Source organism: Zootoca vivipara, chromosome 9 (genome assembly GCF_963506605.1).
Source record: "Zootoca vivipara chromosome 9, rZooViv1.1, whole genome shotgun sequence".
Lineage (NCBI taxonomy): Eukaryota > Metazoa > Chordata > Lepidosauria > Squamata > Lacertidae > Zootoca > Zootoca vivipara.
The window spans coordinates 60,498,925-60,571,013 of NC_083284.1; the positions used below are offsets into that span (position 1 = coordinate 60,498,925).

General features: G+C 43.9%; 1 protein-coding gene across 1 annotated transcript; it reads right to left on the bottom strand.

Moving 5' to 3' along the window:
* Positions 1-11,922: 11,922 nt before the first annotated feature.
* On the bottom strand, positions 11,923-43,005 carry GABRG1 (gamma-aminobutyric acid type A receptor subunit gamma1). The gene is made up of 8 exons (XM_035113583.2): positions 42,858-43,005; positions 39,352-39,419; positions 28,334-28,554; positions 24,822-24,904; positions 23,455-23,592; positions 21,979-22,131; positions 18,788-18,999; positions 11,923-12,198 (listed from the first exon to the last, which is right to left on the bottom strand). The coding sequence occupies exons 1-8, from the start codon at positions 43,003-43,005 to the stop codon at positions 11,923-11,925; spliced, it is 1,299 nt and encodes a 432-aa protein (XP_034969474.1).
* Between the last annotated feature and the right edge of the window lie 29,084 nt (positions 43,006-72,089).

The window sequence follows — 72,089 nt, forward strand, 5'->3', positions numbered from 1 at the left end:
AACTTGAAAGCAATGTCTCTGGTTTTACAAAGTTGTCTTATCGGCTTCTTCAAAGGGGAAAAATACATAACCTGTGTCATAAATAAACATTAAAAGACTAGCTTTCTAGGTTCTTTTTCACTTATCACAGGATGACCAATCATCCAATCACAGGATGACACCAGGGGGGGGGAGGGGACATTACAAGGAGATTTATAAAGTGTGGTGTTTTAACTGCACTCGATTCTTATCACATTACTGTCTGGAACATCACAGCGCAGTCTTATCGGTTTCCTTTGTTGAAAGGACACAGTACTAATAGCTTGATTTAAACTCTGTAGCTTTCTAAAACAGCTTTGCATCTGGCAAACTTTTATCTGTGCTTGTATAAATGATGCAGATTTTCTCTTGGATTCTCATGAGTCTGGTCTGACATACATGAGCAGATATAAAAAGGCTAACACCAGTTGTATTGACGCTAGTAAATTAAGGGAGAAGGAGGTTATTCATGTTTCTCTGAAGATTACAGGTTCAGTCCTCAGAGGTGGAGAGGAAGGGGTTGTAGTTAGGTGCAAGAGCACATGTAAGGAAAGGGTTGTAGTTAGGTGCAAGAGCACATGTTTTGCATGTCAGTGTGATTATTACTATCAGTGCCATTTTTCTAGAAAAGGGCGCCAGAACTCACCATGGCAATGGTGCCCACCTGAGAGGTGCCAGAACTGAGTTCTGGCTGGGAGGGGTGATTAATGTTATTGTTTAGATTTATATACTACCGTTCATGAAAAGACCACACAGCAATTTACAACATGGAAAACTCAAAAGAGTTTTATAACTACTGAAGGTAATACCTGACAGAAAACAGCTTCTCGTGAACGATAGCTTTTTATAACAGCAGCAACATAAAGAAACAAGGAAGGAGAAAATCAGCAGCAGGGCATCTAAACTACAAAACACAAATTCAGAATTTTCTCTATATCTAAAGTAGCTCCTAATCCAAGCCAGCCATAGAAAATGATAATATACTTCCAGATCTCACCTAGGAGCTTTGCTTTCCTCCCAGGCCTAATCTGTGCTATAGGGAAAACTGCTCTTTGGCACTCAATCAGAGCAAACGGCAGATTCCTAGATGAGCATTTGTTCCATTCTACTATTATTGAAAAGTTGGGTTTCTATTGGAAAATAACAAGGCAAGGGGGAAACTGCTCAGGTCCATGTTTTCTAGCCACGGCACAAGCGGAAGTCTCTCACCCTGGGAGATCCTCACTTTCCCCACCTCTTGCTTTGGGGACCTTCCACCATCTATCTGCTACTTTTATGCCCCAAGTGATGCCCCATGCAGAAGGTCTTCTCAATTCCTGGCATCTCCAGAGAGGCAGGGAAAAAAAAATCAGTTGTCTGAAATTCCAAAGAGCTAGTCAATGTGGACAAGACTGAGTGAGATGGGCCAATGGTCTGACTCCCTAAGTTCATTACTTTTGTTTCCAGTGTTCCTAAAGACCAGTGAACCCCATCTGCTGAAGAAGGCTTGTACCTGCTCCAAGTTAAGGCACCATGCAGCTTGAAAAATTCTGTATTTCTCAGTAGTGGTGGTATAGACCTGAATTGTTTTTCTTAATGACTCTCTGGCGGATTGCAAGAACAATTTGTTGTGCTGCGTTTTTAGACTATTTTAAGAGAATGCGCCTACTTAACTTAATTACATCCCCTTCTCCCCTTTTATCCTGCGCACCTGCTGCACACTTCTCCAAAAGGGAAAGAAGACGACGAGAGGCCATTCAGCAGGCAGTCACTGTGTCTGGATAAACAGATTGTTCACTTTCTGGAAATGATGTGTAAATGCCACAAGTAACTCGACGGCCCGTTTTTTAAACACCCTGTCCAGATCCTGTCTCCATGATTACCATGTTTTAAAAGACCTATTAGCAATAATAGTCCAAGAGCAGGATATTGAGTTCAAATTAATGGCCAGTGAGAATTTAATGGCCCGCAGCTTATTTCACTTGGTCATTAATCCCTAGGCATTGGCCAATGCCTTCTGTTTATTTATTTGTTTATGTTTAAAGATCTGTCATGGGGGTTGTATTTGTTTTCTTGCAGTTTGACAGTGCTGTGCAGCGGGCATGACTGAGAGAAAATAAGCTGTACTTATTAGGTCCCAAGCTTAGCTTCAGTTCAGCAAGAGCTTACTGATGTGGTATGAATAGAATTAATAAGGGCAAGATAGTGATTTTGTGGTAGATGAGTGGCCATGTGTTCTCCTGAATTGTCTACCCCTTGTATCTTGTTCCATCACACTGAGCCGACATGGCAGAGCAGCTGAGGTTAGCTTTGGATAGGGGAAGCTTCTAGAATGGCCTGGGTGAGGGGCAAATCACATATCCTCCAACATTTCTCTGATGAAAATAGGGACATCCTGTCATAGCCTCCAACATTTCTGCAATGAAAATAGGGACGTCACTATCTCTCAGCCTAGCCTTCCTCACTGGATTATTTGGGATCAGGGGGTGCATAGGCGTGAGGTCCTTGAAGGATGGCAAAAAAAAACATGTGAAAGAAGTACATTTATCCCTGTAACAGGGATGGTCTAAACCACTGAGCCTCTTGGGCTTGCTGATCAGAAGGTTGGTGGTTCGAATCCCTGCGACAGGGTGAGCTCCCGTTGCTCAGTCCCAGCTCCTGGCAACAAAAAAAGTGCGAGTAGATAAATAGGTACCACTCCGGCAGGAAGCTAATCAGTGTTTTCGTGCGCTGCTCTGGTTTCACCAGAAGCAGCTCAGTCGTGCTGGCCACATGACCCGGAAAAACTGTCTGCGGACAAAAGCCGGCTCCCTTGGCCTGTAAAGCGAGATGAGCGCCGCAACCCCAGAGTCGTCTGCGACCGGACTTAACTGTCAGGCATCCTTTTCCTTTACCTTTTTTTAAAACAGATCTACTAGTAGAAGATTCTCTTTAAGTGACATATTCAAAGGGGTTTGAGGGAAATGAAGCATTTTGATAAGACAAGCAAGCAACAGTTCTTGGAACCATGGTGGGTGGTCCATTTGGAAAGTGTTGGAGCTTGGTCCATTTGGCCATCATTGACTCTGGCTCCACCTGCTGTCGGTCTCCCTGCCTTCCACCCTAACAGTCCTCTTGGGCAGCAGCCACCACTGTTTGGGACATATATATGTCTGAGCATGCATCCACAGGAAGCATAAGAAGGGATTGATGGAAGGGCAAGATGAGATCAAATGCTGAAGGAAAGGAGTTGTGCTCCAGCATAGGAAGTTGCCTTCTACTGAGTCAGAGCACTGGTCCACCTAGCTCAGTAATGTCTGCACTGACTGGCAGCAGCTCTCCATGATTTCAGATCTCTCCCAGCCCTTCCTGGAGATGCCAGGAATTGAACATGGGGCTTCCTGTATGCAAAGCAGATGGTTTGCTATTGAGCTTTCCCAAATCCCATCAGGTTGCAATGCATCTTTGAGCCTTCTTTTAAATCACGTAATATGGCGACTAAGAAGCCATCGAACATGACAGTGAAATGGCGCCGTTTGCTTTTATGATGACAAAACAAGCCAGGCGCTATGTGCCTCAAGACAGAACAAAGCTCAGCCACATAAGAGGTATTGACTGGCATTGTGCAAAACCCAGGACACTGAAGTCATGGGTCTCTTTTTACACAGAACAATAGCATTTGAACATTTCAGGCAGGACCAACTCAAATGAGCCCCATTTTGCTGCCCTAGGCAAAAATCAATTTTCCTCTCCCTCACATACACACATAAGCACACACGTTCATCCACATTGTCCTTCATATAACAAAGGACTGAAGACTACCTTATCTGTTCAAGAAATGGCTGCTCATTTTGCCTGTTCCTTTTTTCCATTCAAGTGACTTGAGTAATAAATGGAAGGAACTTCCATTTAGGAAATGGGACAGCATTCGCACAGAACACCTGGGATTTTGCAACTCCATGCAGTCAGCCAGACTAACTGATAAGCTCTGGTTTCCAGGAAAGGGAAGGAAAAGAAAGGGATCGGCTGGATATGCAAATCTGGAGCTTTGCTGAATAGTTCTGGATGGCACAAACAATGATGATAATGATGACAGCCAGTGATGGACAAGTGAGAGCCAGTGTGGTGTAGTGGTTAGAATGTTGGACTAGGATCTGAGAGACCAGGGTTCAAATCCCTCCTTGGCCACAACGCTCACTGGTAGACCTTGGGCCATTCACTGTATCTCAGCCTAACCTACCCACAGGCCTGTTCTGGGGATTAAATGAGAAGGGGGGGAACCACATATGCTATCTTGAGTTCCTTGGAGAAAAAGGTGTGATAGAAATGCAAGAACCAAAACAAAATAATAATAATTACACAAGGTACTTTTCATTAAACCTTGTAAAAGATGGTGGAAAATGCCATTGCAGGTGTCTAGTCTCTAGTGTGTTCCTCAATAAAACGGTCAGGGCTGTCTTGAGCATATCGGGCGCCCGGGTGCCGTGGTGCGAAGATCGCTCTGGCGCCCGCCCCGTTTCCCACCACAGCTGTCTGGCGGGCACAGCGTGCAGCGCCGCTGCAACGGGCGTAGCTGCGCGGTACCCCCCCTGGCGGCCCGGCGCCCTGGCGCCCTGTGTCACCCAGCCTTGCCTTAGAGCCGGCCCTGAAAACGGTGCTACGAAAACCTAAGCTGTCTCCCACACTTACTGCTGTAGAACCTGCCATGATATCTACAAACCTTTTGATGTTGAGAGTGGAACACCTGATTGGTGTTATAATGGTGGAGCAATGCATTCACTGAACATTTGTCCTGAATGTTTATTTGCTGGGGCAGTAAGACTTAAAACCCAGAAACACCAACCGCTCACTCTTCTCACTCCTTGCCGGATTTGGGGAAGTTTCTGTGAGAGTTTCTCATACCCAGGGAAATGGTTTGCAGGCAGATAAAAAAAAAAAGGAAAGCCATTCCAGGTTCAAGTACCGGTAATACATTTGTTACCTGCCAAACTATGGTTCATTGCATTCCCATTTGTGTCTACGCTCACGGTACTAGGAAGAGCCGAAATTATTTCTCCAGGAAACAAATGAGGTACAAAGAAAACTTTGTCAACAGACTGAAGCAATATGTATTTCTAAGCCAAACAGCCAGAACATTTGATATCTTTAATATGCCACCCCAGTGTTTTACAGAATTTAGAGATTCTACTTTTCTGCCAATTATTTCATTATTTCATTATTATTATTATTATTATTATTATTCATATACCACCCTTTAGCCACAGCTCTCAGGGCAGTTCACAAAATACACAAAATACATAATCACAATAAAAACAAGAACAACCCAATAACCTGCCCCCCCGCAAATACGTATACACAATATTCTTAACAAAACATATAAAAATAAGCACCCATCAGGTATAATCAAGGAATAGATTAAAAGATCAATTTAACTGTCTTTTCAAATCAAAACATTTCAGCCCCTGGTTCCCCCTCCCCAATTGCAACCATTCATAGAAGCTCTTTGATCCAGTGGAGGCTTCCATGAAGGGGCACTGGGAGGCAACTTTCTGTTACTCCCCCTTCCTTCAGCAGCCCTTGCCCCCATCCCCAAATCTGATCCAAAGGTTGAATTTCTCTAATTCAGTCACTGGCACCTCACAACCAAATAGAAGGGAAGGAAACCACAGAGAAGTGCCAAATGAAGATGAAGTACTTTTGGCTTGGCTGCATCTTCCAACAAGAGGTTGAGCTCATCCATATCACCTCCCAAATTCTACCATTGAACTCTGTGCTACTAAAATGATGAGGACAGGCGTTACCTAGCGGTCAAGGACTGATCCGCACTACACAAAACATGTTGGCTTTATAAAACAGGGTAGGGAATCTGCGGACCTAAAGATGTTATGAATTCAAAGTCCCATCAGTCCCTGCCAACAGGGCCAATGGTTAGAAACGATGGGGTTGCCCCCCCCCCCAGCCACATCTGAAGGACCACTGGTTCTCCAGCCCTGTTATACAACTTCAGTTGCTATGGCTTTCTGCGAAGAATCCTGGGGATAGTAATTTTGGGGCAGGGCAGGGCGGGGCTGCTTGTTTATTTAATCCACAAACATTTCTATACCACCAACACTGAAGAACCAAATAACATGGCAGCCAGGGAACAGCATAAAATTAACAATAAAATTATATTACTCTAATAAAGCAAGTAAAAGTGCATTGCAGCTTGGTAGACCAGCACCCCTCAGAGAACGTCTAGATCAGGCATAGGCAACCTTGGCTCTCCAGATGTTTTGGAGCTACAACTCCCATGATCCCTAGCTAACAGGGCCAGTGGTCAGGGATCATGGGAGTTGTAGTTCCAAAACATCTGGAGAGCCAAGGTTGCCTATGCCTGGTCTAGATGAAGAGGTGTGTCTATGCAGCCACCTAAAAGCCATGGTGTTAGTGGACATAAGACAACCCTCAGAAGCAGACAGCACTAGTAAAATTGCCCTTTTGGAGGATCAAATTGACTGGGCAGGGGGTATACAAGGTAAGGTGGTCCTTGGTCCCAAGTTCTTGAAAACTCTGAGTTATTATAGGTAAAGGTAAAGGACTCCTGGACAGTCCAGTCAAAGGCGACTATGGGGTTGCGATGCTCATCTTGCTTTCAGGGCAAGGGAGCCAGTGCTTGTCCACAGACAGCTTTCTGGGTCATGTGGCCAGCATGACTAAACTGCTTCTGGGGCAATGGAACACCGTGACAGAAACCAGAGCGTATGGAAACGCAATTTACCTTCCCGCCACAGCAGTACCTATTTATCTACTTGCGCTGGTGTGCTTTCGAACTGCTAGGTTGGCAGGAGCTGAGACAGAGCAATGGGAGCTCACCCCGTCACGGGGATTCAAACTGCTGAACTTCCGGTAGGCAAGCCCAAGAGCTCCATTGGTTTAGACACCAGCGCCACCCACATTCCCTCAGTTATTACAATCTAACCCTCCTCACAGAATCATCCTTCCCAGGGTTTGCAGCCAAGGAAGAAATACTATTGTCTGTTGCTGTGTAATGTGGATGTGCTGGAAAGTATCTGACACGCATTTCACCTGAGCAGTGGCCCTACTGGATAGACTTTTCTCTCAGCTTCCCACCCTACTCCCAATCTGTAATACGTAAAGATACAGTCATTTAGGGATTGGTGTGCTTGAAGTATGGACATCTCTAGTTAAGGATTTCTGTGGTAATTAGGAGCCTATCAGATTTGACTACACTGATAGCAAACAAACATATAACAGAGAGAAATGTCCATAAATAATTTTACAGGCGTTGCTCCAAAATTATCAGAAGATAATACAGTGGTACCTCGACTTACGAATTAAATCCGTTCCGAGGGCGCCTTCGTAGGTCGAAAAATTCGTAAGTCGAAAAGCGCCATTGGAAACGCGATTTCCCATAGGAATGCATTTAGTAAGTCAAAGCAACCCCATCTAAAAATTCGTAAGTCGAAAAAACCCAATCTAAAACCAACGCGGTTTCCATTTGGATGTCGATAAATTCGCAAGCGTGCGGCCATTTGCCCCATTCGTAAGTTGAAAATTTTGGTTGTTGAGTCGTTCGTAAGTCGAGGTACCACTGTAGTAGGAGTAATAATAATAATAATAATAATAATAATAATAATAATAATAATTGTACCCCTGCCCATCTTACTGGGTTGCCCCAGACACTCTACGCAGCTTCCAACAAAAACATTCTTTGAACAGTTTGGTTATGCCCTAGATCTATGTGCCAGCAAGTTAATGGCCCAGTTAATCAGAAAGGATACACATTACATTATCAGAAGCAATTATTACAGACTATAGAGACCAAAGTGGGACATTTGCAATAATACTGTGACTTTAAAAAATGTTTTTAATAAAAGGAGCAAATCAAATAAAATCTATCTCAAAACTTCCAATTAAATATTTGAATAGGCTGATCCGTCTATTGTAAATGCTTTCTATGAAGATACTTAAGGATGTATTGTATTAAATGGGTGCTGGAGGCCCGGAGAAGAAGATCTGGATGATTGATTTATGAATTGCAGCCTTCTGCTCCCTACCACTCCTGGACCTGGTCCTGCTCACCTCTCCTCTTGGACTTTTCTGACCATAGGAACATAGGAAAGTGTTATACAAAGTCTCAGGCAGGGTTTTCTCCCAGTCCTACATGGAGATGCTGGGGATTGAACCTGGGTCCTATTGCATGCAAAGCAGATGCTTTACCACCAAGCTACTATAATATAATAATATATAGTATAACACTACGACTGTTCCCCTTGTTTTCATTCCTGTAGACCACTCCTTGCTCAGCTCTTCTGTCTTGAGCTCCCACCTCAACTTCCATGGACCTGCATTCTGTTACTTAGGTGCCCATCAGCTCCTTTTCCTAGGCCTTGGAAGCCTGTTTCTCTTCTGGGTCCTTTTGTCTTCTCCCTCTCCAGCACCTGAGCAGCTAATTCAATGGCAGCCAATAATATCTCTGCATTTTCCAATATTTACTGCCAGTGGCTTTGTCGCCGCCACTACTCCTACAAATTATCTGAGCGCATTACAATATAGATAGCAAATCAGAAGAGGTAAAGTGGTATATTTTATTAGATCAGTCTCTGTGGGTTAAGGAATACTGAAGACAACGAGTTCACAGAACTCTCCACCAGGAAGAATAGGAAAACCATACAATTCTCTGCCTATATACAGCTAGAGAATTTCGAACATCGATATTTTTTTTAGTCACTTCAGACAGATAATGGACTAGTCACAAAACACTAGCACATCAGACCATTTTATTACAAAACATTAAACCAAGAAGTAGTTGTCGAATGACTCTAGGAGCAAAGAGATGTACTTGAACTATTTTCCTGCACATTTTAACCGTTTTCTTTTCCCCAGCCAAATATTCCATGGAGGTTTGCCAGATTGTCTTAGAACACCATTTAGGGCATCTCTAGTCCACCCGTCTTCCACAGCAGACATAAAATATGAAGGCAAAGGGTACATCTCAAAACCCACAGAAGACATTTGGCATTGGGCTATGACCAGCCATAGCTTTCTCAGACACATTCACGGCCTGTCCCTGAGTTTAGGGTTGGGTGTTTTTTACAGCAAACGAAATGCTTGCTCAGGCAACGACATGAAGTGTAATGCCAGTGAGTGATTCTCGTTGACCAGGTCACTTGTGGGACAAGGTGTGTGGCTTCACAGAATACGCTGGAGGCTATTTGAATTTTATTTACACCATCGCCAGTTGGCCATTTTGTGCCCCACATTTAGGTACATCACAAATAGTTACAACTGTCATACCTAGATTCTGTATGACGGGATTTGTTTTCAGGGTATAGGCAGCTGTGGTGGAGGCAGTGTACCTGCATGAAACACACCTGTCGTTCTGTCATCAGATCCTGTTCTAGTCAAGCCACAGGCAAAACAAGGTGAGGAAAAATGGAATGAGGCAAAGGAAAAGCCAGGAGGCTCAAGAGATGTAATGCCAAAAAGGCACCAATGGGTCTGTAGCCAGAAGTAGAAACAGAGTTCCCAAAATGCTCAGATTAATTAACAAACCGAAACTGGGAGCCTTTGTAGGATCGAAGAGTATCACATTCTGTAACCCATAGTTGCTGAGAAGCTGACGTGATTAATCTCTCCAGAGCCAAGTGGTGTTGTGCAGGCCGAACCACAACTGACAATGGCATGGCTCCGAGTGACTGACAGGAAATCCGTCATGAGAAAACGCTCTTTTCCTGAAAGGAACTGTTCTAAAAGGCCTTTACAAAAAGTTTTAAAACCTAACAAATCTGGTGGTTGGTGGTTACCATACAATGGTGAGCCCAGGGCAACTAGTCCACAACACAACAAGTGTGGGGCAAGCTGTTGTGACGTCCTGTGGTAATTTCTGCCCCTCCTCTTCTAGAACATCCTTACATCTAAATAATTATTAAAGGAGCTCTTTGCATTTATTTTTAACTTTTTGGCGCACATCTTAGCTCAAACTGGAGCCCATGAGATGACTTTAAAGAAATCTCATCTCTGTAGTTTTCTGCATTTCAACGTAGATTGTGCCTTGACAGGGCGGCCTAAGGCATTTTGCTTCCACAGATGAAACAGTGAACCCACTCTCCTGTCGCCAAGTTAAGGTGCACAACGCCCAAGGCTGGCCAATTCATTTTGACATCTGAGGGAGACAATATCTCTCATCTATGGATTTCTTTGAGGGGTTTTCTAGTAACTTCTAGTGATTTCCAATAAATCTCCACTATTATAAGACATATTTTTTTTCCTAAGAATAGCATTTCATCATCTGTCTCGTGTGTCCAAATCTCGTGGTTCTTGTGTTTCCAAATTTGCCACGTCTGCATGGTCCTGCTCTATGGCATGAGTGGAACTGATAACATGACTTGGGAGAAGCTAACAATGGGATTATATATCACACTAGTGCTGCCCAGACCTCTGGGAGGGACAGTGATAATGGGAAGCCAGATTGTGATATCTCACCCTATGTGATCTCCTCGATGCCAGTGTTCCTGAAGATGTGGCAAATAGCATAAAGAATTTCTTGAGCTGACGTAATTCCACATTTCGGTTGCCCATGAAGACGAGTGAGCTTACACAAAAAGTATCAGGCCTGGGAAAAAATTGTTTTAAGCTGCACCTTTTGAGGCATTTTCCTGCTGCTTTCTGCTTCCTCATGTGACACGACCAAAGAGAGGCAGCAACAACACCACTTAAAAGTAACACAGATCTTGGATTTCTGCTGCACTACAGTTTATACCAAAGACAGTTGGGAGGAGGGGTCTTTTCTGGGATGTTGTAGTCTGTGGCAGGAGTCTCTCAAAAGTGATGACAAGTAGACTTTTTAAAAAAGGAAAACGTGTCATATAAACCACTTTGAGCTCCCCCCCCCACAATAAAGTGGTGTATAAATTTTATGAAATAAATAAATATAGGGCAGAAAGCACCCAGAAGTATCGTGATTTTATGTAACATGATGGTTGCATGCTGCTCTCATCTCTTTAGGCAAATTAATATCTTGTTCATGGTCCAACATATTTCCATATGAAACAATATCACAGAGAGCCAAAAACATGAGAGGGCTGGTCAATTAGCAACTTTAGCCAAGGCCAAACTACATGTGGGAGATCCATGAATGAATTTCCTGATGTTTTATTTAAAGCCTCTAACTATTTCCTAATGGGATTCTTTCTCACACATGCCAAAGCTCCGAATGGCCCTGATGGACTTGAAGGATATCTGCAGTACAGATACAGATCCTTCCCTTCCCCATCTAGTAGCAACCCAATTCCAGTGATGCCAATCTCCAGGGCTGCTTTTAAAGGTTAAATACAAATACATCAGTTAATTCAATCACGGATTACCCCCACAGAATCACATGTGGTTTGGTCTCCAGTGTTATTTTTCAGCCCTATCCAAAAGTTGGTCTGAGCAGGATGAACTGGTTCGAGCTGACTTCATCACATTAAAGTGATTTATTTGTCAATGGGCTTAAATGGGCTTAAATCCAATTACTCTGTGAAGATAAGCTGTTGACTAAATCTTTCTTCAGAGTAGTGTCGGCTTCCTAAGGCTTTGTCAGCTTTGGTGTAAGAGGCGCAACAAAATTATCCACTTCAAACAATTATTGTTCTCTTTAAACAAATTATAAGGAAATTCCTAGTCTAGTTTTTAAACCACGGATCTTTGTAAAAAATTAGTGCAAAAATGATGGAAAACATAAAAAAAACCCAACTTTCCAAACGGGTTTTCAACCAGCTTTGTAAATGGTCAAGATAGAAAAGTTCTAGTAAACATTTTCTCAATTTCATTTCCGCATCTTGAAATGTCAACATAAAAACAAAATGAAATGATACGCTGGGCTTTAACCTTTTAATCTTATTTACTGCGGTGTGTTTCGGAGTGTCAGTTATCCCTTTTCCAAGATTGTCAAATATCTGGCATTTATAGGTAAAGGTAACCAATCCAGTAGACAAGGTTGAACAAAGCGAAGGCTGTGGGAAAGAAGATCCGGGAATAGGAGTCGATTTTGGCCACGCGGATGTGTATCCGTCCTTCTCTCCACGCTCCCGTGCGGCAGTCGTCAAAGCAACAGAAGAAGCTGGTGCAGTCCTTCCCTTCGAGGCACTCATATCCATAATTGCCATGATGTTCTTGAAGGTGACGGAGACTGTTGATTGGAATTAACGTTGATCCAGGGCGGACAGGAAGTGCAGGAGTCTAGAGAAAATGATAACAGGCTAAGGCTCAGCTTTTACAAACTAGTTAAAAGCCTGTCAAGTTCAATGGAGAGAGGAGAAAAGTAGAGATGAAAAACTTCTCAACCCCACTCTCTGTTAGGAGTCACCACTCCCCTACCTCTCTTCCCCCATTTAATTCACCTTCAAACTCCTCATTGAAAGCAAGGGTCAGTCAATTATTCCAATGTCCTGGTCATGTTCTTTTCTCCTAAATTTTATTTCTCCTCATATGATGAATTGCTTTTGTTCAAGTTATCAAGTAAAGTATTATCAGTTTCTTTTCTCTCTGGACTCCATGTTACTCAAGCAACTCTGCTAACACATCACACATTATGTTTTTTTGGTGTCTAAGCTGGCCCAGCCATTAGACAGGGTGGGCCTGCTGCCTCAGGCAGCAGAAACCCCTGAGATGCCGCTCCCATGGGCACCTCACTTGCGCCACCACTTCCACCAGTGGTGGAGGAGCAGTGCCAACAATGGTGCCGATTTCGGGCAAGGTCATGTCCATTTCAGGTGAGATCTCACCTGAAGTTGGTGTCATCTGACCTGAAATCAGTGTCGATGGCACTTCTCTGTCAGTGGTGGATGAAGCAGAGTGAGTGGCAGAAGGTGGCAGTAGCAGCGGCAGGTGTGGTCTCAAGTAGTGAAATGGTGTACACCTAAATCAGGCATGGCCAAATTTGGCCCTCCAGAAGTTTTGGGACTACAACTCCCATCATCCCTAGTTAACAGGACCAGTGGTCAGGGATGATGGGAATTGTGGTCCCAAAACATCTGGAGGGCCAAGTTTGGCCATGCCTGAGCTAAATAATTAAGTGTACACCTAAAAGTACACATATCAGCACACAGCAGTAAAGAATGTTTCAAATGAACACTCCGTTGGAAAACCTGGGCTTGTTCCCCAGCGATTAAGCAGCTCTGCTTTCATCATTTGTCCTCCAAGCCATTGTTTATCATTATCTTCAAATTTTGACTAAATCTTCAGTGCTATCTTCCTAAAGTGGATTGTGCATTGTTTCTGAACTTAGCAGTATCACTACAGTTCATATATTTAAATGTCCAAGGAGGAGCATTATGCATGCCTAAAATATTTTACTGTAGTCACATTTTACTGTAGGCACATCAGATGTCAAAGAAATAAACAACTATCTGACTTTTAGAAGAGATCTGAAGATAGCCCTGTTTAGGGAAGTTTTTAATGTTTGAAGTTTTATCCTGTTTTTAATGCTATGTTGAAAGCTGCCCAGAGTGGCTGGGGAAACCCAGCCAGATGGGCGGGGAATGGATGAATAAGTGAATATTATTCACTTCCAATAGAGAATGAAGTGGGATGCAAGGGATCTTGCTCACAACAAAAATCTTAAGTAACAAGATCTGCAAAACAGTCCAGTTTTAATAGGTCCTAACCAGCTCAAGCGTAAGACTTTTAAGAGAGATAAGTATGTGGTTAAGTTCACTATTCAATACGCATGTTGAAAGTCCAAATGCTAGAATAATGGAAGGTTAATGCTAAATATGTATTTGTTTTATTTAAGTGTGTTTACATCCTACTTTATTTCCATCATGAAACTCAAGGTATACATGAGATTATAGGGTAATATAAATGCAAGGATTAGGAATCAAATCATATGGAGCCTAATAACTCGAGTTACAATATTAATAGACCCAAGAGTTTGTGAAATGTTGACTTTCCAGAGATAGTGCCTTGTCTCAGAATGAAGGTCTTCAAAGCCTGTTCATAACCCAGGAATGGAGCTGAAATAGTCCAGCGGCCATTGGAGCTACTCAAAGTTACTGAAATTATATGATTAAATTTTAAATAGGTATTTTCATACAAACTGCTTTTTTCAGCATTCTTGGTAGTGTTTAGGATCTAACTGAGCCAATTGCCACCTGCAGTGTTGTTAAAATGCAACGCTTAAACACATTTTAATACAGCAGGCAGATAATTTCCTCTTTGTGCGAAGAAATGAAAAGTTTTGGATGGGACACATTTCTGACATATTGGTTACTAAACGATAATATTTAATCTAATCTCCTTAATTGAACCGTAAGAATTGCAGAAAATATGTGGCATCAAAGATGGGTATAATTCTTCTACCACCAAATGGCCATATTAGTTAACCGTACCTGTACAATTTATGCATATATATATATATATATATATATATATATATATAGCATTAAAGGGGCTCTTATTGCTGCCATTATTTCATTGTATAAATGCTATTATTTCCATGGAATTATCATATATACCGATAGCAATCTCAGTTCTCTCCCTATGCGGATCCCAATGTGGCAAAAGTGGTACCATCTGTGCACAAGAGGGGCATATCAGTAAGCTTGGGGTAACCCAAAGGTTTTCAGAATTACAAAAAAATAAAAAGGGGGAAACACCTAAGGACCCTCATAAAACGATGCTCCACTACACTGATGGCACAGAGGGGACCTGGAAACTACTCTTCCAGTTTGTGCAGGGAGCTATTTGTGCATGAAATAATGCACAAATCAGAACTGGGGTACTTCTTTTTTTTGTGGTAGGCACCCATCAGATTGTGCTGTTTGGTTCAGCTGTCCAGATTGTCTATATAGCACATAACAAGTAAGCAATGAAAGAATAGGTGTTTGCTTTGGCAATAATTAAAAAATTACCAGCAACAAATACACACACAGTGTTGTATTCAACATTAGCCTTACTCATCTTAATGAGTAATGCGGCAGCTAGACTGGTGACTGGGAGTGGCCCCTGAAACCATATAACACCGGTCCTGAAAGACCTACATTGGCTCCCAGTACGTTACTGAGCACAAGTCAAAGTGTTGGTGCTGACCTTTAAAGCCCTAAACGGCGTTGGCTCAGTATACCTGAAGGAGCATCTCCACTCCGATCGTTCAGCCTAGACCCTGAGGTCCAGCTCCGAGGGCCTTCTGGCAGCTCCCTCACTGCGAGAAGTGAGGTTACAGGGAACCAGGCAGAGGGCCTTCTTGGTAGTGGCACCTGCCCTGTGGAACACCCTCCCATCAGATGTCAAGGAAATAAACAACTCCCTGACTTTTAGAAGACATCTGAAGGCAGCCCTGTTTAGGGAAGTTTTTAATGTCTGATGTTTTATCACATTATTATTATTATTATTATTATTATTATTATTATTATTATTATTAAACTGTTGAAATTAGAGGGCATGAGCAATGTAGGTCCATTAAATTCAGTGGGTGTACTGGAGCTTAGATACAACCCTCTGTTTGGAAAGTGAAAATGTGGTGAACTCAAGCTGCTGTAAAGATTGGTTTCAGCATTAAGGTTTGATATAATGCACAGTGAATTAAATATGAGACGATGCTTTCTGTCCTAATTCTTAACTTAGCCATTCTTCCATTTCAGAAAGCTCTTTGCAGTCCTCATGATTCCAGTTCAGTGATCCTTTATTACGGTGCTTGGGAATTTCCATTTTTTTAAATAAAAAAATCTCAACATCATAGTAACAAAAAGTAACTTCTTATTTATTTATAGGAGAGGGCTAAATTTATATATTGCTTAATGATATGCCCCATATTAATATTTTAGTATGTTTACCCTCTGGGGATTATTAAATGTTCATGTTTCTGTGCACTGGTCTCTTTTGAAGTTCAAAATAATTGAAGAGGCGAATGGTAATTGTTATTTAGAGTGACTGAGACAGTGGTATAAAAAAGGAACTCTCTCCAAGCATAACAAGATGACTACAGAACATCACCCAAGTACCCTGTGACAAATTTCAAACAATATCAAAATGATTAGAGGACTAGAAGAAGCATGGGCTCTTCATTACTCTCTAGCTGAAGTGCATATAGACGAAGAAAAGGAAAAATCTGGAGTGCTTATTATGTTTTGACTCCTACTGGCAACCTTATGGGAAATTTAGTACCACGGAAATCAATGGTGGAAGGGAACATAATTATGTGCAAGTGTGTGACTGCCAAGTATTGATATACATTTACCTGAGATTTCTATCTCACTAAGCAAGGTTGCACTGCATGCAAAAACTGAAAGCCGGCTTCAGAATTCTGTGCTATATATATATGCAAAATGTTTGTAGCACAATGTTCGGCAATAATCTGCCATTGCATTCTTAGTAAAGAAACTGAAGGCGTCTCTCCGAAACTGTCTCTGGGCTCTGCTTTTATATCGATCAAGACTGCCGGTTCCGCCGCCTGCTCTAATTTGTACCCCTTAACACAGAGGGCTCTCCCCTGCCCCAGCTAGGCACCAACCCAATTTTTAAAAAGATGTCTCTGTACACATTCACAACTTAAAATGCAGTGAGGTCCTTTCCATGGTTGGAAAGGATTGTAAGTTGTCCACTATGTATCTGCATCAGTGGGTGGAGATGGCTTTAGCCATTTGGGTCAAGGCCGGTATTTGAGTGGGAAAGCATTAAAATGCAGTAGTTCACAAGAAACGACAGGATAGATGTGGGTTGTGACTAATGCCATGTGTACACAGCTTCCCAAGTCAGTGTTGGGAGCAATAGGGCTGGCCCTATGATGAAGCAGGATGAAGCAGCTGCCTCAGGCAGCAGATGCTGAGGCGCGGGGACTGGAGGGAGGTGGGAGGGCTATGTGGTCTGCCCTATACCCCCTACGCTAGCCTCCTGTCCTCAACTGCAGTGGAAGACACTATCGTTTCGCCAGTAGTGGAGTAAGATTCAACTAGAAGTCCAGTTGGCTTCTGATTGTACCTAGAGGAAGGGTGCCATTTGCTTCAGGCGGCAAAATGCCTTGAGCCAGCCCTGGAGTAAATGGGAGTGTGTGCACAGCCTATATAGAAAATGGGCAAACTCTCTATGAGCCACCATGCAGGACCACACAAAACAGAGCAGGCACCTCTGACCATAGCCTGGTGGAACAACTTTTCCACTTGCATTTGCAATGACCAAATACCAGCTCATGTACTGACACCACAGTGAACATCAGTATTGTTCTGCTATACTCGCACTGAGTTCCTCCCCCAGGGCAGTTTTTTTCCAGGGCGGGAAATGGACAGACATGAATATGGTTGGCCTAATAGCACAGTCCTTTTTGCACCATCCAATGGGCTGGTAGTCACCCTGGAGTCAGAAAAAGAGTCAGGTGAGAGCAGTGGCGGAGCTTCATGCTCCGGCACCGGGGGTGGAAAGCAGGCGGGGGCGTGGCTGGAGTGCACCCTGGGGGCGTGGCACCTGTCCCGGGGGTGTGGCACACCACTCGCAGGGGCGTGACCCAGGTCCTGAGGGCGTGCGTCCTGGGAGCGTGGTGCACCACTTGTGGTGGTGTGGCACGTGGGGGGCAGCCACGATGACACCCCACCAGGATCTTGCTGCCGGGGGTGGTGCGCTCACCCCGCCCCCCTCTTCCTCTGGCAGTGGGTGAGCGTCTTTCCATCTTTGCTATTTGATTCACTGTAGAACCCATATTATTTTGATATACCGTAATTGCAAAGGCATAAACAGAGACAGACCCGTGCTATGGCTATCTCTTCTGTAACTAAGCAAGCTGCTGATTCACAGATAATTTGAGCTTGTTGTCATTGCAAACAAAATTGCATGAACAGATGGAGGTGCTTTGATAACCTAAGAAACAAAATGAATACCCGGTAGATGGTGCTGTCACTGCTATGGGGACTAATGCTGAGGTGTTTGCTTGTCAGGATAAAACAAACAAATGGAGGGGTTGAGTCAGCCTAGGAGTTGGTGGGTCCTGAGCCAGCTCCACTGCCATCACATGACTGCACGGCGTCTACTCGTGATCGGCCTTCGCCACCTCCATCTTCCTTCCTTCCTGGCTGGCGTGCTTGGCAGGGTTGAAGAAATGGAGATGGCCCCACCACTCCAGGAAGACTACTAGGCGGCAGCAGGGGGTTGGATTAAAACATTACCAAGTTTTTTTAAAAAAAATAGAAAGGAGGGAGGGAAATGGGTAAAATGAATCGTTCTGAATTTTGTAAGGATCGGTGATATTTTAAATACAGTTATTGTCAGTATTGAATTTGTAAACGAGATTAATTTGGGTTTTCCTTTATAAATTTTGTTATCAATAATAACTGTTTTAATATTACAGAAGAAAGTAAATGGGCTTGGCCCCAACCGCCCCCATCTTTGCAATTAAGGATGTAGAATTTGGGAGCTGGAGTCCAATAATACCTGGACGGCCACAGGTTTCCGCATTCCTGCTTTAGAGTATACCTGACCTCGATTTCCCCCACTCCCCATGTATGCATCATGAGAACTGGGAGGACTATGCACCCATCCTTTATTCCTGCTCAAGCCTTCCCTTCTGCTTGGTCACAGAATGAAAGTTCTGGCTATGATATTACATCCAGCATCATACAACCAAAGGATTGTATCAAATTAAAGACGTAGGCTGAATTCAGGTTAGCCTAGGACACCATTATTCAAGCATTCCCAAGGATCCTGTCTGTAAACGTTAAAGCACGGCATTGTTGTTTGCTAAAATGTCAGGTCCGCAACCTTACCCCTGAAACACTTCCTTCATAACAAAACGTTAGGACCGAGGAGATAAAAACGCTAGAATTCTCTAGCTATTTACACTTACTGAGGACTTGTTTTTGGATTTCTTGTCTTTCTCTCTGGCCCCCTTTTTGTTGTTGGTGAAATAATGCAAGGTGCCATACTCCACCAGGGCAGCAAACACAAAAATGAAACACACAGAGACAAAAAGGTCCATTGCTGTTATGTAGGAAACCTTGGGAAGAGACTTCCTTGCAATTGTACTCAGCGTGGTCATGGTCAACACAGTGGTGATGCCTGTTAAAAAATAAATATAATAATAATAGAAATGGTTTCACTTGCAACAATGCTTAGGCTGGAACCCTATACCCACTTGACCTGGGAATAACCCCCATTGAGAGGATAAGGCTATCAAAGGCTATCAAAGTCATCAGAATGGTGGTGCTTTACCACCACTGTTGGAAGTGAGATGCCTCTGAACATCATTTGCTGGGCAGAGTGCTGTTGCACCCGGGTCCTGGTTGTGAATTTCCCATGGGCATATGGGTTGGCCACTGTGAGTGCTGGACTAGATAGACCTTTGGTTTGATCTAGCAGGCCTCTTCTTAAGGCTCTTAGGAACTCAGTCGGACTTACTTCTAAGTAGACACACATAGGAGTACAGTAATAGCTTGGTTGTCGAATGGCTTAGTTGACGAACAATTCGGCTCCCAAACGCCCCCAACCCGGAAGTAAGTTGTCACAGAGGATGCGTTGCGACTACTCTAGAGTAACAACTCTCCAGACCGTTGCCTTTTCATGCTTTTATTGTGTGCAGGCTATTTACAGTGCTAGAGCTGTACAGGGTACATGTTCTTAGTCTGACCCAGAACCCTGGAATGGCGCTTCCCGCGTTTTCTTCCAACATAAGAGTCTGGGCACCCCAAATCTCCTTCCGCGTTTCCTCCTGCGTAATTCTGGAACCAGAGGGGAAAAGGGTCTCCTTTCCATGTTTTCCTTCTCCCCCCCCTTTCCCCGCTCTCTCTTCCTCTCTCACGTGCAGCAGAGGCTCTGCTATCCTGCCAGAGCCCCTGTCTCCGACTTCCTCCTTCCCCACTGGACTCTTCCCCCTCCCCGCTGGCTCCGCTGCTGGTGGAAGAGCTGCTCCTCAAGATGGGAGGGGGCTCTCTGTACTGTTTCCCCCTCACATAAGTGTTCCAGTTTTCGCACATTTTTTGCTTGAGTGCAGGAAGCTCCTGCAGCCAATCGGAAGCCGCACCTTGGTTTTCGAATGGTTTTGGGAATCGAACGCACTTCCGGAATAGATTAAGTTCGAGAACCGAGGTACGACTGTATGCTGTTTGGTGTTAATATTCTAGAGATGATTAACCTATGGATCATTCCTGATGTACAAGGGAAACATTTGTGTGAAGTAGACACCAATGGCAATTACAATAGGGTTCTATAAGGATGCGAATTCATGAAAATATAGATCCAATTCTGGTTTGGGTTACATATTTTTAGTGTTTTCACTGGATTCTTTTTGTCAGTCACTTTGCAAACCTGCTGGCTGGAAAGCAGGCTAGAAATAGAAACAAGCAAGCAAATAAAAGCATTACTACTGCAGGCATCCTTTCTCTCACACACACACACAAAATTAGACTCTGGGTGCTTCTCGGAATAATCAAAGCAGTACTCATACTTATGTTTTAAGGTTGCATATATCTCTTAAGACATTTTTGCCCCACTATTTTTTCTATTTCGTTCATTATAGAAAAAATCGCTGCATAGGTTTCAGGTCATTCTTTACATTTGTTGTTTTGTACTTTGTTTTAAGAGTATTTTAATAACAGGTTTAATCATGCTTTACTATAGAAGGCTTTGTGGCTGAAAAACAAAATGCAGCTAAATATAGATTTTACCTTTATTGTGCCTATTCCCCCATTTGCTGTTTTCTCAAACAGCACAAAGGACTGATGACCCTGTTCACGATGCTTTCTCAACATAGCAACCTATTTAACAGATTAAAATCACTACTGCGTTCAATTATTTAATTTGGAAGTCCAAAGGGAGCTCAAATGGGGTGAAAGCAGAGGATGGAAGACAGAATTTGGTACCCAAAGGTATATAGTTGTCACCAAATGTTCTAAGATATGCTTTACTCATATGGCCAGCATGGTTCCTGTTTTAAAATGAGACCAGATGGATGCCTTTGTGGGAAGTCTTTGTGTCTCTGTACTAGAGCTGAGAGGGATGCGGGTGCCGCTGTGGTCTAAACCACAGAGCCTAGGGCTTGCCGATCAGAAGGTTGGCGGTTTGAATCCCCGGGACCGGGTGAGCTCCCATTGTTCGGTCCCAGCTCCTGCCAACTTAGCAGTTTGAAAGCATGCCAAAAAGTGCAAATAGATAAATAGGTACTACTCAGACGGGAAGGTAAACGGTGTTTCCGTGCTCTGCTCTGGTTCGCCAGAAGCGGCTTAGTCATGCTAGCCACATGACCCGGAAGTTGTACGTTGGCTCCCTCGGCCTGTAAACCGATATGAGTGCCACAACCCCAGAGTCGTCTGCGACTGAACCTAACGATCAGGGGTCCCTTTACCTTTACCTTTACTAGAGCTGAGCTGAGAGTTCAGGTTCTCTTAAAAGGCAAGCAATGGAGGGACAGACTGGAAAAGTAGCCAGTTTTTTTCTTGTTCTAAACTATATCTTCGGAGCAGCTGCTGCAGCTCTGCTATCGGTTGCCCAGTGCCAAAGCTCAGGGCCGTCTTGAGCAGATTGCGCGCCCTGGTGCTGAGGGGCGGAGATCGCTCCGCCGCCCGCCCCGCCCTTGCAGGGCACAATTGGTTTCCGCGCCATGGTGCACTGCGCCACCGGGGGTCTACGACGAGCCGGGCCTGCCAAAGCTGGAATGTCTAAATTGGAAAGATACTACATTGTGATGTCAATTTGTTCCAGAGGCACAGTTTTAGCAGAATGTAGATGGTTGTACCCATCAGAGCTAACACAACTGGTCAAAAGTAAGCTAAGGCATGTAGTTAAAACATGATTCTGTGCCTGTCAACGAGGACTGCTGAATCAAGGTAGCAAACCTGAATTTATAAAAGTATGAAATGATTTCAGCTTGCCTCAACAAGCTTCATGTGTCTTGTGGAACCCATTTCTAATGGTGTCTCCCTTACAAGATGTGCGGTCTTGAATTTTTCTATGCCACAGAGAGAGGGTATAATAATTTTTTTTGTTACATGCCAGCACATACAGGGGCATACATGAAGATGGGGTTGCAAAGAGAATAGCTACCTAATGATGTCCTTGCGGGCACTGCATCTTTATTAATCCAGAACGAGACCCAGGAAAGGACTACTGTCAATATGCAAGGAATGTACGTCTGAATAGTAAAATACCCCATACGCCTACTCAGAACAAAGAAAATCGTCATGACAACGTAATCCCCTGCAAGGAAAAGAAAAGAAATTTGGTCAGTTATATCCTGCAAGTGATCTCCTGTTTTCTCTTCACCTCTCCTACCAAACGAACACCTTACAATGTGGTTGGGAATTTGCTGCTGGGGAAGTGCTCTCTGATCAAATATCCTCAATGTTTTATGGAAGACCGGTGGCTGGCAAATATTTGGAGACCGAGCCTGTGGATCAGGAGAAGCCAAAGAAGTCGAGAACTGTATGTTTTCTCTAATGGCCACAGAAGGTCAAAGTGAGCAGCTGGGAGGTGAAGGGAAACTGTAATTATTTTCTTGTTGTTCTTAGGAATGATGGGGGTTCTGTTCGTTGTTTTCTGTATCATGGAAACTCAATAAAACCATAGGTTATTAAAAATAAATTACTAAATCTTTGCCTATTTGGCTTCTAACAAAGAAGTAACTGCATTTTCTAGTTAGTAATATATCAAACCCACCATGAAAGGGTGTGTATTTGGTGTGCCATGTGATGGGATCCTTCCTGCCTGTTGACCCACCCAGAAATAAGACACAGATGCACCCAAACTGCACGGAGGTGCCTGCAGTGGGTGAGTGGGGTGGGGTGCATGTCACACTGCCCCCAGGTTCTTGCTACTTCCTCAAACACAGCAGAGAGCACCGTGGAGGAAGGTTGGAAGCACACAATGGGAAGACTCCAGAGGGACTGCTTAGGGGCAAACACTCTGCAGTGTGGGAACTGGACACAGGTATGAGGGGAATGCACTCCCTCTGATGACCAGAGCTGCTTTGGTCTGGGAAAGAAAGACTGAGTAAGGTTCATTTTCACATTCTACTATATGAGTGAAAATAGCAGAGTCTGAAACATTACTTTGAGGTGGTTACAGGTAGGGAACACGCACAATAAAATTTTCCACCAAAAAATGAGTCCAGAATAGGAATGTCAGAGAATTCTGACAAATAAGGACACAGGAGTAGAAACTGCTTTCCAGAATGGAAATCAATCCCTTGAATACAATCGGTATTAGTTGTTGTTGTTTTTGGTCAGCAAACAATATTTCCTCCTTCACCCTTAGCATTTTTGTTTCCTTTACACTGAAGTGAATGAGGTAGAATAACCTTACAACTCAATTTATATAATCGATTACATCAATTGTGTAAGTTATGTGATTTCATTGCAGCAGACATTGAGATAAATAGTGCTGTTTTTTAACAGAAGATGAGCTGTGGTGGGACAGAAACAGTGTTGCATGTGACGAAAACAGGGGGAAACAGAAAACAATGCCTACTTGCATCCATAGTCCAGAAGTATCTAGTTTAAATAAATGTGGTTGTTTCCTTACCGGACTGTGTATGGGAGATATCTGTTGTATTACGTAAGCCTACAAATGCAAATTGATACAATCTCCAGTATTTGGGATCTGCCACTTCCACAGAGGACTTTTTCCATTTGTATATAATTTCATTCCTCGGATATCCATCTAGATAGAAGATAGTAGCACAACATTTGTACAAAAAAAAAATCAAGCACCCTGTAGCAGCGAGTGGTGGTGTAATGCTGGCAACAGAACATTTTAGCATGTTGTATAGAGCAACTTTCAGAGACTAGTCCAGTTCACTAATGGGTAAATGGCTTGTGGAGGTAAATAAGGATGCTTTCCCAAGTTATTGCTAAGAGTGATGGCAGCAGGAAGACAGCCTTCAATTAAGAGGTTAACCTCCCTTTGCAGTAGATTTGAGTAGATTTCAGGGCCGTGTGTGTGCCATGATTCCATTATTAGAGCTGTAAATATATTCTTGGAAGTGTTTACAGCCAATGCCTGCTGAAATCTCGGAAGCTGAAAGGGGCTGTTGAATATGATTTACCGAAGTTAGTAAAACCAGCATAAAGTATGCAAGTGATAAAAAAAGAAAAGAAAAGGAAGTATTGATTTACATGGGGGCTGGGTGCTTAGACATGGAGTGGAGGACAGTAAGTGTGAATAAGCCCTTTGAAGGGAACGAATTCTGAAAGTACTTCCCATCTGGAGGACTAAAATAAAGGACAGCAATAAATCACAGTTTAAAGACATACGTAGTAGTTACATTTTATCCCCAATTAAGTTCAAGAACTGGAAAGAAACTGTTTAGATGTACTTTGGGGGGTTTTTCCCCATTCTGCCCATGACAGTGTTATGTCCTTGTGAGCAGATTAGTTTTATAAGCTTATGGTCATTTATAACATTGGGTATAATTCTGAAAAACACTGAAGCTAGAAATTCTTAGATAAATTTAGGATCAGTGGGAACAGCTGTGATGGCAAAAGGGCAGAAACTCAGTGCTGGAGCAGCTGCTTCGCATGCAGAAGGCCCCTGTTTCAACCCTCAGCATCTCCCGGAGACCCCAGAGCCAAGTAGAATAATCTCTATTTCTTCTGCATTAGAACCTGAACCTGACAAACTTCCTTAGCAAGGATTATGGCTCATGTGTATCAAAGCTCTAGATCTGTATAATAGGTTTCCATCCTTGTGGGTGGCCTTGAGATGCAATGCCATTTCCCCATAGGTGAGTCACTTTACCTAAACTGGAAAGAAGTGATATGCAATCCCCAAAGTGCTCATGACACTTCAAACCTAAGTTGGAAGTGCAACAAAGCCCTCTGAACAGCCTATTAATCAACGGGGTCCCTATTTAAAATGAGAAGAATTATATGAAATGCTTTACCACCTACAGCTTGAAAACTCCAGGGGGCAGGAATGCTCATCCATGGGAAAGTTATGAAGCTGGAGATAACATTCGGCATTAATCGTCAACCTGGTTAGAAAGGGGAGAAAAGTGTGGGAGAATGAACTGGAAACAATTGGGCACTTTAATTAAGATGTCAAAGTCATCCCTCTTCAGTGGCAGAACCTTCTCACCCTAAAGAGGCACTATTATCATGTTCTGCGCAGTCCCAAAAGTAGTTTCCCAGGCTGCAACACTTTACTGCGTTGGGAATGAACACAGCACACATAATTAATTGAGAGTTTCACAGGTTTTAAATGGACTTATACCAGTCAACATGAGCTGTGATAGATAATAGCCTTGCTGGGTGGCTCTCTTTCCTGAAGAGCAGACTGCAGTATTTCTGTGCTGCGTGATGAGAAAGGAAGCCATCGCAAAGCAGAGAAGGTACAAGTTGTCTCCTCCCATTGGTAAGTGAGTGTCTGGGATCAGGAGCGGCAGCCAGCCGTGAGATTGTCACCTATGTCCCAGGTCTACTGCCACCACTGCACATCCTTTACCTGGAAGATGTGTTGCCCTGACTGCAAGGTGCAATGAGGGGCCTTCTCCAAAAGGATGCAGAGTTTGCAAGCCCAGCAACGGAAGGCTGTCTACAGTATACCTTTATAGCACATTTGAAACACATCTCTCCCTGCTCCCTCCCCCCAGAATACAGGGTATTGTATTGAATAATAATAATAATAATAATAATAATAATAATAATAATAATAGTTGTTGTTATTATTATTATTATTATTATTATTATTATTATTATTATTATTTATACCCCACCCATCTGTCTGGGTTTCCCCAGCCACTCTGGGCAGCTTCCAACAGAAAAATGAAATAAAATAATCTATTAAACATTAAAAGCCTCCCTAAACAGGGCTGCCTTCAGATTTCTTCTAAAAATCTGGTAGCTGTTTTTCTCTTTGACATCTGATGGGAGGGTGTTCCACAGGGCGGGCACCACCACCGAGAAGGCCCTCTGCCTGGTTCCCTGCAACTTGGCTTCTCGCAACGAGGGAACTGCCAGAAGGCCCTCAGTACTGGACCTCAGTGTCCGGGCTGAACGATGGGGGTGGAGACGCTCATTCAGGTATACTGGACCGAGGCCATTTAGGGCTTTAAAGGTCAGCACCCTCACAGGTACCCTCACAGAGTTACAATTCCTAGCAACGCTTAACAAACCGCAGTGCCCAGAATTCTTTGAAGGGAAGAATGTGCCTTGAAAGTGCTTTGAAGGCCTAGTGTGTACGCAGGACGAGTCCAAGCAGTGAATGGAGAAGGGGTTTCTTCCCCTTTTAGCAGGCGGCTCAGTGTGGCCCCATTTAGCTACAGTGGGTGGGGGTCACTTTGAAGGCATGCCCCGCCACAGGCACCCTGGCATGCATGCCCCCGCCCTGGGTGCCAGCAGTGAACGCTCCGCCACTGCTTTTGAGGGATCTCTCAATGGCTCCCTGGAGCCCTGTTGTCTCTGCACAGAAATGCTCATTGCTGGCCTGCTGCTGCGCCACAGACCTGCACGAAAGTGAGTCCTGCAAGTCGGTCAAACCACGCAGGTGTGCAACAGGCCAATGGCCAGAGAATTTAAAATGTTGCCGAATGCGGGTTGGTTGCGGGTGCCAGTCATGACGCTCCACGTGCATGTAAACAACTGGGCTCTGAGGTGCCTGACTGGTGTTACCCATCGCAAGGAAAGAATGGCGAGGACAAACAACAGGGAAAACACATGCAACAGATCAGTTCTTTTCTGGCCAGAAAGGACAGTGGGGTAAACAAGCGGTGACAGTCAGAGGCACTGAGTTATTTATGTGTGTGTGTGTGTGTGTGTGTGTGTGTGTGTGTGTGTGTGTGGGTTATATTACTCCCAGTTGGAGAGAGCATGGGCTATGGCTGAGGTGAGCCCACGCCACTCATTGCAACTAGCTGCTAATGCATTACCATCTAAAAAACCCATTCCAAACCCCCAGGGAAGGCCTTTAAATTTAGAGTTTAAAATGGTCTGATGGTACCTCTGTGTGTTTGTTATTTGTAGCGGCCCAGTCAGCAACTCTCCTTATTTCTCCCTTAACTCCCAATCTGTATTTTGCAAAGTACACTCTTTTATACCAATGAAACATTGGAACAGGAATGTCTCTCTCCCCTCCCCGCTTCAGTTTGGCAGCACAAGATACACCAACTGGCTGGCCTTAGGGGAGCAAAATAAGCACATTATCAGCCTGACAACAAAAGAAGCAGGTTTGAGAATTGCCAGCTCTCCCCTCTCCCCTTCAGCCTTCCGTGGACAGAATGCCATGGAGAAAGGGAGGGTGCCAGAGACTCTTGGGAAGCCAAATAGCCCAAAGGGTTGTCAGATCCTTTTACTGCTACTACAGTCGCTCGCATCTGAACTTTGCTTTGTTTTCCAGAATGCTCTCACCTTGGGCTAGTCCCCTGTGCACAAAAATGCAGTTGGAAACCATGGGGCTATGTGCTCAGTTAAAAAACTCAATTTACCAGCTTGTCTGCTGACTTAATGAAGCTTCCACATTAGGTGCAGTTTTGTTGATCAGGACTGAAAACCCTCAAACCCAGGAGTGCAGAGCCTATGGCCCATTGCTGGACTGCAAATCCCATCATCTGTGGATATTAGTCATATTTGCCCAGGCTGAAGTCTGGGGGGAGAGCTACAAGTTCCTGTCCCTCCCTCCCTGTCTCTAAGATGTGCCAAACTTGCATTGAGATTTCCTGGAGAGGCTGATGTAACAAGGAGAAGGAAGAGTCCTCCTTTCCCCTATTTGCAGCTACAGCAGCTTCCTCCGTAGACATGATTTGGGAATTCAAAAGATATTTTGGTTAAATTAATATAATTAAGTTTTGTTTGATGAGTAAGATGTTTATAAAATCGCATAGAAATAATTAAAAATAATTGCCAAGTACTTGCAGTTGTTTATTATTATAATTATTTATTATTATTATTATTATTATTATTATTAGCAGCAGCAGCAGCAATGGCACATTACCTGACATTTTCAGTAGGCAAAATTAAAATTCTTTGGTTTTCCAAAATCAGTTTATGTACTTCTTCATCAAATATAGACTTCCCAAGCTGAATGTTGTCCAATAACAAAAATAACAGCAGATTTGAATTCTTCACGCCCCCCCCCCAAAATATTTTAAAACCCCTCGCTGAAGAAATTTGCAAAAATTAAGTTTCACCCCCTTAAATGGCACTCCCTGCTGCTGCAGTTCTTTCTGAATTCTAGGCAGGAAATTTTGCTTAGCCGTGTTGATTTGCTTCTACGGTAACCCTATGCACATGTCTTTGAAGTGATGTTTCTTGAAAAAAGCAGGACTTGCTTCTGAGTACACATGAGTAGGTTTAGGCTGCAAATCCTGTAACTTTAAGTTTTCAAGAGCAATATGCAAAATTAGCAATTAACAGGAAACAAGGGCGAAGAGAACCGAAAATTCTCAGTGGGTGGTTAACAACTCTACCTTAGGGTATATAAAACACGTCCATCACTCCAAATGCGAAGCAGACGATTTGGAGTTGTGATCCAATGGGCATCTGATTTTCTTGAGTTCCGGAAGAAAGTGTCTGGAATCCAAATTTTTCCAACCATATTGCTATTTAGCATAAGTACTTTCATGGTGCTGTTAAATTTCAAGCGGCTATCATACCAAGTCTGGGCAAAAATGATATCTATGGTGTACTCCTGGAAAAGGAGAGAGAGAATAATTTCAGCATAAGGTATCAAATTGGATAGTTAACACTGGAATCAGTCTAGGATCAGATCCTATGGGTACCGTAGTATCCAACTAAAGTGTCCTACATAGAAGCAGGGCTTTTTTCAGCCGGAACTCATTGGAAGTCAGTTCTGGCACCACTGGGCATTTTAGGATAAATTCACACTAAACTGCTGCCAAATATCAACGAGGTCCTTTTTAAAAACCATGAATTGTTGTGGAAATGTGGAGAAAATATTTTCAGATGGGGAAAATGAGAAACCGAAATGGGAAAAATTTGTCTATCCCTACATCTGAGCAGAGACACGTAGGGTTTGGGTTTTCTGGTTTTCACCCCTCTAAGCTTACCTTCCAAGTTCCGGACTGCAGAATCCGGGACCGGCAGCCATTTCACACCGGAAGTTGCGTCGATGTAACTTCCGGTGTCACTTTGCCCTTCTATGGGCACCCAAAATGGCTGCCGCCGGCTTCGAAAATTGCTTGTGCGCATGTCAGGAAGTGCTCCGACACAACTTCCGGTGACGCTCCGCCCATCTATGGGCACCAAAATGGCCACCGCCAACACCGGAAGTGACGTCTATGCACTTCCGGACATGCGTACATGCGGCTTTTGAAGCTGGCGGCGGCCATTTTTGGTGCCCATAGAAGGGCAAATCGGAAAGAAAAAAAATGGCTGCCGGCAGGAGAAAATAACGGAGAAAAACAGGAGACGAAGTGATACGGGGGACCACCGGGAAAAGGTAAGTAAAAAAGGGGTTTTCCCAGGGAAAACGGGAGACTTGGCAGCTATGCCTCTAAGCCATTTGAAGCACAGGAGTTCTTTCCGAATGAACCTACCCAGACCCTGAGATCGTCTTCTGAGGCCCTTCTTCGTGTGCCTCCTCCTTGAGAGGTCCGGAGGGTGGCAACACGAGAACGGGCCTTCTTTGCAGTGGATCCCCATCTGTGGAATGCTCTCCCCAGGGAAGTTTTCCTGGCACCTTTAGGCATAGCTGCCAAGTTATCCCTTTTTTTAAGGGATTTTCCCTTATGCTGAATAGGCTTCCTCGTGAGAAAAGGGAAAACTTGGCAGCTATGCCTTTAGGTGCCAGGCAAAAATGCTCCTTTTTAACCAGGCCTTTGGTTGACCTGATCAACATCCCATACTTTTAAAAAATGTGGCTCTTTTTTTGGGGGGGGGTGTATTACTGGGTTATTGTTTTGTTTTATATACTGGGATCTTTTTAAGTTGAACTGCCCTGAGACCTCCGGGTATAGGGCAGTATGTAAAACAAACAAACAAACAAACAAACAAACAATAGCAGGAGCATGCTCACTGCCACCTTCCATCACATTCCCATTGCTTGGATCCATCACCCTTCCCACACATCTGAGGAATTATGTCTGCAGAAGGGAGCCTGTGCAGTCTCCTTGTGTGATTTAGAACCTTGGATGATCAGCTTCCATGAACAGAGAAGGCTATGGAGTTATTTACATGCAACTCCATGTCTGGCTCCTTCATCCCAGGCCAACGCGTGAACTTCTAGCGGTGAGGCTTCGCCTATCATACATGCAGTACAATATGAAATAAGCAGGAAATAAAATGTAAGGGCCAATGACCTCCTGTAATCACCTGCAACAAACTCTTAAGAAGGAGCTGCAGTCAATCAGATCACCCTGGTGTGTACCTGTATGAAGCATGTTTGCAAATATAGGTATACTTCATTTACACCTTGCACATTTAGGGGTACACCTTAAAGGTTGTTGGTGTACACCTAAAATCTGTACGGTGTGAAGAGGCACTGAGATTGCGGGCGTCAACAGCAAACATTGACCTGCCAGTTATTTGCCACAAACGTAGGATCTCACCCTCTGGATTTAGTTCTAATTAGGTAATCTGGTTTCTACATGAGGAAACTGGGTGAAGTAGCACACACTGTGGAGCCTCTCTAATCACAGTTGCCAGCATTTAAAAAAAAAAAATTAGTGAAAGCGGCTGGGTGCCAAACTCTTGAAAATCAGCTTCATTCAATTACAGATCTAGCTTCTAACTTTAGGCATCTAATTCCAGTAAGCCTGCCTGCATTCTATGTCTGTAAACTGATGGATTCCTGTGGTGTGACATGATCACATTGTTCCTCTTTCAAGAAGTTGGATTAATATTGTTAATACAGTAGGAGCAGATCAAAGGAGGAACATCTGTCATTTAGATTTCACCGAGAAGTCTGCTCTGACTGCCAAATCACCTTTATTTTTGCGTTCCAATTCCTGCGACTTTCACGTGACTTTTTTTTTTTTTTGCGACTGTAGCCTTTTTCAATATAATCATTACTTCCATGGCCCGTATCTTAGCCCAGCTCCTGAGCTTTGATTCAAGTAAGTTTTCTATGTGCCTGACAATGGATAGAACTGCCTTTGCTGAAGTTCCTCCTATGTGTAAGGAGATGACAGCAGGGAAGCCCCAAAAGTATTCAGAAGCACAAAACCAGTTAGCAAAAAACCCGAGAGGGGAAACCCCGAAAACAGCCCAGTCATGGCTCTGCACACTCAGTGGCCACAGAATGCCAACCAATGGTTGTGTATGTTACAAAGCCAGTGATGAGGGGGAAAGGGAATGAAGTATCATGGAGAAAGGCATGTACCACTTGGGTTTGATGACTCTCTCTGGCTTAGTTTCATGACAATAGTTGAAATGAAAGGCAAGACACTTGGATAATAAGAAATAGCAAGATGCCACACTGGCAGGAAAGGTGGTATATTTCAATGGCTCCTTGGTTTGCAGTGTGCTTCTGTGGGTCTAAAGGCACACAGTAAACACAACATCTCTGAGTCTACACTACTCCCCATGATTGAATGACCTTCAAATGTATAAAATAATTTAATAACTGGCTTTTATATGTTCATCAGGGCAATTCACAAATATGTGTTGTTAAGGGTAAGCTTCCTAATAGTATAAGAAGGATACCTGCATGAGTCTAACATGAAGAAAGGCTGCTTCTTTAGAAATCTGTAGGGTTGTTTACTGTCTTTTCAGATCTCTGGTGTAATAAAATGAAATAACACCATGAAAAAGTAAACATTTGAAATATTTCTTTGAGCTATGAACTGATACTACAAATTACTCTCTCTTTCTCTCTCCCCTGTTCGCTACATCTCTCACACTGCATTCCTAATTTTCACACAGGGAATTTTCTTTTTAAAAGGAACATCAGTCACCTTTACATTTGGGTGATACCTACCAAGCAACCTGATTGTAGCAAACTTCTCTATTGATGTCCTACAAGGCTTAGGTGATGTGGCACAAGCTTCAAGAGCTGACAAAGAAGGTCACTCCAATGTAGTAGGGGTTCCAGTTAATTTGACTTTTGCAATTCTGATATGAAACAACCTGATCTGCATCTCCTGCCTGGATGAGAATTTAGCACAGGGTCGGACGTTGCACCCTGTGCAAAGCCAAAATTTGGTGCCCCCGTCCTCTTGCCTTCCACTCTTCTCAATTCACTATGTCAAAGTCGCTATGCCCTGCAGCGGCTCATAGGTTCAGCACCCAATGTAGCAGAACTAATTGTGCTTCCCCTAAATTGGCCTCTGCTTAGCTGTTCATTGGCTTTTCCACTTCCTGAATGTTCAAATGCAAAGTATATCAAAAATACATTTAACAATGTGCAAAATGTGTGTTTTGGGATGTTATGTACTGAGTTTGGATCCTGGAACAATACGTAGCTAGGATCCTAGAATGCAACCACTTGATTGGCCTGCAGGAGCAGACCAATCAGGCCCCAGGAGGAGGTTAATCAGCCTATCAGGTCAGTAGGATTCTAGAATGCAACAACCTGATTGGCCTTCAGTAGCAGACCAATCAGGCTCTAGGAGGGAAGCAGAGTCAGCCAATCACACGGGACCCTTTGTGTAAATAATGTATATAATGCCTGAGGGTTGTTGTTTTTTTGGGGGGGGGGGGGGAATCAATCACTGTTCCTATGAGCTAAAATAAAGAACATGAAATCACTACTCGACTCAGTATATTTCATGGGAGCAAATGTATTTCTTTGAATATGTATTCTAAAGCAGAAGAGGAATGGGAAAGATATGAGCGAATGACATTTGAAAGTGACACAAATGAGAAATTAGCCCATCAGATGAAATGGGTTGGAACATACTATGTGCACCTGCAAGAGCCATCATTCCATGCAGTGGAGGTTTACAAAGCTGTTAGCACATAAATGGGCAGAGAGTGTTCACGTTTTCTAGCTTGCCCCTCTTTCCCGGCAGTTTGGCAGCAACCATCTAACATCTGACCCAACATCTGCACCAATGCCCTGTGTGCCATACCATAATTGCAGGCGTGGGTACTAATTCATCAGACTTTGGGCAGAAATTCTTACTTGTATAACATTCTCTTTTGATTTCATATCCAGACATTGTTTTTCATCTCCCACATGAACTGTAATAAGACATCCAGACAACCTCATTCTATTTATTCTTCTCCTAACAGCATTCAGATCCATCACATTAAAAAGACTGCCATGCTTATCAGTAGGGGGGAAATTACTCCTCTTGACCAAGGCATGCATTTCCTCCCAATATCTTTCTTTATTCCTTAATGGAGCATTAGACTTTACAAATTGGTCACTTCATCTTGCAGAGCCTCTACTGGTCAGTAATTGAGTTTCTATTAATTTTAATCTCATGGCAAAGGTAACGTATTCATCTGAATAAATTGCTGTGCTGCCCAGAATAAGCAAACATTGTATCGTCTTATGATGTTTACTCTGATAAAGGCCACCATACCCTTGATACAATACAAATAAAAAGCATTTTGACTTCCCAGGGAAGCGAGACCAAATGCACTACGGCAGCCCTGCAGTATGTGGGTGGGTTTATCTTCCCTGCACAGATTCCCATGGGGCTGAACTGATCCTTGTTTTCCCCATTCTCCTTCACCCCACCTATACATGCACACATGGCCACACCAAGAATGAAATAGCTGTGAGCATATCCCATATACCCACCCAGTCTTCTGTGTGTCTGCATCATGCAAGTTACTCATCAACATCTGGAAGATTGCTAGAAGGGAATATGAGAGGTACACATGAACCTGCCATGGTCCTTCAGTGCCTGGGCATTAATATAGTCCTAGGGCAGGTGGGAGAGAGGACTTTATTTCGTCTTTAGAAATCCTCCACATACAGCTAATGCACTTACTTTCTGGTTCAGCTGAACCTGGAATATGTCCTGACGTTGCCAGGTAGAAAATACAAGCTGTATTGTTTCAATGTTTTATTATTGTGAGTCATGTCAAATGTGTTGAGCAGGCAGTTATGCACATTTTTATAGCAAGCGCTGTTGTGTTTACTTTTATATTGTTCTGGAACAGTAGTTTGCTTCTGTGAGAAGGCAGCAGCAGCAGCAGCTACACAGAAACAAAATATTTTAGGGCACGATCCTACACTGTAGGTCTGCAGGTTGAGGGGTGTGATATGTCGCTGCCGTGATGGATACAATGGTGGGGGACCTTAGATATGCTGCAGGAACACGTTGCGGAGCAGTTCTGCTGGCACAGATAGGCAAGCAGAAATGCTAAATTGGGACCAAGCTGAGGAGGATAGAATTTGGAGCAGCACAGTGGAGAATCACACTTATGGCACAAGCTATATCCCTTCAGTCCACAACAACACTCTGGTCGATGACAAAACTTTAGAACAGACCCAGACTTAAAAGGGTAAAGGTACACCTGACCATTAGGTCCAGTCGCGGACGACTCTGGGGTTGCACGTTCATCTTGCTCTATAGGCCGAGGGAGCCAGCGTTTGTCTGCAGACAGCTTCTGGGTCATGTGGCCAGCATGACTAAGGCGCTTCTGGTGAACCAGAGCAGCACACGGAAACACCGTTTACCTTCTCGCCGGAGTGGTACCTATTTATCTACTTGATGTGCTTTTGAACTGCTAGGTGAGCAGGAGCTGGGACTGAACAATGGGAGCTCACCCGGTCGTGGGGATTCGAACCACCAACCTACTGATCGGCAAGCCCTAGGCTCAGAGGTTTAGACCACAGCGCCACCCGCGTCTCCTTGCACCCAGACTTAGTGCAAGAAACTTCATACTTTCTGACTTCAAGGGGAACTTTTCAAATAAATAACCCACTATGCACCAATGTTTTCCCCACCCATTTAACTATGGCAGAACATACGACATGGGAGCAGATTTCCAACCCCTCTTACGGACCCAAGTTTAGCAGAGCCATCATTGACTGCCTCACCTGACTCTTTGTTGTCACCTTTGAACTTGCCTGATGCACAGCTGGGTGGAAGAAGAGCTGGTCACTGGCACCACCAGAGGTTGGGGGGTAGGTCCTGGAGGTGTGTGCCTAAGCCCTTTCTACTGCCAAATGCATACAGCTCCTTGCCTGCCAAGCCACATCATCAGACAGATGGAGCAAGCCAATATTCAGGGTGAGTGACTGTGGTAACAGGTGGATGTTGATGCCTGCCAGGGCAAGGTAGCCATCCATTGTGCCTTTGGGGGGAGCAGAAGCAGGTGGCTGGTTTTGCTGTTGCCCTGGAGGGCTTACAAAGGGTCTGTGGTGGGAGGCTGGATGCAGCCCTTGTCTGTAATGACCAGCTGGCCAGTCAGTTTTCCAGGGTCCTAAAACAGGAACCATGAGCACAGAAAGCCTTCATCTTCCACAAGTTGGAAGGAGATGGGGATGGAGAAGAAAGGGATGGAGTGAGCATACTCTTCCTCCCTGCCTCAAGTGCTTACATGGCCCTCATTGGAATGCCTGAAGAGGGCTAAGAAGTGACAGGTTTTTCAATGGCCTTAGAAGAAGATTGGAGAAACTTGTTATAGGTGTATCTATGTACAATACATAGGCACACATTGCAACTCTTGAAAATCTTCACACACACAAACATTTCTCTCCCACTACCCTGCAGGATAATGAAGGACATTATGTAAAGTAAACAAGCCACACATGCTGGGATGGACTGACTGTTTTCTTCATTATTTTTCCATTCTTGCATCTCCAACCTTGAGCACATGGGAAGCATGATTTAGGAGGCAGGCTGTGCTGTAAACATCAAGTAAACAAACTCTGTTGAGTGACAGCACTAGAATTTATTGGGTCTGAAGCCCAGCTCCTTGATCCACAAAGAACACAGTCACTTGGACATGTTGAAGTATTTTCTAGGGATGGGCTTAGCAGCTAATACGGTTTCCTTTCACTCTTGCTGGCACTCAGCCATAACTCTGTTCCATTCCATTCCATTCTGACCTGTTGTGTGGCCACTGTATGAATTTTGTGGTCAATGTTTTATGGAGAACCCCCAGGTTTACATAAAATACACACTTTCCAATGCAGCTATCCATAGGCATTTCTTCACACAGCTTTTTACATAAAATAGGTATTTTTGTGCACACTTTTTGCACAGTGAAAAAGAATACCTTTTTTAAAAAAATTGCATCTAGTGGTTACTCTATGTCATGGCACTGCCCAGCAACACCTTGAGGGGAAAGAGAGGAGGAGGAGACTGGGCAGGAACAGGTGGGAGGAGAAGGACAGGAAATGGCAAAAGGAGAAGGGAAAGGGTGGCAGGAAGCATCCACAGAGTGAAAGGGCTGACAGATGCTGAGCCAGAGCCCCAACACCGCTTCACCAGCTCGGGAACAGAGGGGGAAGCTACGTAGGTCCTTCAGCAAGGGAGAGGCAGGAGTTGAAATGTAGAATGCAGAGGTGGAGATTAGGGCTCCCTAAGCTTTTCTGTTATGCTTTTCTGTTATGCTTTTTGGTTATGCTTCTGGGGAGAAATGCAATGACAAACCTAGACAGCATCTTAAAAAGCAGAGACATCACCTTGCTGACAAAGGTCCGTATAGTTAAAGCTATGGTTTTCCCAGTAGTGATGTATGGAAGTGAGAGCTGGACCATAAAGAAGGCTGATCGCCAAAGAATTGATGCTTTTGAATTATGGTGCTGGAGGAGACTCTTGAGAGTCCCATGGACTGCAAGAAGATCAAACCTCTCCATTCTGAAGGAAATCAGCCCTGAGTGCTCACTGGAAGGACAGATAGTGAAGCTGAGGCTCCAATACTTTGGCCACCTCATGAGAAGAGAAGACTCCCTGAAAAAGACCCTGATGTTGGGAAAGATGGAGGGCACTAGGAGAAGGGGACGACAGAGGACGAGATGCTTGGACAGTGTTCTCGAAGCTACCAACATGAGTTTGACCAAACTGCGGGAGGCAGTGCAAGACAGGAGTGCCTGGCCTGCTCTGGTCCATGGGGTCACGAAGTCAGACACGACTAAACAACAACAAGCTTTTATGTTAGAGAAAAAGTTGCCAAAAGTTACTTCCTGGATCTGAGTCCAACAGTACGGATGGCTGGATGATGTCTACTGCTTTTGTACATATGTAAATAAAGACTGAAATATGTTTAGCTCAGAGTAAGCAGCACCATTTCTTGCGGAGAGCGCCCCCCACTCTTACACTCTACCACCCGTCAAATTTGTCCCCTTCCCTGGACTCTGTCTTCCACAACATTCCCCTTCAAATCCTGAAAATGAGATGCCTTTGAATAATGATACAACATTATACTGTGGAAAAGACAACAATCAACAATGAGAAACAACAGCATAAAATAAATGATTCAGGGGAGAAAATATATTGAGTAATGATGAAGGCAGAACAAAACTGTGACCACAACTGACCTGGAAAAATGGTGTGAAAGAGAGGTCAGAAGGCTTTTTAAAAACAAGCCAATTGCACAAGTTGGCAAAAATCCAGAAATGAATCTAAAAATTATTTCAAGGTCTTATGGTAATTTGTTGAAGTAATTAATCTTTTAGCACCAACTATTCCCACTTACAGCTAAGTGTTATGCAAAGTTATCAAAATATTTTAACAAACAAAACTCTTACCTGGAAATTATCATCTATTTTGAATGTTTTGAAAATGTAAGCTGTGAACTGTGGTGTTTGGCATCAATCCCTGAATACTAACACAATCACCTTGCTGAATAACTGTGCAGCCAAAAACATGGAAACAAACTCAACAAATAATCCTAAAAGTTTGCTGCATGTAGATTACTGAAGCAAAGAGAATTAAGGAGACACTTAACACCTTGACAAAAATCAATCCAGTTTGTGACAGGGTTTCTTCCCCCCACCCCACCCCACCCTGCCCAACCTGGACACTTACTTTTCTTTCTTTCTTTTAAAATTTCTAAACTATCTTTCAGTCTGAATAGCTCCTCTCAGGGTGGTTTACGACAAACACAGCTTTCTGAGCCATGGTTTTATTGAGGGTTTTACCTGAGAGGGTCTCTTAAATAATTATTTTGGGGTGTCAAAGGCATTATGCATGATCCATAGGCTTTCTTCCTATGGCCATGGGAGTCAGTGTAGCTACGAGATCAGAAGCTCTGAAAAGCTACACACATACACAGAGAGAGAGACAGACACACACACACACACACACACACACACACACACACAGAGAGAGAGAGAGAGAGAGAGAGAGAGAGAGAGAGAGAGAGAGAACACAGAGCTGTCCAGAGCTGTGCTTAGAGATCATTACTAGGGATGGACAAATGCCACCATTTGATGACTTCTCTCAGGGCCGGCCCTACGGCAAGGCTGGGTGTCGCTGGGTGCCAGGGCACCGGGCCACCAGGGGGCGCCGTGCTGCTGAGCCCGTGGCAGCCACGCCGTGTGCTGCACCCGCCAGACAGCCGCGCTGGGAAACGGGGCGGGGGAACGCCGGAGGGATCTTCACACCACGGCGCCAGGGTGGCAGATATGCTTAAGACAGCCCTGACTTCTCTTATAAGTGTGTTCCATTTTTGCATTAATCTTCAATTAAAAAAAAATCTTCATGAAAATTCACATCTAAATAACATCTCTGAAAGTATTATATCCCATAATACATATTTTAAAATACATTTTGATTTTTTTAAAACAACAACAACACTACAACATTCAGAGAAGTGAAAAATCTGATTTATAGCAACATTTGAATCGGCGTTTTAGTCCAGAAGTTGTGAATCTCAGGACAGTCTGTATCAGAATTCACAAAGATGAAAGCCCTCTTTACACATTCTATATTAGTGTTAAACAAACATGTAAAGTGGGTGCACAGTGACCCTTCTGATCACCCTCCACAAATTAGAGGGTGCTCTTTTGCATATTTTAGAATCCTAGAAAACCAGGGTTCTAAAACACATGTGAGACTCTGCCTGCGTACAGGAAGCTTTCAGTGTCAAAATATTATTCTTCAACTCACAGAGTATGAACAGAATGTTGATCACCCTCCTACAACCAAAACTGCCTCAGTCCCAAATTGGAAGTCAAAAGCTACCTTACTAGAGCTTCAGCAGTATGCAGTTTTCCTACCTTGCATATTTTAACAGCATAAGTACCTGAACAGCATTTGTTGGTATTTAAATATACTTAGATCATATTCCATTTTAACCCAATTTAGTTTTGATCTGCCAAGCAGTCATTTCCAGATTGTCAGGAGGATATGAAGTAAAGGGGAGTCATTTGAATAAGGTTAGTGTAGTTCTATTTCAAATGTTGCCTTTGTCTTCTATGACTCTTAATTCAGCTAGATTTTCCTTGATAACAAAATAGCTTCTTACAGAATACTATCTCAGTCAAAATAATAGTTGCTTTTCAAAAGCACAAGGTTACCTTATCTCTTGATAGTGTGAGAGGCATTGGAAAGCAGATGGATATATATATATATAAAATCTTACCTTGGAAGTTCTATTATAACCATAAACTTACCATATTAATTGGATCGACCGGACCAATGCTGTTAACATAGACATCAGTTTCAATTACTGTAGTTCTCACTAAACAAAACAGTAAGCATAATTCCATGTGAAATGCAGTGCTTCCTTTGTTGTCTAGTGTTGCAACAATTTTTTGTGAATCAATAGAAGACCACACCATTAGTCTTCCTAATGCATCCCTTCCTGTGGACACACAGCTTCATGGGCATTGTAAACAGCCTTCAGATGGTATGCTATGCTACTATGCTGGGCACACTGCAACATGCCTGGCCATTTTAAACAATGGGGTACCCTTCCAGACCTCATGCTGGCATCCAGTTGCCCACTACTCTCCAGGCCCACAGCAGTCTATTCTATGGGAGCTCAACCTCTGCAAGCTCAAGGTCCCAGGTTCAGTACCCCATAACTCCAGGTTACAATGGAACAGGTAAATGATGATGCACCTAGGACCCTGAGAAACAGGTGTCACTCAGAACAGACAATACACCCTTGTGCAAATTAATTGAAACAAAGCATGTTTTCTATCTGACTTGTAATCCTGTACTCAAAACAAACACGAAAGGTCAGTTGATCATTATGGTGACGGAAGCCTGCAGCCAATAGAAGGAATGATGCGCTCACCACAATATATTGAGGTTCTACGAAAGAGAGTTATTCCAGAGCTGGAAAAGAGCTGTCCTGATGGTAGGATATCACACCCAGGACCTAGCCCCCTGTCACACGTCGAAAGTGGTGAAGAAATACACGACAGAGCAGCAAATACGGGTACTTGATTGGCCAGGGGATTTCCCAAACGTAAATCCCATTGAGAATTTGTGGGCTATATGCAAAAGTCGCCTCCGTGCTGTAGACTGTACGACTATGGAGAAGCTCATTCAGGCACTGATTCAAGTGTGGTACAGGGATCGGAAAATCCACAGTGACTTGGCTGTTCAAAACTAGTAGACTCCATGCTAAATCATGCTCAAATGCTGCTTACAAATAGCGGAGGTCATATCTGTTACTAATGTATGTATATGTGAGTTTTGCACAATAAACTACATTGTTTGTTTCAATTAATTTGTATAAGGGTGTTAAAAGGCTAAATGGACCCATAGTCTGATAGTATAAGGGAGTTCCCTATGTACTCCAACATGGAACATTAGAGGAGCACATAGAGGAGACAGCTGTTGAATGCCCATATGTGGTGCATGGAAGGGTTCCCTGGTATATAATGTAGCTAGCTATGCAGAGGTTTTGCTGGCATATCTGCAGCATCCCTGCAGAAGGCTGGCAGAGGAAGAAGAGAAAGGAAGAGGATCCTCTAATCCAGGGGTCCCCAAACTAAGGCCCGGGGGCCAGATGTGGCCCAATCGCCTTCTAAATCTGCCCAGCGGACGGTCCGGGAATCAGCATGTTTTTACATGAGTAGAATGTGTCCTTTTATTTAAAATGCATCTATGGGTTATTTGTGGGGCATAGGAATTGGTTCATTTCCCCCCCCAAAAAAAATATAGTCCGGCCCCCCACAAGGTCTGAGGGACAGTGGACTGGCCCCCTGCTGAAAAAGTTTGCTGACCCCTGCTCTAATCCATGCCAATCAGCATCTCCTCCTGAAAACACAAAGTTGCTTGCCTACTGCTCTGCACACTTGGGAGGGGGTAGATCAGGCCAAACACCTGTAATTTATCAATTAAGAAATGTTCCTAATATAAGCATCATGCTTCGGTGGAACACCTCATCTAAAACTTTGCTCCTCTGTTTATGTCCAGACACAACGTACACAGAAGTCTCACTGAACTGAATGGGTCTTATTCCTAGGTAAGTACTGTAGGATTGCAACCTTAGTTGACATAAAATATTGTTTATTAACATGGATCATATTAAAACATTGTGGGGGGGAGATAGGGTTTTTATAATCTTTTAAAGCTGGGGCATGGGAAGTGGATGGCAAGCATTCATACTTCAAATTATGATTAATGCATAAAAGTAACAAATGGGAAAACCAATCAAATGCACCACTAATTATGCAGCCTGCAAATTAATACATTGAAAACATAAAACCCATTCTTTCCTCTCAATATGTTCTTAGCAAAGACAGGTTTAGAAAATCCATTAGCTTCTTCAGCCCTTGTAATTGTATCCCGACCAAAGCACAACTCAGGTTTATTAATATATTTTCAGCTAGACTCTTGATCAATACACTACACCGGGCACAAAATCAATCACTTATATGAAAGAACAGTGACTCAGAACTTAATTGTTATGTTGCACAGTATTTTCAAACTTAACTTCAAAGAAAATATCTTCACCCCACTCCACCAGCGCTCTCATCTGGCCAATTCCTCTGTCCTTGTCTGCCTGAGCAATAATCCATTTAATTGTGAATTTCTCTCTGCCCGGGAGCCACCTGGGTCATAACACGTAAACTTTAAAAACTACAATACACCTTTCACAACCCACCCCAAATCTAGCAAAATGGGGTGGATAGCAGTGCAATCAATGTCACCTCCAGATAACCTCAATAGCTAATGAGCAACAGTTGTCATTTGAGTTACAGGTAGGTAGCCGTGTTGGTCTGACGTAGTCGAAACAAAATAAAAAAAATTCCTTCCAGCAGCACCTTAAAGACCAACTAAGTTTTTAATTTTGGTATGAGCTTTTGTGTGCATGCCACCTTGCAGCATGCACACGAAAGCTCATACTAAAATAAAAACTTAGTTGGTCTTTAAGGTGCTGCTGGAAGGAGTTGTCATTTGAACCCATCTCCTTGTGCCATTAGAAAGGTGGCTCCTCACTTTGAAAGCAGACTTTAATTCTTTTTCACGTATCATATGTAAGCAGAGTTCATTGCTGCAATTGGGGAGTGGGGTAGGTGTGTGGCTTCATGTTGCTTTCCCCATGTGCAGAATGGGATAGGAATGTGACTATGCTCAATTAAGCAATTAAAGAAATGCAATCAAAAGAGGAACTTTCAGCACGGAATAGTGGTAGGTAAACCAGGAATAACTTAACAGTAAAATCAGTATATCGAATCTCTGCTTTTAAGAGACACACAGGTCTGTCTTTCCAAACGCAATGCATAATACGCCGAGGGTTTCCGCTATTGGGAACATTTCTAAATTGTTATTTGTTGGATTCCCCCCCGGCCCTGGTTTCTGCCAGAAACTGCTGCAGTCAACCAGCAAAAGGCAAAAAAGGAAAGACTGATGTGTCCAAGCTCTCCTTCTCCCTCCATGGTTTCGGCCCAATCTCAGCTGTTCAGATATCTGAATCCTCAGTTGTTGTAGCAAGGTCTGGGTATAATTATTTTTGTTTGGATAACTGAAATTTTGGGTAATGAATGTTCCAATGGCAGGTTTTAACACGCATTACATTAAGCAGACACTTTGTGATAATTATCCCAGAATTAGAGGCCTGATCCAGTATGCTGCCAATATATGTCAAGAACAAAAACAGCTGTTGCCAAGATGTAATCAAGATATATTCTTTTAAAACTGAAATTTTAATACCACTAACCTCCAATATCTGGTCGGAGTTTATTATCATAGCCTTGGAGTAGAGAGTTCAGTATATGAGTGACATCTCCTTCGTGAATCTTTGGAGCAAGCACCCATGTTTTGTTCACAGTTAGGTCTTCGTCATCTTCATCATCTGCTTTATCCATGCTAATGGTAGTTCAATGAAAGGTTGGGGGAGGGAAAAGAATAGAACTTAGCAGTGTGAAGAATGAAATATTCAACAATCAGTGTTGCATAAAATAAATATGCAAAAGCATTATAATAGCAGCAGTTAGGGTCATGATGAAACAAAAAAATGGGTTCAAAAATAAATTTAACTGTTCATTCCTTGCCCAACTATCTTCATTTTCCTGAAAAATCAGCCAACTTGATCCCAGCGAAGTTATATAATTGAACACTGTGCGTTTTAGTGACATTACATACCACAGGTCTGTAACAACCCCCAATATAATTTATATGGGGTTTACTTGTGCATGTTTTCCTTCACCTTAAATCCTGAGGATTTTTTTAAAAGAATTTTATTAAAAATCTATAACTATTTTCTTTTGACGCAAGTCAGTATAATTTGCAAGCACCTTAGTCCCTTAAGAGTAGATACAACATGCCAAATTATAGGCAAATATGTTCAGGGGCTTTTGCGTTGCGTAGTTTCAAAATTTAATTATTATTTTTAAGGAAATGTTGACAATATTTGTTTTATTTTGAAGCAGAATTGGATGAAATCTGTAGACAAGGTCGTCCCTTCTGAGGACATGGACCGTGCCAAATTTCCAGTGGATAGCTGAAGTATTTTCCTGCTAGGGCAGCCATTGATGATTTGGGGTGGGTAATCTCCAGCAGCATTCTGTGAGCAATGAGCCTGAAAACTTCAGGCAAGACAGAGGCACTCGTAGCTAAGAAATCCACTGAACTGCAGTTAAAGAGACTCAGGGGCTTTTGTGCTAGATACCTTTTAAAGTTGATTTGTGAATGAGATGAGCCAAAGGGGATTTGGTTTCCAGGTATAATAATTCATAAATCAACCGGATTACAAACTTGCCTGTCAATCGCAATGGAGTTCTCCCTTCCTCCATCATCCCACCCTGGCATTATTCTATATATGATAAAATATTTCCTTCAACTCAGGCCACCTTCTGCTGAGTCCACTTTGCCCCAGACAAGCCACAACTCTCTTTGAGGTACCCTGCTTGGGCTCTGGATTCATCTGAATCAAATGCACATCCTTACTATTATGGTATGTACTACACTTACAATCCATGCTTCTGCTAATTCATCCAAGGTGGTTTACAATTTAAAACAGAGTTCCATTTTAATATATGCAATACAAAAAGGGAAGTGGGATGGGGAGGAAAGAGGAAAACAAACAAACAAACACCTGCTATGCAGAGACATACCCTTCTTTTTAAGAAAAAATCCCCAAATTTTTAATATTTATACCTTATAGATTTTACACTTTTAACCACAAACTTGTGATTGATATCACACAAACTAAAACAAGGCAGAAATTTAAAAATGAAGATAATGTATATATAATGCTATTAACACATTTTGATTGTTGCAAGGTAATCAGAAGGTAATTGTAGCTTTTATATACATAAAAAAATTAGCAGATGAAATTTGTTCTTTCGACTGCTGAGTAATCTATTTCATTATTAACTTATTCCAGGTTTTCCTATTCCAAAGTACCGTAATAGGCAGCATACACTTGTGTTCATGGAATGAAATCCTACATTTAATTTTGCCCGTTTCCTTCATTTGGCCACATTTTTTTTTTCTTGCACTGCAGCCCACAGCCTTCCAGCATCCCATTTTAAGCTGTGGCATGCTGAGCACTTTGCTCAAATTGCTCCAGGACATTCAATCATGTTAGAAGGATTATCTCCCATTCTTCCCCCAGAGATCCAAATCATCACCTGAATGGCTCTCCAGGCTGGCAATGACAATCGTTATCAAGCCAGAAGCTTCCATATGGAAAGTACAAAGTTATACTAGCTGCGCGTTCAAGTTTGCCTAGTTCTCACTTCCAAAAAAAGTATTTTAATGGATTCATAGGAGAGGGTCCAAAGACCCAGGCAGGTAGTTCCACACTTCCAACAGGGCTGTGGACTTGTGTTTCTTAAACAGCTGTCTTCTTACTCCAAAAGGTAAACTGCCTTTGAAATGGGGGTGGCATTCAAAAGTAGTTTGGTGGTGGGGATTAGTCTAGCAATGAAAACACACACACACAAACCCCGGGCAGGCACATGCTTAAAGATAGCTATTTGAATCTTGGGCATTATTGTCATGTCCCCAAATGAGGACAGTTAGCAAGTAAATTAGTTGTTCACAAATACATTACTGCTAGACTCAATATAACTCTGTTGAATTATTATCTGCATACTCTTATCAAGATGGAAGGAAGGAAGGAGCTGCAGAGTAAAAACAATTGCATGTCCGTTTATTATTTACCCTTCAGTTGGATAAAGTATAAATTGCTGTTTTCCAAACACACGCGGGTGTGTGTGTGTGGAATTGGCAACAGCTTGAGTGTGTCTGCAAATTCATTCAGATGATCCCCTCAAAGGTCAAAGAATGCCTAGAAGTAATTTTCTCTCTATTTGAATCAAATGAGTGTGGACTTTAAATATTCCTCCAGTGCTAAAGTTTGCAATCTCCATTACTCATTCCAATAAATTTTCAAGCAATTGCTGGAGGCTTGAAGTCAAACAAAGTGCACCCAAACTGAAAGTGGTAACCATAGCAGTGATGAGCATATCTTGACATGCAGACCATAGTGAGCATTAATTAATGCGCAGAATGCGCATATAGAATGGAGAGAAAATCATTATAAACCTAACTTAACCATAGTTATTTCTGAGGAGTGGGGGGAGGAATCCTAATAGCCTATTTTGTAAACACATATTATTGCTGCTGCTTCGTTTTAAAAGAGTACTGCCAAATCCAGAAATAATCTCTCTCTCTCTCTCTCTCTCTCTGCGTGTGTGAAAGTCTGTTACAAAATGGTACAACCTCTACCAATGGAGAACATGGATCTCCGTACACAAAGAAATGATTGCATGGATCTGCTTCCACCACTGAAATGAGTGACCCAAGAAAAGATCAGGGCCACTGTACTGCAATTGCATCCTCCATTGTAGATCCTTCATTGAGTAGAGGGTTGGATCCCTTAAAGAATGTCCCAAGTATAAAGTAGCATATAAATAAATCAAACAAATAAATAGGTGACCTTCGAAGTCCCTTCCAGTTCAAAAAAATCTATTATTCTAAGGTAGTTCTGTGCAGGTTCCCATATCTTGAACTGATGGCGTCTGAATTATAAATTGAATGTATTGCCCTCGGCTGTACTTGAGGGACAATTCCAACAGATTCCACACGAAAAACGCTTATGTCCCTGTGGAGATGGCAGTACCGAATCGGCGGCGCACGCCTTTCTGGCTTGCACTCTTTATAAAGACCTGAGGAATGAGGTTATCACCCCTCTTTTATTGTCCATTCCGGGTTGCCCAGCCACTGCCACACTGCCCTTTCTCTTGGCAAATCAAGATGAGCAGGTGACAGCAAAGGTTGCAAGGTTTTTAGCTGGGACAATTAGAATAAGATCCATGATTTGACCACTGATTCAAAACCCTAAAATGTATTTTATATAATTGACTTTTTATTTCTATTCTTTGTATATCGTATTGTTGTTTTATTGCTATGGCCGATGGCTGATGCAAATAAAGATTCACATTAATTCATTCATTCATTCATTTATTGAACTGATGGCTGGATCAGGGTTTTGGACTTTCCAAAAGGAATAGCATTATGGATTCACTAACTGTGGGAGTAGTCTTTTATTCATACAATGTTTTTTATTTGGGTAGAATTGCACTTCCACAAAATAAATTAAGTTTCCATGTATTTTTAAAGGATCAACAGAGAGCTAGAAAACTAACCTGAACATTATATGAAGAGTAGATGCAAAGAAAGGCAATAGAAATATTCTGTAAAGTCAACCCTATATCTTGAATGTTTTTGATTTTCAGTGTTTATTCTTTTCTTTTTGATGCATTAGCAAACTGCATTGTTGAATGCAATTTCTATTTATCACCACATCTTTCCAATCTGTTATTATCCCTCATCCCAGCCTCTCCCATCCCCAATATCCCACTATCTTTCCTTCCTCATTTCCTACTACAGTATTTCCCATCCCATCATATCCCACTCTGCAAATGGGCAAAAGAGGAGGGTTGGAGGAAGCTGCAGGTAGATGTGACTATAACATTACATGGCAAAGCAACACTACCAAGCTAATGGAAAACAAGATGTTCAAAGAGTTTTCTAAACTATTAAGCTGTTTTTAAGTCAAATAAAAATAATAGGAGATAGACAGTGTAATGACCAAATGTGTTGCTGACAGTTATGTTTGTGAAAGTGTGAAAATAACTTGGCTTCTAACTACCTGAGTGATGCTACATAGCACTGAGAATCATGTAGTCATGTATAAATATAAATTGCAAAGTGACCACACAGATTACTGAGATGGAGATGTGATGCTTTACATGCTTGTACACCTTATATTTATTATTTTTATAGTGTGCTGCTACTGCTGCTGCTGCTAATTTGTTGAGAAAGAGAAGGCTGGAATAAAGACTTCTGACTTCTGCAGGCCCCACTCACCCCACACAAAAGTACAAGAATGCCTGATCATGTCCCTTGCTCCACCCTCTACAATTGCAATATCCCCAGTAATCAATGAGATAGTAAGCAGGTAATTTCCTTCTTTTTCTAACCCTCATCACCTGTTCTTTAGTGATTTATCCACCCACCCACCCATGGAGATGAATGGCAAGCATTTATACAAAGCAATGTAAAGCAGTATATGTTGGATGGGTGCTCAAAGAGCTGCTCCAAAGTAACTCCTATTGGATTCAGTGGGATTTACTCCCAGGTAAAGGTGGTTACTTCTGAGGTGGTTTCCATTCTGAAGGAAATCAGCCCTGAGTGCTCCCTGGAAGGACAGATCATGAAGCTGAGGCTCCAATACTTTGGCCACCTCATGAGAAGAGAAGAATCCTTGGAAAAGACCCTGATGTTGGGAAAGATTTGGGGCACTAGGAGAAGGGGACGACAGAGGACGAGATGGTTGGACAGTGTCCTCGAAGCTACGAACATGAGTTTGACCAAACTGCGGGAGGCAGTGCAAGACACGAGTGCCTGGCGTGCTCTGTTCCATGGGGTCACAAAGAGTCAGACATGACTAAACGACTAAACAACAACAAAAGGTGGTTAGGACTGCAGCCCAAATCTGTTCTCGCTGTCCAGGGTGAGACCCCTCATTTAAAACGTGATCCTGTCCACAGTTCCATTTCTGGAATGCAGGGAATGGTGAGCTGCCCACATAAAACTCTTTGTAATTGAATGAATAAGGGAGAATCATTGCCTGGAAAGTTCAGCTTCAGAATATGACTGCTGTGTAGACTGCAAATTAATAATAATAAAAGTATGTGGAGTCTAAATGAAAAGGGTGCCTGTGACACGTCTTGAGAAAAAGTAGGGCATTCTTGGATGCAGGTTTGCCAGGGGGATTTTGAACCACCCACAAGGCTTTTGAGAGTCTCTCTGCTGTTCCTTTGAACGAACGAGATAATGAGTATGATTGAATTAACGGCAAATGCATATTAGTAAATCTCATCACTATAGCCACAAAATCAGCATTCTCAATTACTGGGGCAGGGGTTGCGGGGAGCTAATCCTCCAACTAGTCATTTAGAAACAGGCCTTCATTGTCTGCTGCACACACGTCTATGCCTCAAGGATGCTTCAGCGAGTGCCAATTTATGCTTAACGGCTTGAACACCAATAGAAACAGCCACTCTGTTTTAAATGGCCGAAAACCCCCACATGCAGGCATTTCTTGTAAATTCCTGCTCTGGCAAGTGAAGGGCGGGATGGGGAATGAGTCATGTCAGGAGGAGCCAATCAGCAAGCTGGCCCACCTTCCAAAGCAGTGCTTTGTGGCTTGTGGCCATAGTTCGGTAGCAGAGCCAGGGGCGTAGCTAGCTGCTCTGTCATGGCGAGCCGCCCTCGGGGGCGCCACGGGGGCGCCACAAGGGGGCACTGTGGTAATCTGTGCACAGTGGCGCCACAGAGATCCCCCAAGGGGGGCAATGCAGCAATCTGCCCAGGGGGTGGCGCGGCAAGCTGCCCACAGAGTTCACCTGGTGGACGCACACCCCATGCTGCTGTTTCAGGCAGCACGGAGCCCTGAGCCACCGCGCCACCCCCATTGTGTGCCATTTTGTCACCCCCCTCAAGGGTGACACCCGGGGTGGACCGCACCCCCCACATACCCCCTTCCTACACCCCTAAGCAGAGCACATGCTTCGTATACAGCGAGCCTGGGTTCAATCCCTGGCATCTCCAGTTAAAGGACTGCAGAAGCATGGCTGGGAATACCATTCCCTTTGATTGCAAACTACACCTGTCAATTACTTCTGACCTTCTGGTCCTGGTGTTTTCCTTATGCTAAAGATGGGTGCTTCCGTTTGGCAAAGTTGCTACTCCCCTACGCGGAAGCCTTAATGGTTAAGCTTAAGAACCAAGATTTGTGTTTTACAGGTGCTTGCCTGCAGCCTTTTACAAAAGTGTCTGGATCGCCGATGGCCACAACGCTCACCCCAAATCAAGCTGAGGCAGTCCACCTTGGCTTGTTATCCTGGATTTGCAGGAATCTTCTGCACACCTCTAGTAGCCATGCCCAGTGGTTTGTGGCCAGCATCTGATAATCCAAGATATGCAGCCTCAATCTATTCTGACAGTGCTGGTGGCCTGAAAGTGAGCTAATGGTTTGGTAGACAGTGAACAGGCTGGTAATCAGGGATATACTGTTATGTGAGAGCAGTTTAGTCTGCACCTGAGACACATTAGTCAGACTGAGGAGTCAGCTTCATAGGGCCAGATGGGACCTTATTTGTTCCTTGTGTCACCTGATCCCTGCCAGGCTGAGCCCTGTTTTCCCATCCGTTAGATACTCGCAGTTATGCCAGTGTAGCACATCAGGGATCAGGCCCCCTGCTGCAAGCTGCCGCAGAGATGTAGTGAGTTTCACAGCCAGCAACCAGTTTTTGAGACCCCATGATCCTCACATCTATCTACAGACAGCCACGGCTATTGCCTACTGTATTTTTAATGGGATCGTAGTTTAGACTAAATCACTTTTTTGGAGTCCCTTCCAGTTTTAGTAACTCTGACTGTAAAGGATTCAGCCATAGTGTGAACAGGGGTGTAGGGGTTGTTTTCAATAAACTTTTTCTTAGAATAGACTCAAATACCCCTCAACAGTCCCAATTTCAGTGGGACATCCTGAAATTACAGAAGCTGTCCCAGAGCACCAGACCAAAAGATGCTGGTTTTTTGCTCCCATGAGAGCTCAGGACTGATTTTGATCAGTGGGATGTTGGAGGGTATGGACTCATTAAAATTAATGACCATGATTGACTTAAATCTATTAATTTTGATGGTTTTACTCTGGGTATATGTTAGATAAATACAACCCTAAGAAACAGGGTTTTGCTTGGATTAACTGAATGGTTATCAACCTGGAGTTGATGAGGCAAGACATAGGTGGAATCTACACACATATATAAAAAAACATTCTGAAATTGCTTCTTTTAAAAGCGTTTTTAAAAATACATTGAATTTTCCATGAGGCTCACCATCGCCGTCTAGTGCCAAGATGTATATTGCATTTTAAACACGCTGAAAATGTTTTATTTGCAGCTCTGTAGCTGAGTCTTCAGTTGAGGGACATTCAGAGGTCAATAATGGCAAGTACAGGGTGAGTCCTTTAAAAGGGGCCCTGTGGATACAGAGTACACACATTCCATGGGGCCTCTTTTAAAAGACTCACCCTGTAGCTTGTGGTTTTCAGGGAGGACAGAGTGAAGGTCAGAGAGGCAAGTTGGAACTCTGGAAGATTTCAGGTTGTGAATCAGCGAACCTCCACCTATAGTCAACTTGTATATATGTAAATAAATGAAAACATTATAAAATGTCATTCTAAAGGGGACCAAATCAAGGCAGCACTTCACCTCTTAAGCCTCATTTGGGGAAGCACAAGTTACACACACAACCACTTTTCACTGCTTCTTGTACCTTGTGGGGCGAAACTGGGTACAGTGGTACCTTGGTTCTCAAACTTAATCCGTTCCAGAAGTCCGTTCCAAAACCAAAGCATCCCAAAACCAAAGTGCGCTTTCCCATAGAAAGTAATGCAAAACGGATTAATCCATTCCAGAGTTTTAAAAAACAAGCCCTGAAACAGCAATTTAACTATCTAATGAGACCATAAAATGAAAGCAATAATCAATGTACTGTACTATAAAATAAATATGACAGTGCTGTATTGTAGAAGATAAAAAATAAAATGATTTTTTTCCCCTTACCTGCACTGGTGATAGTCATTGTAGCTGAACTGGGTTCCACACAGTCACAAAAACAAATTAACTGAAAAAGCCTCAAAAACAAAAATGCAAAATAAATAGCAAAAACAAAAGCCCCAGACTTTATCCATTCCAGAAGTACTTTTGACTTCCAAAATGTTCAAAAACAAGGCGCAGCTTCTGATTGGTGCAGGTGCTCTGGAAACTATAGTTGACAGCCGCATTGGACGTTCGGTTTCCAAAAAAAACGTTCAAAATCTGGAACTACTGGGTTTTTGGCATTTGGAAACCAAGGCGTTTGAGTACCAATGCATTTGAGAACCAAGGTACCACTGTACAGTGAATGCACAAAGGACAAGGAAGGATCGCAATGACAGCATTGCCTGCGCACATTCATTGGCTCACCTGTAAAGGCCTAAAAGTGCATACAAGCATGATGGGGAACACTGCTTTTCCAGACAAATTACAGTGGTACCTCTAGATAGGAACTTAATTCGTTCCGGAGGTCCGTTCTTAACCTGAAACTGTTCTGAACTAGAGCCGTGCTTTCACTAATGGGGCCACTTGCTGCCGTTGTGCCGCCAGCACACGATTTCTGTTCTCGTCCTGGGGCAAAGTTCTCAACTCGAGGTAACTCTTCCAGGTTAGCGGAGTTTGTAACCTGAAGCGTTTGCAACTTGAGGCGTTTGTAAGTAGAGGTTCTACTGTACTGGAAGTCTGGGTTGGAACCCCCCTCTCGCCCTTCACTGTGCTCAGTGGGTAGCGTTTTCTAGAAACCAACTGTGTGCTTCATATTTGAGATTCTGTTTCCTTTTAACTTAGTGTCCTATTATGCTGAGTTAGTGAACAAAGAGGTTTTCAAATATGCTTTCCCCTCTCCTTAGAATAATTCAAGGCATGCTAATCAGATATGGAAAAAAGCAGCAAATGAATAATTGATAACCGAGTTCAGTGAAGCAAACTACAGTATACCGAGGTTAGGAGGAGAATTAATAGAAAGGCTCCATGCCCTAATCCCCATCTACATGTTATTCTAATAAACCTCTGTGATGGTCTCATGCTCCAACTGCTTTAGGAAACAACTCCACATGTCAGGGTCCTCAGTTTTTTCCGCGCACACACACACACACACACACATGATCTGGATGCCCAGACTAGAGTTAAATGCTAGTATTAGCTGTAACCAAACCAAATAGTAGTAATTCCACTATCCAAATCTGGGCTTGAGCAATTGGTTAAGTATTCATTTTGAGAATTTTTATGCCTGAATGAACAAATATCCCCCCCCCCTCTTAATCCATATAAACGTTGACTCTTGCCACAGGTACTTGAAGCAGTCAAATGTTTACAAATTCATGGCATAAATTAAAGCAGTTTCCTACTTATTATTCTCCCCAAAGAAACACACGTTTATAGTGGTTTCGCTCCTGGCCAGACTATTAACCACACGTTGCCCTCTGGGATATCTTTATTACAGTTTGCTCTCAGGTTACATTGCCAGTGATGCTCCTTCTTAATGAGCCATTGCATATTAACTTTTGGTAGCAAGAAGTTGGACTTTTAAGTGACACTAACTCTGAGGGAGACAGCACAAGTTAAGTAGATTGCAAAATGCCTATATAAGAAGACTGTGATACCGACTGGTTCAGCACTGCCTGAGCCTGGAAGGAGACACTATCACAAGCACAAGATAACAGAAGGAACCTGTTATGCCATTTTTTTGGTTTTTTTGTTCTAGGCTGTAGAACGGTTGCTTTTCCTCAGAGGCTACTACTCACAGCAGGGCCAAAGGTTCAGTCCGAGAACCTGATACTTAAGGGTGGGAATGAAATTTAAAGGCTAGAGGGGGTGAGGAAATCCAAATGAATTATGAGAAAGTGAAGCAGAAGCAGTATTGTTCTGGCTGGCCAAAAGCTTGAGGTGGGAGAGTAGAATTTATTTATTAAAATAAAGCTGGTATGGATTAGCTGCTAAGCATTAGCTTATGTAGAGAAACAGTTTGAACTAGGTTGAGCAGGGTGATTTGCTATCTCATTTTAATTCCCTCTATTGTTTACCTGTAATTGTTCAAAGTGTTTTTAAATTAGTTTTCTTCCCCTTTGAAATATTTTCTTATTGTCTCCTGAGACAGATGGATGCCAACTACGTGTGTGTGTGTGTGTGTGTGTGTGTGTGAAATATGCTCTTATATTTTGTTATTTACCCCATGCCTATACAGCACAGAGTTGAATAAACATACCATACAGTGCAGAGTAAGAAGATCAAACCTATCCATTCTGAAGGAAATTAGCCCTGAGTGCTCACTGGAAGAACAGATCATGAAGCTGAGGCTCCAATACTTTGGCCACCTCATGAGAAGAGAAGAATCCTTGGGAAAGACCCTGATGTTGGGAAAGATTGAGGGCACAAGGAGAAGGGGACGACAGAGGACGAGATGGTTGGACAGTGTTCTTGAAGCTACGAACATGAGTTTGACCAAGCTGCGGGAGGCAGTGGAAGACAGGAGTGCCTGGCATGCTCTGGTCCATGGGGTCACGAAAAGTCGGACACGACTAAACGACTAAACAACAACAACAGTGCAGAGTGTAGGATAGGCCAGTAAACAAGTTTCAGGGGCCAAAAGGTTGGTTAGCGGAGGCGGCAAGGGAATAAAGAAATCTCCTTGGTGATGGAAGGTTTGGATTAGCTCGCTGGATCCCCTCCTCTCTAGAGTTCATGCTTTTGCACAAGGCAATGGAAATAGCTGTTGCAGGTCTCCTTCTTCTCTGCTCCTCATTGACTATGGCTACTCAACACCGGATGTGATGCAATCAGGCTGTGATTTCTCTCCCCCCCGCTTTCATTGGCAGAACTCACAGTCTGTTGACATCACACTGCATATTGATTCTCCCAACTATGCAATACAAGAGAGAAAAGGGAAAAACAAAGCATGGAGCTGTTGTGGTTTTTTGGCACCAGCTGTGTGTTTGCGACAACATCTAGTTCCAGCCAGAGCCTTATGATAAAAACAGACCATATTTCATACTCAAGTGGAAGTTGTACTAGGCAAGGGGGGGAGAACTGTCCTAATTATTATTTCCAACTCATTAGAAACGGCACCATGACTAATAAATCCCCAAGCACAAAATGACTAATGACTAGGTCCTTTCACTAGCAAGCAGCAAGTTCATCTTTAAACATGAATATTGGAGATCTTTGTTCTATTTTCGATAAGGAGCAGACCAATCAGCTGGGTTTTAAATTGTAATTAACACCTGTCAGATTATGCACAAACTAAGAGAGCAGTGGTCTTTCGCTGCTATCCACAGTGTAAGTGAGCTTCAGCACCAAAGTTGGGTTATCTGAGCTCTGTAAATCTGAGCGCCCAAGTGAAGTTAATGACCATGAATTTTAAAAGGCGGCAGCTGAACGTGACCTCCCGGTTTCAATAAACAAATCATATGGTCGAGGTGGCATTTTATTCCTTTTTTTTAATTTCTTCACAGAACAGGAGCTTATGAGTCACAAGACCCAGGGCAGTATGCTGATGTTCTTGTCTGATCAAACATTTAATTGGGCAACAACTCCTGTGATTTAAGGCATGGAAAGTATTAACACAATTCTTTGTCATTCCTATTGCACTAGAAGCATCTTTAGCGAGGCTACAACATCTTCATAAACCAAGGGCAGGGCACCTTTTTTTGGCACCATGCGTCAGATCCTTATCAGGATCAGCCTCACCAGTGGGGGGGGGGGGAGAGAGCAGATTTGACAGGTGGGTAGCCCTGTGAACCTCTCAAAATCCCTTATGCGGAATACCAGATAACCAGCTGGGTGTCAGGTGCTTGAAAACCAGCAACAGCCTCAAAGATCTTTTGCTGTTTGCAAAGGGCTTTAAGATAGCCCCTATGTTATTTTATGTAGGGTGGGGGGGTCGGATGCTGCCTGCCAGGCTTTTGCAAAAGCACTCTTTGAAGCAGTGCCCCCCTCCATTTGGCATCACTTGGTAATGCTTAAAGGGAGAAGAGGCTGCTTCAAATAGCACTTTTGCCAAGCACTTTAATACAGACCCTGCAGTCCTGTCTGAGCCTCAGCAAGGACTCTGCACAGGGACTGTCTTAAATCCCTTGGCACAAGTGCTCCTTGAAGATGCTCTACACTCTTTAAGGTAGGTGGCAGGGGACAGGAGAAAGATCCCTGTATTGTTTAGGTCCTTTGTCCTCTTCATGAGCATTGCTTATACCAGTGTTGGCAGCTGATGGGCGAGCTGCTGTGGTTTGGGGGAAAATGGCCTTGCAGGCCAAACTAAACACCCTGGTGACCCAAGATTGACCTACAGGATGGAGGTAACCCCCATGAAGATGGATATCACTGTGGATGCAGACTTGACCAGAACTTTGGTTAACCTGTTCACAAGAGAACGACATCAGAGGAATGGCTGTCACCTTTGATCACTCTCATCTTATCCCATAGGAAGCACCAAATCGAGGTTATGACTTGTTGTGACGATCCTCCCTCCTCTATTACTAACAGTGTGCTGAAGGAATTCAGTTATTGTTCAAACAACCCACTATTCCTTCTTTCTCCCAGATAAACTCCCTTTTTTTATATGGGTTTGCTAGTACATAGAGTACAGTTCCAGATTTCCAAATAATGTGGCTCTGTATCCTTAAAAACTCCAGGCAAATGTTTCAGGAACAATCTTGTGCCCTCAGTAAGGTTTCCCTCTCAACTCAGGTTCACCTCAGCAGCTGTTTGCCTCAGCACTTTAGCCTCTGCAAGGCCCTCTTTTCCCTCCACTTGCCTCCTCTGTGCGTGACTTTGAGATGCAAACTATCCACCTGCTCCTCAGGCTTAGTTTTATCTCCCCTCTTCAGTGACCACCCTTTTGAGTTTAGATACGTTGCTGGAATAAGGAGGAACATCCAATTTGACACAACATAGATGAAAGCTTTATTTAACTGGAGAACATGTCTATTTCTTTATGCTTTCATTTGTTTAAACTCTTAGTTCATCATCTTCTTTTCATATAACACAGACTTGTTAATACAGCTCCTGCATCCCTCTCTAACACACTACTCCCCACAACTGCCGACTCCCAACTGCCATTTAGAATGCCATCTAGCTCCGCCTCCCAAGGAACACCTGCCTATACTGGGAGTGATAGATTAACCCATGATGAACCGGAATCATCATCAGGCACTATTCCGCCACACTTGTCAGACCAGATATTAACTGATACAGGTCCATAGATGCCATGACGTCCAGCTTCCTGGCTTTCAGTTGCCTTCTCCTGCAACAGTGGTGGTTGGAGTGCCATTGTGAATGTGAACATAGGATCTGAAGAAGTGTGCATGCACACAAAAGCTCATACCAATGACAAACTTAGTTGGTCTCTAAGGTGCTACTGGGAGGAATCATTTTATTTTGTTTTGTGAACAGAGGAGGTAATTGTAAATGCAGATGTCCTCCCCTAGGCACCATGAAATGCTTTTATGCACTTCATCTCACACAACTGCTTTTTTTTGGGGGGGGTCTATGAAACAAAGCATTTTCACACTATCTAGGACTGCTATCTCAGTAAATCTCTGCTAGTTAATACAATGTCTTAACATCACATTTTAGAAAACCCCACCGAGGGTTTGCTTTTCTCTTTTTAAAGACAAGCCATGCAGGGCCGTCTTAAATGCCCCTGCCGCTGTGGTGCGCCGGATCTCTCCGGCGCCCTCCCGCCCCGTTTCCCAGTGCGGTGGGCGGGTGGGCGCAGCGGCGGGCGGGCGAGCAGGCACAGCGCGATCTCTCTGGCACCCTCCCGCCCCGTTTCCCAGCGTGGTGGGCGGGTGGGCGCAGCGCGGCTCCCACAGGCGCAGCTGCGCGGCGGACCGGCGGACCGGCCGGCCAGCGGGCGGGCGCAACTCGCGGCGCCTTTCTGGCGGGCCGGCGCCATGGTGCCCTGCGCCACCGGGGGTCTACCTAGAGCCTGGCCTGAAGCCATGATTCTTTCTTTTTAATACCAAGACAAATTATCCAGAATACCTGTGCTACAACGTGGGATGTTTCATGCATAGGCAAATCGCATCAACTAGCCTCCTATAGCTTTTACAGAATGCCTTCCTTGCAAGAGCTTTTGCTTGTCACTCTCAAGAATTATTACCCTCCTCCATAGGAGTGTAATTACAACCCTTCCCTATACAAAATTAATCTCCCCGTGTCCTGCTAGCAAAGCTAAAATAGTTGCAATGTTCAGTGTTCTCACCCAAGAGATGAAGATGACAACCCACAAATCTGAGACTCAAGCTGCCGCTGCATCTTGCCCATAGAGAAATTTCAAGGCTGGTGTGCAAGTTTCCTCTTAGAAGAAACTTCGGAGTAACTTTGAGGGGGGGGAGTTTTGATCGAACTATCAAATTTCTCAGTTGGGCAGGGGTCTGCACATCACTGCCTGTAACACAGAGACATCTTTAATACACGGTGCTGGTCAAGTTGGGGGGGGGGGTCATCCACCTCTCACCAATGGTTGCAGTCAGGGAATTTCACACCCTGGTCGGAAATATGTTCTGCTTCAAAACATAATAAGCCAGCCTTACTTTGTTTGGTGGTCCTCCTGCTCATTCCACTGGGTCAGGTCCTGACTTCTGTCCCAGTGTCTTGCCCTGAGGGCACCACTGCTTCTCACCAGCACTGGTCCCCTTGTTAGGAGTCATTGTGTCATTGCGAAGGCACTCCTTGGGCAGTAGGCGAAATCAATGAGACCTGGGACTAGAGTTGCTACTGAATTTTATCTGAAGTGAAACTGCAAGACAGATTTGGAGGTTTCTGCTCAGGAGAAAATATTCGAGGAATTTTAAGGAAAGCAAATGTGTTAAGTCTGGCAAAATTGCCTAGGGGGCCAGATGTCCTCCGGATGTTTATGGACTACAACTCGTTATTTCCTCTGCCAATTGGCAATGTTGGCTGGAGTAAATACAAATGGGGAAGGGGGTTACCAGTTAAGATTTTATGTCAATTACATTATGCAGACTCTGCAACGTTCAGTACTGATTTAAACAAACAAACAAACTCAAATGCCTGGAAGCATTAGATCTCATTCAAACACTGATTGTCCACAGTAACATCTTCGGCATGGTGAAGACCCAGAATGTGGATGACTTGTCTGAAGTGGGTAATTTCATGTTTTAATGTATTCACAAGTCCTTTTCAGTTGAGCAGAAGAACATATGAGGGCTCAAACTGCACAGAAATACGTGCTGCCCCCAACAACCTTAACCATGTCACCTCTGTGCAATCAGGGTATCTTACTTAGCAGGAAGAATCTTTGTTGGAATCTCAATTCATATTCAATGCAATGAAAGGTCAGGAGAGGTGGTGATGGGAAAACGACCAGCACCCATAGGGGACTTGGAAGTATGCTTCCTTTGGATGTGCGGACAGAGCTTCCATTTGCCTGAGACGTACCATCTTTCAATCCCTTTGATTGAAGATCTAGGCTTCCAATAGGTAGAGGGCGCTATGCAGCCAATATCTCAATCCCAAGCCTGAGGTCACACTTGTTTTTCTTCCATTTGCACTAAAAAAATTAGATCTGGTCCTCCTTTTTTAATTTCCTTTTAACAGTTAGGCCATCAAACTTGTGGTGGCTTGATGGATACAGCAGGTGCCAAGAAGATCAAGTCTCTTCTGAATCACTACAGCTGTGAAGCACATCTCCAAATGACATTAAACATTTTCTTCTCCACATGATAAGCTCAGTATAATTAACTAAACTCCCAGCAAGCGGCTCACTTGAAGGAAGGGTTCCTGTTTTTAAAGTGAAATTATTTCCAGCACATCAGAAATATTCACAGAATGCAAACTGTCTCATCAGAAACAACTTTTTCACAAATTCTGTGCTTATTATGTTGGTGAGTTACGGTACCTAAACTGAAAGAAGAAGAAAAAGTCTAGATGCATTGCTACTCTTAGTTTGGCTGGTGCAGAATAAACCCCAAAGAATAAGTTGTTTGGGAGAACGGTTATAAGAACAAAGACGAGAATTAGGTTAGACCAGAGCTGGGACGTTTTTATGAAGCATGCTCCCAGATAATAAGAGAAGGTGAGTTGATCATCATTTATTGGAATTGCATCTGTTAAGTTAGGAGTTTGGAAACTTTAAGTTACACTGAACTTTCAGAATGGAAAGGAAGTCAATTTCCTACTAGAAACAACAACAGAAACTTGTTTCAAAAGCAGGTATTTCTGATCAATTTTAATAATGCCCTAAGCAAACGACTTCCCTCCTTTATTCCAAATAGGAATACCACAAATTGATATTTGAAGTTTGCTAGTTCTATAAAAAAAAACTATTTTGGCTCCTTTCAGAATGTCCTGCATAAGGAACCCCGGATTTGCTTTGTATTTATGGTGGAATTTCTATGGGAACACCAATAGTATATTGATCATTGTGCCCTTTTAGGCACACAGCAGGGCTTCTTATTCCTACCATCATGACTTCTGTAGCTCCCTGTGTTGCAATGACAGATGACACTACATGGCCCTACGTCCAGGTAAGGTAAAGGTAAAGGACCCATAGTCCAGTCAAAGGTGACTATGGGGTTGTGGCACTCATCTTGCTTTTCAGGCCAAGGGAGCCAATGTTTGTCCACAGACAGCTTTCCGGGTCATGTGGCCAGCATGACTAAACCGCTTCTGGCGCAACAGGACACCGTGACGGAAACCAGAGCGCACAGAAATGCCATTTTCTACACCTGGGACACCTGGGCGATAAGAGCAATCCAATCACACGCAATTAATCAGACTTAACAAAAATAAATAAGTTCCTGTTAATCCTGTAAAGTACTACAAACGAATTTCATATTGGTACAAATTAAAGATACAAATGGGTGCTACCATAAGGCATAGGCACCAACTCTAGGGGCCCCTGGGTGCCAGGACACCCGCACCTCAGAGCTCTGATGCAACTTGTGGTTTTTACTGGAAGTCACGTCAAAGCCCTGACGTGACCTCCCTGGAGACGTTTGAGTCTGTGGCAGGTCTCCAAACGTGACTTCCGATATAAACTGGAAGTTGCGTCAGAGGTTTCGCAAGGCCTCGGATGTGATCTCTGAGGCCCCTGTGAGGCCTTGGAGGCAATGTCTGAGGCCATACCAGGCCTCCAAACACGACTTCCAGTTTATATCAGAAGTTGCGTCCAAGGTCTCACAAGGACCTGAGCTCTGAGACCTCACAAGGTCTTGGAAGTGCCACTGCTGACATAACATGACGTCACAATGTCATGACATCATGTTACACCACAGGCGTCATTGGGCATAACCTGGGGCCATAGCTATCAACCCTCCCATTTTTTGCAGAAAACTCCCTTATTTCAATCTGTTTCCCGCTGCTATCCTGGATCGTTAGATATCCTGTAATTGTCCCGGATTTCAAAGGAAGCAGCTCCTCTCCCTCCCTGCTGGCCATGGAGGCTCCACTCGGCACCCCCTCCCCCCCGTGAGCGAGCAGCCAGCCACCCGGTAAAATGCCTCGCTCAGTGGCTGGCTGCTCGCTCACTTGCCGACTGCTGCCGGAAATCGCCTCTGTGCATGCCCGGGCATGCGCAGAACCAATTTCCAGTGCCGCTCTGCCCATGTCTGGGCACCGGAAATCACTTCTGCGCATGTCCAGAAGCAATTTCCGGTGCCCAGACATGCGGACATGAGCAGAGCCGGCACCGGAAGTCACTTCTGCGCATGTCTGGACATGCGCAGAACCGATTTCCGGTGCCGTGCTGCTGGGTGAGGCTGCTGATCCCTTATTTTCCAATCTGGAAGTTGTCAGCTATGCCTGGGGCCCAAGTCAGCTGAAGATGCACACATTAACAAAAATGCAATGTTTCAATATAACACCACACAGAATACACCTGAGCTACATTGTTATAGTCAATGTTGCTCTGGCATAGCCCTGCAGTGCACAGCCTGATGCCTCCACCTACAAGCTTTTGAATGCTAGGGTATGAAACAGGTGGAGGCGTTGCCCCAGTAACAATTCATTCAGCCTCATTCTGACTACCAATGGAAATAACAAAAAGGCTTGCCAGCAAGAGCAAAGGCAGCTGAGCTCCAAAATGCCAACAGGAGCAAAGGATAGTCTTGGTATGGAGTGGTAGATAAGATATCCCCCTGAAGACAAGCCAAACAGCAATTCCTACTTCCACTCTCTGCTCATCACATAGTTCTTTAACACTTGTAGCAAAACTTTATGAATGAATTCATACAGCACGTAGAATAGTCTGCTGTCCTGTTTGGCTAATAGGTCACTGCTATAATTTGTATAGTCTGTATTTTCCCACATGTTCTGATGTGATGTCATATGAGACCAGGTGTGCTAGAATTAGTTGTCATGCAAGAAGCACCAAAAATGCTTTATGGCAGGCACAGGCAAACTCAGCTCTCCAGATGTTTTGGGACTACAACTCCCATCATCCCTAGCTAATGGGACCAGTGGTCGGGGATGATGGGAATTGTAGTCCCAAAACATCTGGAGGGCTGAGTTTGCCTATGCCTGCTTTATGGGCAAATATAGCACCATATAATTAGTACTCTGGAACCAATCCAACTCATGTGTCTCAGAAGCAACCAAATTAGATTTCCTGGGATCCTGTTGGACCACAGCCATTCTTTTTGAGGCTCATCATCTCTCACTGGAAATTTTTCTTCCCTTCAGCGTGATCGACACTGTCATTTATTACCTCCACTCCACCAGACTACTTGGTCAGGATTAGATTAAATATATTTATTAGATAGTAGCCTACACATAATGTGGAAGTACAAACACACCGAAAGGGTGTTTGCACTTTGTAAGTTAAGATTCATAGGTCTGATTCTTGCTGATGATTCTCCAACGATACATCAACTGCAACTGGAATTCAATTGATCTGGTTCTACCTATCGATCTGTTCCACTTATTCGTAGCAAGCTTGCCTCCATCAGCCAGACAGCCACATTTGTCCAGATAGCCACCATTACTGGGGTCAGCCAAAGCACGAACACCTGTAGCTTTTGTATTTAAAGGGGAAGGAGAGAAAGAGATTCATAGCATGGATAGAATGGGGAGGACTCACAGTCTGCACTCACATGGCTGTTTATTCCATATTCCATTCCCCTAACCGTTACACTTTCCGCATTATATTTGAGACTTCACACAATATCAACTCCACTTCCAGAAATGCAGTATAACAGAATTCATTGCAAGTTTAGCATTCATTCCTATGTTATCCACTTCGGGGGGGGGGGGATATGTTTGCAAATAACATGGAAATGTGAACTAAACTTGCGCTGTATTCTGTTGTATTTCCAGAAGTGGCACTGCTGTTGTGCGAAGGCTCAAATATAACGTGGTAATTAACACTTAGGGAAATGTTGAGGAAATGGAATACACTGCCATGTGAATGCAGCCAGTCTGTAGCTCATGGGGGAGTGTGTGGAAAGTAAGCAGCTTATCAGAGGAGGAAATTAGCCCAGAAATGACCATCAAAGACCCCTAAGTAAGAATAGTGTAATGAAGGGAGAATCGTAATGAATCCGTATCACAATGATTCCAGAATTAGAGTTTCTGAGATTTTCACCCATTTCCTATAAGGAAAAGACTTATAAAAGATGTGAAACCCACATCTGTGATGGTGAGTCCACATTTCATGTGTATATTCCTTTAAAATAGGGTACGTCATGGTTTCACAAAATTTCCTACAGTTATTTCCATTTAGGAGTGAAACATTTGAAGTACAGTCATACCTCACGTTACGTCCACTTCAGGTTGCGCTTTTTCGTCTTACGTCCCGCGGCAACCCGGAAGTACCAGAATGGGTTACTTCTGAGTTTCACTGCTCGCACCTGCGCAGAAGCACTAAATCGCGCTTTTCGCCTGCGCAGAAGCACCAAATCACACTGCGCACCTGCACCTTAAGTTGCGGGCTTTTCACATTATGGACGGGCCTCCAGAACAGATCCTGTCTGTAACACAAGGTACCACTGTAGTTGTCTGAGGATGCAAACAATTTCTCAGCTTTTTGCTTCATATAACACACATCTAGAATATACAGAGTTCTGTGCTACAAACATTTTAATATTCCTTTTTTTGGGGGTCATTTGTTTCCATTGCAACCTATTCCATTCCCCTCCCCACCTCAGCTCTTCATTACCATAGTTATTTGTGTGCCTTCCAACAACACTATGCAATGTGGCCAACATCTGCTGCTTGAAATTCATCTTCTCTCATCCTTTTCATGGAAGATGGTTGTTCATACACCATAGTGGCATGTTTCATAAAGTTGGGAGAGGGGAGGAGGAGTCCTCCTTAGTCATATAAAGATTTTTGACTGTGTGTGCAGGCGTACACTATTTTTATTCAACATTTCGATGAAAGAAGCCAAGTGTGCTGGTGGCACAGAAAATTTATCTCTCTGCTGCTCATTCAAGAAGAAGCCAAGGCTTTGGCTGCTAGGTTCTTAAATGCACAGTCAGATTCTTCTTGTGCTACGAAAGCTACTGGATTCTGTGCTGTTGCTGCTTTTGCACAGGAAATTGGGTTGCAGGGACCTTTGGCCATAAACAGTGGTGGACAAACTGCCACCCTCAGCCCATTTTCAAAAGTCCTCTGTAAGCAATGAGTCCAGACCTCTTGCAATAACAACCTGCCCCCCCTAAGCAACCTGCTGCATGCAGGAGGAGAGAGAAAGACTGCCGCTGCCCAGTTTGGGCTCTGGTCCCACCCACTGCCAGCATGCACTCACTCTCTCAGTTACCTGCAAGGGACCGTATGATCCTTGGGTGCAGTTCCCCATTCTTGATCTAGGTCACTAAAGATGTCTTCCTAGCTGAACAAGATGGATGGAAAATTTGACAAGAGCAATCTATCAAAGTAACTAGTAGTCTAGATTATTTATAGGATGACCTGCTCACTGAACTGGGACTGACTCAAGATCAGGAATGCAAAAATGTAGATATTCAGTATGCACTGGGCCACACACACACACACACACAAAACTGGGCTTGGTTCAGCAGTCAGAATACCAGGCTTCTTCTATCTAGCTCCTAGAGAATCTCACTGACTTTGCCATCTTTCACAAGACTATTCATTTATGTCTGCAACAACACAATTTTGTTAATCAGCGGGACATCTGAATCACATAAATGTGCAACTGACTTAAGTAGTCTATCCAGAAGACTACTTAAGCCAGTTTTTTCCCCTAATATGACACATTTCTGCATGTTATTTTCACATATATATTAATTTTTATGCACACATTTTTGTAAACCCCGTCTGATTGGGGAACTGCATTGCAAAAATCCATATAAAGTGAGGATTTTGAAGGATGGCTGTGTTTTGGTTCACATATCATTTTAGAAAGTGCAAATTTGACAGATCTGCCTTTCAATGTGAACTGAATCAAATTTCTTCCCCATCCTTTGTATGGACACAGGAAACCATGTGCAGTTACTTCCTGCACCATTTTTAAAAGTGTTTGTACCTAGTGCCCCAGAGGTCCTGTTCTTTGAAGCTGCTCCAAGCAGCTTTGCAATGTGTTAAAACGAGAAAAGGGGCAAGAGATCGAACGCTCAATACACCTTGAAAGGACTCCTAAATTGCCTCTTCCTTTCGCTGATTATTTTTAAGCCCCCCCCCCAGAATTATTCCCAAAAATATCTGCACAGGAACTAGCCCCAAAATATTTTAAGATGTCTATGTACTACGCAGTGTGAGATGGGGCAGCCTGCAATTTAACCATCCATTCCTAGTGCAGGAGCTCCAGAAGAGATGGACTTTAGCATATAAATGTAGGCGACAGGGGTCCCTTGAAAGTGGAGAAATCAAAGAACACTTTACAGAGCAATACTGAAGGGGCAGAGAGAACTAAAGACAGATGAACTGTCGTATTCAAGCCTTGTGGGGCTTACACCAATAAGGAAGAAACAGGGAGGGGGGGCAAATTTCCTTCCCTCCCAGTGTCTTTTCTTTAAGTTCCCTCCCATGGATTCCAATGGGAGGGCAAAAAAACTCTGCTTGCTCCAGAGCTGACATTGCCTCCCATTACATAGACAACTGGGGCTTCCATTTTGCCCATCCTGCCCCCTAAAAATCACAAACACCAATGTGAAGGATTCTGATTGTCATTGTACATGCTGTCAAGATAATAAAATCAATTCTAAACTTTTTTTTCAGTTGGCAAAAGGATGCTTGGGGGGGGGAAGAGTATAGCCTTGTGCCTCGTGCCTTCCAGATGTTTGGACTACAGCTCACATCAGCCCTGCTGGGGCTGGTGTAAGCTGTAGTCCAAACATCTGGAGAATGCCAGGTTGGGGGAGGCTGACCTACTGCCCAGGCATTGTAGAGCTATGAACAAAACCACTAGAGCTTTAACAATTCTAGGAGGCAAAGCCACGTGTCTAGCTCTGAAAACTACTCACTTCATGTATAGCCTTTTATCCATTATCCTGTGAATGGGGTGGGGGGAAGTCTGTCAAATAGCTAAATGAGCACAGGTGATTGTTCTCTCTCTCCCCTCTGCAAACACAATGTACCCACTTGAATGTTACTGTTTTTCTGAGGAGTAACTCGTTTCATTACGATTCATTCACAAGAAGCAATAGCTGTGCTGGTGTCATTTTCATCAATGCCTTTGAAACGTTACCATAACCTGGCAAGTCTCCCTCTCCCACCTCCCTTTGAGAGGGCTCAAACTACAGTATATGCTTTAATAATAATAATAATAATGGATAATCAGGAATGTTTCTGGCCAATTTCCTACAGCATCCTGGTGGCGAAGCTGAGGCACAATCTTAAGATTCACACACTTGACACAGATGCATGAATGATAGCGCAGTGTGGATGAATTCAAATACTTTTTAACACTTTTTTTAAAAATAAAAACAAAAACCCACCCTGGATATGGCATATCTGGAATATTCCCCCACCCTGGTTAATGATTTGGCCTACATCATTAAAAAATGGCAATGGAGTGTTGTATTGCCCCTCTGCATTGCAATTTAATATATTGATGAGAAATGCAAACTGATGGCACAGTGCCCATTTCAGTATCTATGAATTATTCAAGGCATTGAAAAGGGACAGCTGATTTCCTTTCATTCCCCTAAAAAAATCTTGGAAGCAGCATGCTTGCCTTCCTCGGCGAAGTGCTGCTTCTTTAGGGTCAGCCTGGCAATCCTTTTACATTACCAATCCATCAGGCTTCCAAAATCTCTGAAGGAGCATCCCAGGTATTCCATGTGTATTCACAAGGCACAATATTTCCAAGGCTTCCTATCCAAAACCAGTTGCTTTTCACCCAGAAGTGCTAGCAGTGCAGTGCAGAATTTTGAATGACTCGATGCTACAGAAAGAAAGAGCGTAAAACTTCCGCTCCCAGTTACAGCGCCTTCCACAGCCATATGGCAAAACCAGCCACTTTTCAGGACAAAATCCAGAAGATCCTTTCCTGCAGAAAACTCCCAGAACTATCCCCACCCCACCCCCCAACAATGTGAGCTGTAGTCCAAACATCTGGAAGGCATGAGACTGGGGAAGACTGACACAGGGGTTATACTCCTCCCCCCCACCCAGTTAGTTGAAAGCAAGTCCTGCTGATCTCAGTGGAACTTATTTCCAAGTGCTTTAGGCTCCCAGCCCAATACTAAACAGGGTTACTCAGAAGGAAGTCCCATTCTGTATGGCATATTCCCCAATAAGTAAGTTTGCATGTGCTTTGCATGCATGCTTCCTGAGAAGCTCTGGGTGCTGTTTTCAATTGGCTTTAACTTCCAGCTGAATGTGCTTAGGCTTTCAGCATTGCAACATGATTCCCCATGCATTCCTATGTCAAAATAATTCCCATTTAGCCCCATCCTATACATGCTTACCAGAAGAACCTTAACCTAAGGGATGCTTAGAGGAATTTACTTCAGAGAGAATCAGGCTGTCAATCAACACGTGGCTGTTCTCCACTCCAAAAGACCAAAAACTTTCTACTAAAACTCACCAAGGCTCAAGTCTGCCACCTTACCTTGGTTTCCTTAGAAGTGACCTGGGACAGCTCAGTCGGTAGAGCATGAGACTCTTAGATCATTGGTTCGAGCCCCATGTTGGGCAAAAAATCTCTACATTACAGGGGGGAGTTGGACTCGACGACCCTCGGGATCCCGTCCAACTCTACAATTCTAAGATTTACTGTTTCAAAGCAGTCACACTTCGGGCTTCGCAGCTCCCAATAACCCCAAAGCACATCTCTCCTTTTAAAGAATAAACTTCAGTGACCTGTAGCACAATGGGTCAGAAGGTTGGTGGTTCGACCCAACCCAGGGACGTCTGTGGGCAAAAGATTATTGCATCATAGGGGGCTGGGTTGGATGACCCCTTAGGGTCCCTTCCAACTCTACAATTTCTAACTCCCTGGGGACTTGCTTCCGACGGGATCAAGCTTCCCAGAGAAGAAGTTCAGACTCGGAAAAGGAGCAGGAGAGCAGCGGGTTTTTGTCTAGGTGGCGAGTTGCAACAGCTCCCTTCCAGCAAGGCGGGTGGGCGCTCGGTCCTGGACCAGAACAAAAAGTGATGACAGTGTGAGGATGAGGATGAGGATGATGCCGCCATCCAAAGGACCGGACCCTCTAAGCAGCAAAAAGCACAGAGCTCCCTTTGCTCTCCGGATGCGCCCATCGAATGCAGGGTTAACTAAGTGCCGTGAAGTGGCCACAGGCAGGACCGAGCGGGCACGTGCGGAGCATTGGCTACTCACCAGCTGCCCAGGCGCACCGTCAAGAGCAGCAGCAGGAGCCTGGCGCCGCCGCGGGGGCGCCACGGACGCGAAGGGAAGCAGGCACCCAACTCCGGCTCCATGCGCGTTCGGCGCTCTCGGTCCAGCTGCCGCTGCTGCTGGCGTGCCGGGTCCGCAGACTCCCGTCTCGACTTCGCAAATGGCAGCGGCAGCAGCAGCAACACCAGCTCCAGCGCCGCCGCCGCCGCCGCCACTTGCCCTCCGGCTGCTGCTGCTGCAGCCGCTGCTGCTTTAGCAATAATAGTAGTAGTAGCGGCGGCGGCGGCGGCAGCAGTTAAGGAGAGCGCGAGAAACCCCTCAGCAAACAGGTAGCCGCCGCGGGTTGGGGAGCGGAGCCTTCGAGGCGTGACTGGCCAATCGGCGCCTCAGCCCGCGCCATAAAAGATCGAGCGCACCAATCAACCCGGCCGAGGAGGCGGGGTTTGCTTTCGGTTCGAAAGCGGTGCTGAGACGAGAGGAGAAATTGGCGCGCCGCGCGCGGGGCTGCTGCAATAGGGAGCGGGGCTGCTGCTGGGAAGGGGTTCGGGCTTGCTGCTGCTTGTGGAGGAAAGTTGGAGGTTATTCGTGTAAACTGGGGAGTTGCTGAGTTAGTGGACAGTCTACCTCCCTCCTCCAACTTTTTAGAATTGGGGGGTGGGGTGGGGGTGCTTCCTCCTCCTCCTAGGGATATTCTCTTTCCAGCAAAACTCTCACAGGAAAGACCGAGGAAAGAAACTTCCCCTCGGGAAAAGTGGCGGGAGAGTTTCTCTCTCTGGATCTGCGTTGCCATTCAAGCTCCGAAAAGGGGTCTCGCTGAAACAAATTATTATGCAGCTAATCCTGCGTTCGTTGCTTGATCAAGAGATTTATTTCCACCACACACAACAGATTCATTTCTCTGTCTCCCCCACCCCCGGCATTTTTAAAATTTCCAAGCCCAGAAGTTGTAGGAAAACACATACAGTAGTTTAATCAATGGGGAAAACACATATTTTAACGAAAGCAGAAGAAAGTGAACTGCAGATTCAAACATGTAGCTACTAATACTTTATTTCAGTTACTCCCCCCCCATATCTCTATTCTAATTCTTTAACTGTTCTACACCCTAAGATATGCGAGGTCAAGTTGTATTAAGTATTAATTAATATTGCCGCTATTCACTATACCTAATCCTCCATCTCAAAGGTGCCAATTTGAATAGAATACTGGGGGGGAGGCAAGCCCTCAAAACTGATCACAAGATGCCCATCAAATTTTGAGAAGGCCTGGCCCCCTCATATATTTGGGGGGGGGGCCAAAAGAACCTCAGCCCCTAGGAGTTGGCTCCTATGTCCATCTCTTCCACTGAAACCAAATAGATTTTTTAAAATAGGTTTGGCTAGGACACACCTGAAGTTTGGACTTCTGTGCAAAGTCTAGGAAGGACCGTAACAAAAATAGTTTCTCTATAAAAGAAAACGTTTTGGTCCATGGTTCTACCAAGGCACTCAGAGCATGCTTTGCATGGGTCTAAATAGGAATTATTTGGCATAGTGATGGAGGCACTTCACCTTCCTACCCCAGCTCATTGTGATTCCCTGTGGCTCTTTTGCACTATAGAGCCTGTTCTTCTTGTGCTAGAGAGTTTAGATGAGGGACCGATCCTTTGATGGTGGTGAGTGGAGCTGTTCCCCACTTTGGACCCCCTTTCCAGTGTAAGACATATCCTGAAGGCAGCTCTGGTGAACAACAGGGCGCAGGGTTCCTTATCTCAGGCCCCACATATTTGCACAAAGACTGAGCTGCAACGGATAACAGGGTGAATTTGAACAGAATCGGAGAGCAGGCGGATCCAGAAAGAAAGATGTGCAGATGAGGTTGCCAACTCTACAGTCTTGGCAGGGTGCCTGTGCCCTTGAAAGCGCTTGGCAGAGTGTGGCATGTGGGTCCCTTTCTTGCTCCATTAGGTTTGCCAAGGAACAAGGACCGAACACCTGGCAATCTCTCTGAGTTGTAGGTGACAGTGGTGGTCAGTCTGTGGGCCTGACTTCTGGTCTGTATGGTACCAACAGTGTTGCTGCTGTATCTACTGGACTGCTGCCTGTGGAAAGCTGGGAGACAAGGATAGTTATGAGCACCAGTTAACAGCTGCAATGGGTTGCCCTTTAGCTAAACAGATGTGAGGGGTGAACTACAAAAAGAGATGGAGGGGAACAGCCATAAATGGAAGTGGTGCTTTGCCTCAGCCCCTCTCACTTACAGTGTGCTTCTGGGGCTCCATCTCTTTGGGGTGCTAACTGCCATGCCTACAATACTTACCTGTTCCCTTCAGGATTTTGCAGCTGAACTTTGTATGCGGCGGCGAAATATTAAGCTCCACAGTGCCTGCTGCAATATTACAAGGCAAAAGGGATTGTATTTGGCAAACAGTGGGGTATCTGCTACTGCTGCACCAAGTGTCTGTTCTCATGCTTACTTTCAGCAGTACGTGATGAGGTCATACCTGCACATGAACATTTACAACCAAAGATTCCCTTTCCTACACTGTATATAATATACTCAAATTTCTGGTAAAGATTCTTGGGTGCCCATTGATGGGATATCTCCAAGGTGCAATGATAGTGGATACTAAGATGTGATGAAATGGACCCCTAAAGAGCTCCAGCCAACATTATTATAGAATGGAATTGTGCTGTAAAGTGCATGCTGCAATCCTTCATGTACTTACTGGTAGGATAAATTCACAAGAGTCATTTTAATGCACTTCTGCATGCATACATCCACTGTATATGACTAGATCTATGTTCATTTACAAGTAAATTAGTTTCATGTAGAATTGAGGGATGGCTTCTTTTTAAGTTCTATTGGGATAAGAGCTCAGAATAATGTGAACGCTTACATGTTCCATCACTGTCATCGTGTCAGGGATGGGTTGTTGACAGTTATCTGAGATGAATCAGGAGCCAGGAGGTGAACCAAGACATTGAAGCTGGGGAGCAAGCCAGAAGTCAGGGCTGAGGACAAAGCAAGAGCCAGGGCCAATCAGCAATCAAAAACACACACAGAAATGCACTTGAGCCATGAAGACATTGCTGTGCAGGCACAACCTAACTTAAGCAGGTCCCTCCTTTCATGGTCCTTCATGTACAGGAGGGTCCAATGGACAGCTTAGGTGGGCTATCCCAGGTCAGCTGTCCAGGAAGATGCTCCAGCTGCACAGATCTGCATGTTTTCCTTTTTGAGACCTAGCAGCTCTTGCCACACAGGCAAGCTGAGTCAAATGCTTCCCTGTAGCAATGTTGAAGCTCTGTCCTTATAGGTAACATGATTAAGATGGGTGTTTAGTGCTGATGCAGTGAAATATTACAAACTATAATATCATACTGGCATTAAAAGGGAGCGGGTGGCTCTGTGGTCTAAACCACTGGGCCTCTTGGGCTTGCTGATCGGAAGGTTGGTGGTTTGAATCCGCACCGCAGGGTGTGCTCCCATTGCTTCTGCCAACCTAGCAGTTCAAAAGCACACCAGCACAAGTAGATAAATTGGTACCACTGCGGCAGGATGGTAAATGGTGTTTCCGTGCACTCTGCCGCTCATCACAGTGTCCCATTGTGCCAGAAGCAGTTTAGTCATGCTGGCCACATGACTTGGAAAGCTGTCTATGGAAAAACGCCAGCTCCCTCGGCCTGAAGCGAGATGAGCGCCACACCCCATAGTCACCTTTGACTGGACTTGACTGTCCAGGGGGTCCTTTACCTTTACTGTATTGGCATTGCAGCAGCAGAGATCAGTAACAACAGGCTTGCATTTGGTATTCAGGAGGTATCACTGAGTCCTCCTTCTTAACAACCTACAAAGGCAAAAAGTGTAATATTGTGTCAATAAAATTTGGCAGCAAGCCATTGCGGGGAGGACAGCATGTGTTGTTTTGGCCCAGTAGCAAACTGAGCCACTCACCAGGGCACGGTAGATATATTATCTTAATGCTGGAGGCCACCTTTTAGAGCTTATTATTTCTGGCAGGCTCTAAGGCACTTTACCCCTTTAGATTTGTGTAATATACACTTCCCAT

What these genes read in the sequence shown, in the direction of transcription:
- GABRG1 (XM_035113583.2), bottom strand. Translation starts at nt 43,005, where the DNA reads ATGGATAAAGCAGATGATGAAGATGACGAAGACCTAACTGTGAACAAA. An exon ending in ACTCCGACCAGATATTGGAG is followed by an intron (nt 39,420 to 42,857) that starts GTTAGTGGTATT and finishes TGTTTTGTTTAG; the next exon opens with TGAGAACTACAGTAATTGAA. An exon ending in CGTGTTTTATATACCCTAAG is followed by an intron (nt 24,905 to 28,333) that starts GTAGAGTTGTTA and finishes CTTTCTAACCAG; the next exon opens with GTTGACGATTAATGCCGAAT.